Source organism: Panthera tigris, chromosome B1 (genome assembly GCF_018350195.1).
Source record: "Panthera tigris isolate Pti1 chromosome B1, P.tigris_Pti1_mat1.1, whole genome shotgun sequence".
NCBI lineage: Eukaryota > Metazoa > Chordata > Mammalia > Carnivora > Felidae > Panthera > Panthera tigris.
Genome location: NC_056663.1, coordinates 36,347,260 through 36,419,348, shown reverse-complemented (window position 1 = coordinate 36,419,348; position 72,089 = coordinate 36,347,260). Strand labels below are relative to the sequence as shown.

The 72,089-nt window shown below is 43.3% G+C and overlaps 1 long non-coding RNA gene across 1 annotated transcript; it reads left to right on the top strand.

Moving 5' to 3' along the window:
- Nucleotides 1-18,116: 18,116 nt before the first annotated feature.
- On the top strand, nt 18,117-59,135 carry LOC122237620. The gene is made up of 7 exons (XR_006216205.1): nt 18,117-18,195; nt 18,271-18,485; nt 30,218-30,438; nt 34,331-34,507; nt 38,415-38,516; nt 39,409-39,561; nt 57,248-59,135. It is a non-coding gene; the product is annotated as an uncharacterized LOC122237620 (long non-coding RNA).
- Nucleotides 59,136-72,089: the final 12,954 nt, after the last annotated feature.

Sequence of the window (72,089 nt, the reverse complement as noted above, 5' to 3'; positions counted from 1 at the left end):
TCATCTGGCAATGGTGAAAAGATCTTGCAGATGTGATTTAAGTTCTCTACTCCTGCTGACTTTGAATCCATCAAAAGGAGGTTATTCTGAGTGGGTTTCACCTAAACAGAGGGAGCCGTTTATAAAGGGCTTAGGCCTTCACTGAGCTGAGAGGTTCCCTTGCTGGCCTTGAAGTGAGCCATCACCTTGTCAGAGGGACCTGTGAGAGGGCCACGTGGCAAAAACCACAAGTGGTACATGAGAGCTAGGGGGCTCCAGCTGACAGCTAGCAAGGAAACAGAGACCTCAATATGACAACTGCAAGGAACTCAATTCGGCCAACCACTATGTGATTTTGGAAGGGGATCGCAGCTCCCAAAAGGCACAGACCCATGATGGCAGCTGTGAAGAGCGCTGAGCTGGAGTCACTCTGCTGCACGTGGTTGCATGGCTGATCTGTGGAAACTGGAAACCGTCACGTGATGTATGCATGTGTATAAGTTGCTAAGTTTGTGGTAATTTGTCACACAGCAATAGAAGTACACTGTCATTTCTTCCACTCTCCTCTCCTGACCTCACTTCTGCTGAAGGTACCACCCCTTTTGTCTTTTCCCTTTGAGAGTAAAAGCCCTTAAAAAACGTGGGCTGACCTGTGTCTGACATTTCCTCCAGTTCTCTCTGGAACCCATTCCAGTCAGGCTTTTGGTCCCATTACCCCTCAGTAACTGCACTTATCTAAAATACCAACGACCTCTCTGTTGCCAAATCCAGTGGTAAATTCTCAGTTCTCACTTACTGGACGCATCAGCAGCACTTGGTGCAGCTGATCAGTCTCTCCTGTCCGTTCTCTTTTTCTTCGTGTCTTTAACACCAGGACTGCTTGGTTTTCCTCTTATCTTTCTGCCACTCTTTCTCAGACCCCTCCACTTTGTCACCCCCTGTCCTGTAAGCCCTGAAATGCCTTGTCCTCAGTCTCTACCTGATCTCATTCAGTATCATGGCTTTAAAAACCATCTGTAAATTGGTGGCTCCCAAATGTCCATCTCAGTCTAAGCCTTGCCCTCGACCTCTGGAAGCACCTACCTGCCTATCCATCGCCCACCCCAGCCCCGGGGATAAAATTGGCATCTGAGATTCTAAAATGGAGCCCTAGTGGTGCCTGGGTGGCTCAGTCCACTAAGCGTCCAATTCTTGGTTTCACTCAGGTCACATTCATGGCTTGGAGTCCCGCATCAGGCTGTCACTGTCAGTGTGGGGCCTGTCAGTGTGGGGCCTGCTTGGGATTTTTCTCTCCCTTTCTCTGCCCCCCAACATTTGCTATAAATAAATAAATAAATAAGCTCCAGACTCTTGCTCACCAACCCTGCTGTCCCCACTTCCATTCCTGGCCACTCATCCTTTCAATGGCTCAGTCCAAAAAACCTGGAGTCAGTCTTAACCCTTTCTTTATATCACACACCATATTCAACCTATCAACAAACACCTTCTGCCTTCAAAACACTTCTGAAATCTGATCAATCCTCACAACTTCTCCTCCTATCCCTCTGCCCAAACCACTGTAATGTTTCCCAGACTATTACAACAGGTCCCTATGTGGGTCCTCAGCTTCTGCCCTTCTCCACCATGCTCTATTCTTTTTTTTATATGAAATTTATTGTCAAATTGGTTTCCATACAACACCCAGTGCTCATCCCAAAAGGTGTCCTCCTCAATGCCCTTCACCCACACTCCCCTCCCTCCTACCCCCCATCAACCCTCAGTTTATTCCCAGTTCTTAAGACTCTCTTATGGTTTGGCTCTCTCCCTTTCTAACTTTTTTTCCCTTCCCCTCACCCATGGTCTTCTGTTAAGTTTCTCAGGATCCACATAAGAGTGAAAACATATGGTATCTGTCTTTCTCTGCATGACTTATTTCACTTAGCATAACACTCTCCAGTTCCATCCATGTTGCTACAAAAGGCCATATTTCATTCTTTCTCATTGCCATGTAGTATTCCATTGTGTATATAACCCACAATTTCTTTATCCATTCATCAGTTGATGGACATTTAGTCTCTTTCCATAATTTGGCTATTGTTGAAAGTGCTGCTATCAACATTGGGGTCCAAGTGCCCCTATGCATCAGCACTCCTGTATCCCTTGGGTAAATTCCTAGCAGTGCTATTGCTGGCTCATAGGGTAGGTCTATTTTTAATTTTTTGAGGAACCTCCACACTTTCCCAGAGTGGCTGCACCAGTTTGCATTCCCACCAACAGTGCAAGAGGGTTCCGTTTCTCCACATCCTCTTCAGCATCTATAGTCTCCTGATTTGTTCATTTTAGCAACTCTGACTGGCGTGAGGTGGTATCTCAGTGTGGTTTTGATTTGTACTTCCCTGATGAGGAGTGACATTGAGCATCTTTTCATGTGCCTGTTGGCCATCTGGATGTCTTCTTTACAGAAGTGTCTATTCATGTTTTCTGCCCATTTCTTCACTGGATTATTTGTTTTTTGGGTGTGGAGTTTGGTGAGTTCTTTATACATTTTGGATACTAGCCCTTTGTTATGTCATTTGCAAATATCTTTTCCCATTCTGTTGGTTGCCTTTTAGTTTTGTTGATTGTTTCCTTTGCAGTGCAGAAGCTTTTTATCTTCATGAGGTCCCAATAGTTCATTTTTGCTTTTAATTTCCTTTGCCTTTGGAGATGTGTCAAGTAAGAAATTGCTGCGGCTGAGGTCAGAGAGGTATTTTCCTGCTGTCTCTTCTAGGGTTTTGATGGTTTCCTGTCTCACATTCAGGTCCTTTATCCATTTTGAGTTTATTTTTGTGAATGGCGTAAGAAAGTGGTCTAGTTTCATTCTTCTGCATGTTGCTGTCCAGTTCTCCGAACACCAGTTGTTAAAAAGACTGTCTTTTTTCCATTGGATATTCTTTCCTGCTTTGTCAAAGATTAGTTGGCCATACATTTGTGGGTCCAATCCTATTCCATTGGTCTATGTGTCAGTTTTTGTTCCAATACCATGCTGTCTTGATGATTACAGCTTTGTAGTAGAGGCTATAGTCTGGCATTGAGATGCCTCCCGCTTTGGTCTTCTTCAATATTACTTTGGCTATTTGGGGTCTTTTGTGGTTCCATACAAATTTTAGGATTGCTTGTTCTAGCTTCAAGAAGAATGCTGGTGCAATTTTGATTGGGATTGCATTGAATGTGTAGATAGCTTTGGGTAGTATTGACATTTTAACAATATTTATTCTTCCAATCCATGAGCACGGAATGTTTTTCCCATTTCTTTGTATCTTCTTCAATTTCCTTCATAAGCTTTCTATAGTTTTCAGCTATATTGTTTCCCAGACTATTGCAACAGGTTCCTATGTGGTTCCACAGCTTCTCCCCTTCTCCACCATGTTCTATTCTCAACACACCAGCCAGAAAAAACTATCAAAACATTAGGTAGTATCCCTACTCCAGTTCTTCCAGTCCTGGTCCATCATGCTCAGAGTTAGAGCAGAGATAAGACATGATATTTGTGTATACTTCTGTGAAATTCAAGCCCCTACATGATCTTCCCCTGTTATATCACTAACCTCAATTTCTACCACCCTCTCACTTATTGTCTCTGCTCCAACTTCATTGGCATCCTTGCTGATCTTAGTATTTGCCAGCAAGTTCCTGCCTCAGGGCTTTTGCATTAGATATCGTGGCCTTTCTTTCAGTCCTCTTTCCCTGAATAGTCAATGATTCCTTCTGTCACTTCCTTCACATCTTTATTCAAATCTCACCTGCTTCTCTGGTCATTTTATCTAAAATTTCAACACCATCCCACACTCCCCATTGCTGTTTTCTGCTTTATTTTTTCCCTAACATACATCACTATTTAATGTACTCTATACTTTATTTAATTTTGTTTAATGTCAGTCTCCTGATACTAGAACATAAGCTCCATGAAGTCTTTGTCTTTGTCTGTTTTATTAGCTAATGTACCCCTAACATCTAGAACAGTGTCTGGCATGTAATGCTCAGCATATACTTGCTAAGTGAATTACCGAGTAAATACGAAAACTTCAAAAACATTCTACAGCAAGGACAACAAAATGTGAAGCTGCAGAGAAGAATCCTTCTTATGAAGTAGATTCACTGTATGAAACAGAAGAAAATTGTAGAAAATACCTTTTTCATGTTTGAAATGAAAATGTAGGAGGGTTTTGCCAATTTTATACAAAATAATTAGAAACTGCACGAAGAAACATAATAACTAAATTATATTCCATGCTTGATTCACTACTGTAGAAAATCATTTAGCGTTTAAAGGACAGACTTGGTAACAATCTCTAAGCAGAAAGAAATAAAATCTATAGGGGAAAAAGGATGTGACCCAATTACTTTACATACAAACAGATCAGTCTTTAATATTCTAAGTTTAGAAAATACACTTGAATTCTCCTTACCCCCCCCCCAAAAAAAAACATTTATTTAAAACCTTCTCCAGATCACTGGAATCAATAATAGCAGAGTTGCAAGGGTGGAGGGAATACTCAGAACTCGGCGATGGACATCAAAACTAAGTAGAAATGGGTCTAAATAATTTGCTTTCAGTGTGGTTATAAAATTGATGAGAAAATACAAATTGAGATTAAAATAACAAAGAGCCAGGGCACCTGGCTGGTTCAGTTGGTTGGGCGTCTGACTTCAGCTCAGGTCATGATCTCACAGTCCATGCGTTCGAGCCCCACATCAGCCTTTGTGCTAACAGCTCAGAGCCTGGATCCTGCTTCAGATTCTGTGTTTCCCCCTCTCTCTGCCCCTCCCTGCTCATGCTCTGTCTCTCTGTCTCAAAAATAAATAAAACCATTAATAAATAAATAAATAAATAAATAAAATAACAAAGAGTAGAAAAAGAGAAGAGGCAAGGGAAACAAAGGCCCCACGTTGCTTGGGGAGGTCAGAGTTGTTATTTTGGCTTTGACTTTAAACAATTAGAAATGCAAAGGTTTTGTAAACTTTAAGGTATCCAATAGTTTAATTAAAAGCTGGATGTTAACTCTCTTAAATAATTGTAGATGATAAAAGCAAACAATACATAATCTATCTAACAAAGGCATGATTTTAAAAACCTTTGAATACAAAGTTTAATATGCTTATTAAAACAGTTATTTACTCATTATCCAAGCCTCCTAAATTCTTATCATTTAATCTACTTGATTAAACACTAAAAATAGTTTATTAAAATATCCTATTATGATTGTAGTCCTGTTATATGTAAGCATATCTGATGTTTATTGGAGAGCTTTTTTGAAAAAGTATTTCAATAAAGAAGAGAGACTATCTGATCGACTGCTTCTTTTTCAAGAAAGGTGATCTATGGCCAAAGGAAGAAACAGGGCTCTCTGTGGCTCTGCAATGAGACAAAAAGTGTTCCTCTAAGAGTACAGGATGTCCAGAGGTCAGAGCATAACAGAAAGGGTGGGGGGGGGGTGTGGGTACAGGTGGCCAAAGTCTGAGATCCCAAAAGCAAGTGAGAACAATCAGACGTGGTGGGAGGTCACAGATAGATGTCATGGTAAGGAGGCTGAAGGAACCGCTCTGGAGCAAGAGGCAAGAATAAGAAGCAGGTCTGAAGCAAATTTTGGGAGGAGGTGTACAAGCAGGGATGGCCTGAAAATGGTCTAGACCAATGAAATCCAAATGATTTTAGCAGTGAATCCTTTCTACCAAGTGAAGCTCCTTAGCAACACAGTTAAAAGAAGAATGCTATCAAGAGTGGGTGGGAGCCTGGAATGTGCCCATTTGGTCTTTCCCCTATCCAGGAGTAGCCTCAAAGTTAATTCCATTGACCACTTATGGCTCCAAGACCCAAGTCTGAAAACTGTAAGCCAGGCTACGCTGGACAAATTTTTTTTTTGCGGAGGCTTATGTGTGTGTGTGTGTGTGTGTGTGTGTGTGTGTATAAACTTTGATTTTAAAATGTGCTATAAATCCACAGAGCCTATGTCAGTTTCCTGGTTTGATATTATACTACAGTTATATAAGTGGTTACCATGAGGAGTGCAATGGTTAATTTCATGTGTCAACTTGGAGAGTGCTTTTGGATGAGATTAAAATTTCAACGGGTAAACCTTGAGTAAGCAGTTTGCCTTCCATAATGTGGGTGGGCCTCACAATCAGTTGAAGGCATGCTTACCAAGAAACTTTTGCCTCTTGGAGCAAGAGAGAATTCTCCAGCAGACTCCTTTAAGATGTCACCTACATTGTTGGCTCTTCTGAATCTCAAGTCTGCCAGCTCATACTGCAGTTTGTGGACTCACCATCTTTTGTAATCACATAAGCCAATTCCTTAAAATAAATTGCTATATATGTACGTATGTACATGCATACATACATACATACACACTATTGGTTCTGTTTCTCTGGAAAACCCTGACTAATAGAGGAGGAAACTGGGTAAAGGGTACATGGGCCCTCTGTACTGTTCTCAAAACTACCTGTAAATAGGGGCGCCTGGGTGGCTCAGTCGGTTAAGCAGCCGACTTCGGCTCAGGTCATGATCTCGCGGTCCGTGAGTTCGAGCCCCGCGTCGGGCTCTGTGCTGACAGCTCAGAGCCTGGAGCCTGTTTCAGATTCTGTGTCTCCCTCTCTCTGACCCTCCCCCGTTCATGCTCTGTCTCTCTCTGTCTCAAAAATAAATAAACGTTAAAAAAAAATTTAAAAAAAGCTACCTGTACATAAAAGCTTTAAAATAAAGTGAGAATCAGAAAAGTAAAGGAGAGACTGAGGAACTATGCCACAGGGAAGGAGACCAGCAAGATGTGGCAGCTAGGTACAACTTGTGACACTTTGCAACCATTGCAAAAACTTGAAAGGAGTTTCTGTGTGAAGAATATATGAGACTTAGTACAATCCATGTGCTTTTTGTCCTGTAAGTTTAAAACTGCTTTAAATAGAAAGTTAAAACTAATCCATGGATCCATGTGAGGTACAATGATTTATCAATGAAGATTTAGGACAGGGCCAGATGATAAATATTTTTTCCAGCTTTGTTGACCATATGGTCTCAGTTGCTACCATTCAGCCCTGTAGTTATAGCACAGAAAGCAACCAGCCAAAATACACAAACAAGCAAGAGTGGCTGGGTTTGCCCTGCGATGGACACAGGTTGCGGTTTGCCAACTCCTTATTTTGTATAACAGGTGTTTCTTTATCGCTCAAGTAGTGTGCATGAATATTCTCCATAAAAAACTACTCTGTGTGATGCTATAGTGGTGGATACATGTCATTATACACTTGTCCAAACCCAGAGAATAGATAGTGCCAAGAGTGAACCTTAATGCGAACTTTGAGTGATAATGATGTGTCATTACAGATTCATCAGTTGTAACAAATGCACCACTGACAGGGAGGGGGCATGTTGATAATGCGGGAGGCTATGCGTGTGTGGGGCAGGGGGCAAATGTGAAATCTTTGTATCTTTCTCTTAGTTTTACTGTAAACTAAAAATTGCTCTAGGTAAATTAAGCCTTAAAAAACAAAAATGTTTTTCAAGTCTAGGCAACATCTCTTCATTTTCTTTTCAGATCCAGAAACTGGTTCCTCATGTTCTTTATTATCAAATGTGCCATTCCTGGCTAATTTTCTATCTCCCACCTTAGAAAAAAGAGCAATGTTGTTTTCCAATCACAATACTATGGCTCTTTCAAACCCTTTTGCCTTGAAATAGTAAAGATTTTCTTACCTCTGTAGGTCCCTAAATTTGTGTATTTAATGCTAGTCATATAACCACGTAGGACACTGCTTCATCCATATGCTTCCCTGGACACTGGCTCCCAGCACCTGCCAGCGTCACAGGGCTTCAGCCATGATGTCACAGATGCCAGTCCACCCCAAGTGTACAGGAAAATGTAACTTCTAGCTCATTTTCTGGTCATGTGAGATTCGCAACTTGGAGTTTTACAGCATAAATGCAAAACAACACATCTTCCAACTGTATCTGCTCTTGAACTTGTGAACCCTTAATTACTGAATTCTTCATATGTGATTTCTTGGTCTCATTGAGCACTTCTTGCACACTTGCCTTCCCATACTATCACCTGGAGCAAGGAGAGGCAAGGGGTCATGGGCAGGGTGAGAAAAGAGGTGTCCTTCGCACAAGACAGTTGATCATTAGGCATCGCTTAGAGCAATGTGACAGAGCACAGTGTCAGCACATCGATTAGAGCAAGAGAGAATATCATCAGAACGGCCACTAGCATTGTGAAGCACAGGTGTGAACAGCCCTCTGAGAAGAGAGGCACAGCCACCCTGGAGGACTGCCTGATTGACACGTGGTAGAGGCTGGGTGGGGGACCATCAGCAGGAGCACACCTGCCACTGCCCCTATCACCCTGGAGAGCTGTACACCAGGGATAGCATTGCATGCAGAACACCCTCAGGCAAGAGTCAGTGTGCAGGCCCACACACATGACCCAAGCCAAAGGGTTGGTGGTGGACCCTGGGTAGCTCAGAGCCCAAAACTCATTCTCTGTCTGACATGAGAGAGAGTCACCTGAAGGCAGTGGCCTAAATCATGCCATCTCAAGAAAGAAACACCACACCAGTCAGTGGGAGAGATCCACCACCCACCAGGACAACTCCTGGAGCCCAGTCACACAGCTCTGGGTCAGCCCCACTGGTATGTGAGTCCTGAAGCCACTTGGGGTATTGCTGTAACCTCACAGAGAGGACAGAGGGCCAGAGACTGCACCAAAAGGACGGAGGCCAACATGGATCCTGGTCCAGGCCTGTGACACCCCACTTAGAGACACTGCCAGCTCCAGCTGATTCTCAAATGGAGGGGGACTTAAGTACCAGAAGGACAGATAAACAGATTAACACTTTTCCCACCCTCAGCCCCAACCTGTGTGATAAAGCTCCCATGACTCCTTACCTGGCAAACAAGGGCCTTTTGCACATTCATGCCAACCTAACTTTCCAGCCTCTCCCCTCCTTGAGCCCCCCACTCCAGTCAGACCGTCCTCAGTCCTTAAAACCTTCTCTTCATCCACACCGTAGAGACGTGCACGTCCTGGAGGGCTTGCTCTCTCCACCGGGAAAACTCACCCCGTTCTTGGGAACAGATCAAATGCATCCTCCTCTTTGAAGCCTTATTTGAGTCCTTTGGGAAGTTAGTGATTCACTCTCCTCAGCGGTAAATCTACACTGATCTGTGTGATTCTTTCATTAATATCTGCCTTCTGTGTCTGCACTACAATCTCCATGAAATCCGAGACTGACTGAGTGTTTAAATTCTTTGGACTCACTCTCATAACCAGCATACTTCCAGCGCATGCTGCCTGGAACTCTAGAGAAGTATGTGTTGAATGAATGAAGACCCCCATGAAGACCTTGGGACAACCTTCCTTACTACATGTGCTCTGATTATTTATGCTCATCTCCCCCTGTCTCCCCAGAAAGTACACTCTGCATGCCCAGGCTAGTTGTCTTTGCAGAGAGACAGTGGAGAGTCATGGTTAGGGCACCGGCCCTGGGCTCAGGTTCTCTGACTCTGAGACCCATGCTTTCCTGCTTTCAGCTAGTATCCTTGGGCAGGGTAACCTAAGCCTCAATTTCTTTTCATGTACAAATGGATGAACAAGAGTGCCTATGTCATAGAGTTGCTCTGAGCATTAATTGTAACAATCCCCATGAAGCACTCCACATCGCACCTGGTGAACACTCAGCAAATATCAGGCAGTATTAGCAATCTCACAGATCACATTAGTGCTGGAAGCAGGGGTTTCCCAGCATTTGGCAGGGCTCAGGCACAGTAAGCCATCAATGATACCCATGTGTGACTGAGTGAGACAGTCCTCGCCTTCCATGGCTCTCTGCTGGCGCAGCTCCAGGAACTGCCATTTGTGTTTCCAGCCACACTGAGTGTGGGGAGTGTCCCATTCTGGCTTCCAGGTCAAGTGTTTGCACAGCACTTCCCCCCAGCCAGGCAACAGCAGCTCATGGCTGAAACTTAACTCTGTGTCCTCTCTGTTGACTTTCATTTCATAGATTTGTTGCCCTAAAAGTTTGAAATTACAGTGTTTATATTGTGATAAAAGTCCCTGCCTCGGTGCTCCTGTTATTTGTTAAAATGTATAATAGCCATCTCTAAGAACCCTGCCTTAGAGGACAGAGGCAACATACCTGTGCTGCTAGCAGTAACTGGGGCACCTCTGAGCTCAGGTAGGGAGCTGGAGACAGGCAAGGCTGTGCTTGGCTCCAGGGCTCCCAATGGTGCTATTTATGAGCTTAGGATCCTGGAAATGGGAGTGGAAAGTCTGGGGTAAGGAGAGGAGGTATGAAGTTGAACTGAGAGCTAAACTTCCTAGTGGAGAAATGCAGGCAGGCCCTCCAGGCTTCAGCACAATGGGGATGTTGGCACAGGTCACTTATTTACAGGAATAGGGGTCTTTCCCTGAACCTCACCTAGGCTTGCCTGGCTCGCCAGCTCGTCAGACTTTCCCATCCTCCAGCTCTTTCAGAACGTGTCCACCTCGTGTGCTGGGTCATCAGCCTGCTGCCTCTTTGGAAAGCTGTGATAAACGAAACTCTTCAAATTACTAGTGCCAAAATTAATCTTAACTAGTAATTCCTGAATTCAGTAATGTCCCACTCAAAGGAATGACTTTCTAATGATGAAATTTTAAGCAGAAACATATAGGTCCAAGAGAAATTTGGGAGGAGATTAGCCGTTAAGAATAGCTCAAATCACACTGGAATAAGACTACTCATCCCTGCTGTGTATTCACCCGGCTCTGTTTCCTGCAGGGATGGCACAGCAAGGAAATACTAGTGCTATTTGGGAGGATGCTTCTATTTTGAGAGTGCCTTGTAAGATGCCCTTCTACCCTCAACCTACATCAAAATTGCAGAGATCTCAGAGAACCAAAGGGCTTGAGGGACTTTTTCAGATGAAGAATCACAAATAAGTTGTGACTTATCCAAGATCACATTGTTCACAAACTGGTTCCCTGACTCTTGGTCAGGTGTTCTTTCCACTATGTGTAAAAGACAGGTAACACTTCCTCCTCCACCACCACCAGGGATGGCACTAATGGAGAGATGCCAGGAACAACCTTGTCTGTTCTGCCCATTCCCTTCTAAAAGTCATTTATTATAAAATCAAATAGTAAACATTTCCTCTGCCACACTTTTCCTGTTAACTACCATAACTTAAAGCACTTAAGGCTAGCAAGGAGGCTAAAAAAGAAAATTCCAAAAGAGTTCCAGGCACCAAGGCAGCTTAAAACGATGGCACTCAAAGCTCATCTTTTTCAGTCACAGGAAGAGTCACCCTGACCCACATAAACTGAAGAACCTGAATGTTATAACCCTGCTTTGAAGAAGATTTGCTGTAGTTGAGTTCAAAGGGAATGAAAAACTAGGTCAGTTGCCCAGGGTTTTTAAAGAAGAAAAAAGGAAAGGGGGAAAAAAGTTATATTTCTAATGAAATTGATATCTTCCATCCTCTATTGTCTTGGTTCCTAACCAAGTGAAATAAACGAACTGGTAAGTTTTGAGTTTGTGTCAAAGGTATAAGCCTAAATACCCAAGAATCAACAGGTTGGGTAATTGAGGTCACTTCTGCCTTGGCCTACCCTCCTTCCCTGGAGTTCCCCACTGTGGGAGCAATCTATACTAAAGAATAACCTGGTAGGTGTGAGACTTGTTCCCTTGCAGGCTGGAGTCAGACCCCCAGCCGCTCACCATGGAGCCAACTCCCATCCACACCAGTGGCTGCTACTGTCTTGTCTCCCTTCATTCAGTCATCCATTCATGGATTCATTCATCAGATACTAAAACATCAGCCTTGTTGTGCCAGGTCCTTCTACCCTGTTCACTCTGGGACTTAAATGACACATTTCCTGGTAATGGGGGCCACTCATTGAAGAGCTAGGACTTTGTACATGGCATCTCACATAGGTCTTAAAGATAGCCTGCAAGCAAGGTGTCATTTTTCCCAGCTCATCAACAAGGTTCAGAGAGCAATTAAGGACTCTAGGTCTTAAGCACATCTTCTTCCTCCAAAGCCAGTATTTTTTCTGCATCAGGGTCCACTTCAGTCCAGTACATGGCTGGTAGCTTCCACATCCAGCCACACCTGACATGCTTGGTTCATCCCCTTCATCTACTTCCCAGTGGAATTTGTTTATATGTCTTTCCCAGAATGCTGTAAGCTCCTTGGAGAGTAGTGGCCTCTTACTTTTTGAATGAATGTGTTTTTAATAAAATTAAAGTCCCCTCAAAAGGTAGGTGACCACAATAGAGCCAGCTAAGAATGGAGAGGGTAGGGAGTTGCTCTTCTGCCCCATACTCTCCCTCATGCCCAATCCCAGGGGCAGGCTCAAAGACACTGTTTACACCTATGTATTCCTCAACATCTGGCATCATTGCCAAAAATACTTGGTCCTGCACTATCCTCCTCCCCAATAGTCTGGTTCTGTGAGTTTCCTTAAGACCTTAGGTCAGACCCAATCCCAGGAAAACAGACGGCACACTGGAAGGAAAATTTGGTCCAGGACCTCTTAGGTGGCATGGGGTGTCAACAAGGGGTGGAAGGCACCTTGGACCAGCAACAGCAGGAAACCAGTATTGCCATGGCACCTGAGGGGGTATAAGGGAAAGACCTCTCACAGCCACCTGGCAGGAGCTATCTTTAGGAATTCAGCCATCCACAGAAGTGCAGGCAGGTATGGAGGGACAGAATCTGGGAATAAATACCCTGACCTCCTCCTACTCCTTCTCTATCCACTGGCTGAGTCTACATGAAGCCAGTCAGCAGAGGACTCTAGGTGATGCTCTCCAGGTGAAGTCAGCCTCCAAGACACAAAGCAGGCAGGGAAAGACAGAGAATGGGTCAGGAAGGAGGAGGGGTTTGACAAGGAGAGGAAAACCACCCCTTCCTTCCAAGGATTTTAAGACATTCCCAATGATGCTCTAGACTTGCCTCCTGGGAGACTTAAAAGCACACCATCAACAAGAAGGCCCTCTGCTGTGGCTCTCACCTCATGCTTCTAAATCAACGGTCTGGTTCCCAGGCCACCACTGCCCTAATGAACAGAGCAGAAGCTAATGGAGAGCAAAGAAATATTTCTTATCTGAAATGTTTCACATCAATGACCCTTCACAGAATAACTACTATGTGCCAGACATTTATACTCAGACAAATGAGATGCTCTGTAGTCTAGGTCTTTAAGGAGCTCCTGATTTTATTGGGAAAACTGGTCATGTGCTGAAAAGTTAAAGATAAGATACCTGTGCTCAAGAGCTCGGGTAGGGAGTGCCATGTAGGGGGAAAGCCATAAATGTGGTTGGGTCAGGCCACCTGGAGGGAGGCCCTGGTCTTGCTGCTCCCCAGATGTATGACCCTAACAATTCATTCCCCCTCAGTTTCCCCTCCTGTTAAAAAAGGAGGTCAGCCTGGCTCTGTGGTTCCACAAGTGCTAGGAGAGCAGAGAGTATGAGTACTTTGTGAATCTCACAGAGCAGACAGCCTGCAGTGGTCAGTGAGGCTCTACATGGGGAGCAGGCCTTAAAGCAGGCCAGGAAGGATGGGCAACACTGGAAAAGGCAGAGATGGGAGGAAGGGCTCTTGGGACAGAGGAAACAGCACAAGTAAACACATGGAGGCAGGAGAGCACTCAGTCCATGAGGCTGGAATGGCAGGGGCATGATTCTAAGTGTGCCTTACAACCAAATGGGTCCTGGGGAGGCTCTCAGGTTGAGTGGATGGGGGTAGAGAGAGATGACAAGCAGATGATGTGCCCCTATCAAATTATAAACCTGCCCTCCACTGAAACCCAAAACTTGTTTGCCTTCGCTTTGCTTAATGAGAAGAGTGAGAATCTGGAAAATCAAATAAGAGCCAACTCTGGAGAGTTAACTTAGGAATCAATTGCACTAGACTTATATTTGGAAAACACAAATCAGATCAAGTCACTCTTTTGCTCATAAGCCTTTCATGGTTCCTTTTGCCTATGGAACAGAGTCCAAACTCCTTAGCTATTTTTTTTTTAGAGAGAGAGAATGCATGAGTGGGGGAGATGGGCAGAAGGAGAAAGAGAGAAAGAGAATGAGAATCTTAAGCATACTCCATGCTCAGTGCAGTCTGACACAAGGATCGATCCCACAACCCTGGAATCATGTCCCTGAGCCAAAATCAAGAGTCAGTTCCTCAATGGACCGGGCCACCCGGACACCCCAAACTCCTTAGCTTAACAAGCAATCTTGCCCAGTCCCACCTCGTCAAGCTGCTCACCCTGCCTTAAGGAAGCTACTTCCTTCACCATTTCCCTAAAATAAGCCTTTTCAAACATAAATTGTTCACTCATTCATTCATCAAGGATTTATTAAGCATTTACTTTGGGCTAGGCCTGGACATTAACAAAGCAATCAGAACAAATACGATGCCTCTTTTCCTGGCACTTAAAGTCTGGAGAGGGATAGGAGTTTCAAACAGTAATTACAACCAAGATCATTGCTAGAAAGAGAAGCGCAGGCTGAGGTGGGCTCTAAGATGTAACTGAAGGGCCTAACCCATTTTAGGGAGGTGGGAGGAGGGGACAAGCAAGCTGCCCTCTAGACACCTGAAGTCTGAGTTGGACTCAGCCAGTCAATGGCAGAACAGGCATGGAGGGCAGAGGGGGAGGTATTCCAGTCAGAGGGAATAGCAGCCTTTGAGGCTGGACCGTGCTAAAGAAGTCACATCAACCTTCACTGGTGTGAGCATCAGGATGTGCCATCCTGGATGTGGCTGCAGAGGTCTCCCTGGTAAAGCAGGTTTTATGCTCTTCTGAGGGCAATGAAATGCCACTGGGGTTGGGTAAGAATAGGAATGGCATGATCACTTTTCTGATTGTATGGAGAATGGAATGTGAGAGAAAATGAAATTTTTTCTTTTGGAAACTGCTTCCAAGCCCTCTCCCTTAGCAAATGGTTTGTCTTTCCAGAGTCTACCTCTTTTATGGGGTCTTTCCTGGCCCCATCAGGCCAAGTAATCACTCCATCTTCTCCACATACTCATCCCAGAAACTGCAAAATTCCACTTTAATACCTATTACACTGGATTGTGAATTCTTTTTCTACCAGTCTCCCCTCACTAGATTATCTGGGCAAAGACCTAATTGTTTGGAGGGGGAGGGGGGATGTTGTTGTTGTTGTCGTTGTTGTGTTGTGTTGTGTTGTTTTGTTTTGATCTCTGTGCCCTTGAGACCCAGCAGAAATCCTGAACCTGGCAGACAGCCAATAAATATCTATTAGTTACTGATTAAATTAATTAAATACTGAAATCTCTAAGGAATTTCCTGTGGTTGACCTCTTTCTGGAGCTGCATCCTCATATGCATACAGCAGTGTCTGAATTTTATCTCAAAGACTGACAGAGATCCTTTCAAACCTTCATTGATAGATTCCCAGTACAAGCCACAGCCCGCTGACCCAGAAAAAGAGCTTTATGTTAGCAGAAATGAAGGGCACAGTGGGGGGTGCAGCAGCACAAGGGCCAGTTGTTTTGGGGCAACTCAAGCCCAAATTAAAAAAAATCTTACAGTGAGACTGATACTCTACAGTGAATGTGTTTAGGTTAAAGAGGGATGGGAGTACAAAGTCTTTCTAGTGGCTGTGAACAAGAAACAAAAAAGGGCAGATAGCTTCGGTGGCCCAGGTTCAAGGCCAATGACTACTGCCAGCCCCTTTGATTGCCAGGCTTTTCGCTCACCGTGCACTGGACCAAAGAACAGGAGCCCCACATGTTCACCTACACAGGAACGGAGACACACGCCCTGTCACATTTACATTCCTGTGTGCACATGGTGTTTTCAAGTCCTGGGATGTGATGTTGATGAAAGACAGTTAATTCAATTTCTATGGAGAAATTGATTAATGGACTGGATTAAAAGAAGTCCCTTGTGTCCGCAGCCTTCGCCTGGCATACCAATTCTGTGTTATCTCTCTGGCTTTCTCCTTTCCTCCTCACTTGCCACTTTGACAATACACACTGGGGCCCAGCAGGAAGAAGGAGGGAGGAGAGGAAAGATGAGAAGCCACAGATTAGGGCCGGAGCACCCCTCTATATTTAATTAGTTCTCTTAATATTTTTAAAAATAATAAAAGAGCCCTGTGGGGGATATACTGATCTGGGGATTGTTCTAGTGATTGGCAGATGTTCTGGAGCAGGGACTCCACCAGAGAGTCCTTCAAGGCCTTTCAACCTTCTCTTCAGTGGGAAGGAGAGAAGGCACATCCCTGCCCACCCGGAATACAGCAAAATCCACAGCCTCCTTGAAAGGCCCACTGGTGTGAGGGCAAGACCCAGAGTCACACCAAGCCCTTTCCCAGGCTGCCCTCTCAGACCTCCAGGCCCCAGGCCAGCAGCCAGAGAATACTGGGCCTACAAATGCTCGGGCCAAGGAGGGCCATGCAGCTCACTCCTGGGCGAGGAGTTGCCTGGGCTCACACTCACCTGGTGACGTTGGGAAGAGCACGGGAGGCAGGGGGCAGACAACGTGACCTCAGAGAGCCCTTCCTGACCTCAGCTTTGTGGGGGCAGTATTCATAGCACCTTTTACTCTCAGACCCTTGTGCTTTTCACCGGCCTCCCAAATCTGTGGTCAGCTTTCACTCTACATTCTGAATCATAAAAGTGAGACCGGGTGCTGTGGTCTGAATGTCTGTGTCGTCCCAAAACCCATATGTTGAAGCTCTGACCCACAATGTGCTGGTATTAGGAGGTAGGGCCTTTGGGTGGTGAGTAGGTCAGAGGGTGGAGTGCTCATAATGGGATTAGACCTTTGAAATCGGCTAGTGCCTTGATCTTGGACTTCCCACCTTCAGAATGTGAGCAATACATTGCCATCGTTTAAGCTACCCAGGCTATGGTATTTTACCCAAATGGACAAAAAGACACCCAGAGAAATTATTTCATCAATGTAAAGAAATAAATAAATATGCTATCCTTTCTGTATGTACTTAATGTGCCTACTTTCACAGTGTAACTGATTGCAAGGAAGTTCACCTTAGGATAATAACACAGGACAGGTACATTAGTGGGCACCACCTCCTGACTCCGCCCTTCCCATCCCCCATTAGAAATGGGATCCATCAAGTGTCTTTATTAATAACCTAGTCCTCTGGCTTTAGTTAAGAACAACCTGCTCTGGCTTTTGATTAATGTTCGCTGTGGCTGTGCTAAGGTTTCCTGTACCTCGGTGGCAAGAAGGGAGCCCACGGAGCTCCAGCAGACGTGTCTGGTAGGTCTCACACACACACACAAGCTGATGAATAATTTATTCAAATGAGCCTGTGAATGTTAGACAATATTGCATTACAAAATAAATCAATTATGATTTAAAAAAAAGAAATCTCAGTTTGTTGAAAAACATTGCAAACACAGGCGATTTTCTCTTTATTAAAAAAAGTGAAATCTCATTTCAATAAGCTGTTACAACAGCTACAGAGCCATTTCAGTGACTCCTTAATAGAATGCCCCCCTAAACAAACTACATCTGCCAGATGCCTGCTTTACCTTTTTCAATTAAAATTCTGCTCCTATTGTTGGAAGGTTAACTTTGAACTTACAAGGCTATGTAGCTCACTAGGGTATGAAGTTAGTTGCCTGTAAATATGCATAAATTAGCATCATTTATCCCATATGGAGTTTCCAACAAGAACTATGAGTGCCTCTCTAAATATCTGGATGGATCACCTTTTTTCCAATACCAGAAGAAGGAAAATATCATTCAAGAATGCTAAGAATCTCAGGGATTTACATTTTTGAGAGAAAAAAAATAACTCAATTTTGGCTACAGTTAAAATACAGGAGGGAGTAGAGGATTCTGCATTCATTCATTAAATAATGGAATCTCCATTAATTCACTCAAGAAACTTTATGGCTTGCATTGTACCTATCTAGCCTGTGCATAGCCCTGAGGCAGGTGCTGAGATATATCAGTGCCTGCTGTCAGAGAGCTCACAGGTGTCCCTGCACACCTGGCACCCACTGTCTGCCCTGACCAGCCTGCTGTGGGCAGGGGGACATGCTATGAGATGATCTCATAATCCTGGAGATCTATGACTCATAATTCACCCCCTTGTGTTAAGCAAGAACTTTTCCCATGTGAGTGTTTATAAATTACAGTGTCTGGAAAGATAACTTGACAAGTTATCTTGACACACCTTAAAGCCATACATAGAAGTCAGGATAGATGAAGGAAAGGTAAAGACCACCAAAATAGGGGCTTTGGGGCCATCGCTGAAGACAAACTTTATTCACTGTATAATCTTGCTTCAGGTGGACTGGGTTCTCTCTGCCCTTTCACAAAGGAAGTGACTCAAGATACCTGATATACTCTCAACCCTCAGAAAATGAACCTCTTTCCATTCACTTGATCCCACCAGTCACAAAGCACTGACTCTGTCATGCACCAGAGGGGCAACATGAATAAGAAGTGTTTACACTCTGAAGGAGCCAACCCAACCAAAGTGAGAGATTCAGACATGGAACAGGTGAGTGGTGTGGCAGCTGGGGCTGCTGGGAGGAAACCCCTGGCCCAGGTCCCTCACCTCCCCCCAGGAGGCACTGTCAGAGGGGAACCTGGAAGCAAGGGCAGGAGTGAGCCAGGGCCCAGCACAGGCAGAAGTGTGGGAGGAACAAAGCACTGGCAGAGGTATGCAGGTAGGCCAACCTCCTTCTGGAAGCCAGGCAGGAAGAATGCAAATGCAGAGGCAAGGACTGGGGAAGGTCTTAGATGGAAGTCTAAGGGAAGGGAGTCATCTCTGTACCTAGCCACCACTCTCCCCCATCTCTAAATTCCTCCACCCTGTGGCTCTTGTTCACCTAATGGTTTGCAACAATCCTCATACCTTTGTTTTCTCTCGTTTGGCTTTACCCAGAGGTTCAGTGGTATGCTGGAAACCACCTAGCCTGGTGTGTGACAGATTATGTGCTGGAGAGAAGGGATGGTTCAAACAGGAAGTATGCTGGGCTCTAGAAAGCTCCCCAAGGGAGAAGGAGACCATGATTTATCCTGGGGCATACAAAAAACAGTGAGGACTGAATGTGACTTCTTAGGTGTCTCTGCACACCTGGGTTTGGGTAGTTTAGGCAATCATTTCTGGTTAACTGACATATGGGTGCAATAGAAGCCAGGGGCCCTTCGGTTAGGGTTTGGGGAGGTGTCTGTCTTCACAGCAGACCTCTAACCAGTGACAAGGGATGGGGACCCAGGTCTATGCTCTGGGAAAGCACAGGACAAGTCCAACAGGCATTATTGCCTCAGGTCCATGGGCTGGGGTTCATGGCTTGAGGAAACCTAGCCAAGATGCTCATATTGCAAATGAGTAGACAGACCCAGAGAGGAAATGGGAGAAGGGCATTGAGTGTACATGTTGTTTCAATCAAACTTAAGCTCCATAAAAGCATGAAACATCCCTATTATACCTCTTTGAATATCCACATTACTGGACACAAAATAATAATCAATAAAGAAATGTGACATCATCACTTTCCTGCTTAAAATCTTCCAGCAGCTCCCCATTACTCACAGAACAAAGTTGAACTACCCTGTCATCATCTGGACTCTATTTCTCCAGCCTCAAATCCTACCCTCTCAGGCACTGTGCTCCCAAACCAGCACCCCAGGCCTACATGTCCCCACCCAAATATGCACACATCCTTATACCCACACTGCTCTCATACATGCAGTCCTTTCTCTGGCTCTACCTTCCAGCCAGTCTGAACTAGTTACAGTCCTTTGAACATGCCAGAATTTCTCATGCCTCCAAGCTTTGCACAAGATCATCTCTCTGTTTCAGGGACTCTCTCCTCACCCCGATGCAATCCTTTATTGTGTTGAGAAATTCCTGCTTGTCCTTAAAGACCCAGGTCAGAGGGCACCTTGTCTGAGAATCCTCCTCTGTGCTCTGATAATTCCTGTCCAGCAAATGCCTCTATCACACAATTTACCACACTGAGCAGCTTCTTCCTCCACAGTCTGAGTACCAGAACTGGAATCATGGTGTTCATCTCTGAATAAGCATAGGGATGGATGGATGGATGGATGGATGGATAGCACAAATTCAAGTTGGATTGAATAGTTAATATTCAACAATCATGTGTCACAGGAGACAGAAGGCAAAACTTCCCACCCACAAGGTCTGAACCTGAATATCTCTCCTCTCCCCCTGCACCATTCCCTGGCCTCTCTAGGGGGCTCTTACATTTGTGAACAGAAGTAGAAGAGGAATTTCCAGAGTCGTAGTGATGCCTCAGCAGGAGTCTGGTCCTAGATGTTCAAGTACTAAACTACATCCTAAAAATGAGTTTGACTGCTCAGTCTATTCCCACTGGCTTTCGTTGGCTGCAGGCTTAGCAGGGACCCCAGGCCTGCAATACTGCAGCCATTAGCTCAGATTCAATTATGGAGGAGGAAGCAAACATTTTCAGAATAAATGAAATAGAGAAATAAAAGAGAAATAAAAGAATTCTTAAGGGAATCCATAGGGAAGGGCGGATCACTTTATCTAGAGAGCTTTTCTCCAGATTTGGAAGAATAGGGAGGAAGGAAGATGATATTATGCAGCATTCCCTGTGTGGCAAGTGCCTTCACACATATTCCTCATTAAACGATCCTCACCACCAGCCTGTGAAGTCAGCACAATTCTTTTTCACAAATGAAGAAAATGAGGTTCGGTGACCCACAGGAGATGACCTCAGGGTACAACCATGCAGCAGGAGTTCCAAAATTCAAACCTAGGGGCAACCTCACCAAGTCTAAGGAAAAGGAGTGTTTCTTCCTGCCAGTAATATGGCTTTGCCAAGTGACAGGCTATAAAAGAGACTCTTTACTTGGATAAAACAGCACTTCCCAAGGTTTTGTCTTAGCTAGGACAGCTTCCAGGTGGGTAAAACAAGTTGGAGCAAATGGCTCTGGTATCGTCCTCCATAGTATCCCCCTCCTTGGGGATCTTGCATCCCCTGGCCTGCTGCTGCCCCATCACTGGCCTCAAGGAGCTGTTACCTGTCTTTAAAGCACTAGTTCAAACATCGGCACCAATTATGACTTCGGTTCCTCCTTGAACAACTGAGACAATTGGAATATTTGAAAAGGTTTTACCAGCTAGTATAGAAAAACAGCCAAGAAAAACAGAGGAAGCATGAAAACATTGTGGAGACCAAGGCATGAAGGTTAGGGCTTCTAATTTCTGCCAGAGTGACTCCATACCATGGTTACAGGCCCATCCCTTTAAGGGCTATCCAAGGACTACCTACAACTAAGTAAGGCCAGGGCACCCCACAGAAGACAGGGATGGCCTGGACCACCCCAGGTGGCAGGAGGCAGCATTTCAGGCTCAGGGGTGAGGCAGGCCCAAAGCAGTAGTCCCTGGGACAGAGAAGAAGGCCTGGGGGTCAGAGCAGCTGATGAAGGTCCCTCCCCAGACCTCCTGCACTGGTTCCTGTGATGCAGAAATATAGGCCTCATCATGTCCTCCCAAACTTAATACCCTCTGTGCTTCTGCATCACCTAATGTGCCTACAAGCCTTCTGGGACATCCCCTTTGTACTAGTTAGGGTTCTCCAGAGAAACTTGGCCAGCAAGATGTGTGTGCCATTTGTGCATATGTGCATGAGTGTGTGTGGAGCAAGAGATTCATCACAAGGAATTGGCTCATGTGATTCTGGAGGCTGAGAAGTCCCAATATTTGCAGCCATTGAGTTGGAGACCCAGGAGAGCCAAAAGTGTAGTTCTAATCCAAGGTCAAAGTCCTGAGAACCAGGAGAGCTGAAGGTGTAAGTTCCAATCTGAAAGCCAGCAGCCTAGAGATTCAAGGAGAGCCAGTGTTTTAGTTCAAGTCCAAGGGCAGAAAAAGACTGGTGTCCCAGCTCAGAGCATTCAAGTAGGAGGAGTTCTCCATGCTCACTGGAGGCCAGCTCCTGTGTTCTATTCAGGCTTTCAACTAATTGTATGGGGCTCAGCCAAATTAGAGAGGGCCATCTACTTTCCCCAGGCTACTGATTCAAGCATTAATCTCATCCAGAAACACCCGGACACACCCAGAATGACCGAATAACAGCTGGGCACCCTGTGGCCCAGTCAAGTTGACACACAAGATGAATTACCACAGGTAATTCAGCTTTGGTAATTCAGCAGCTACCCCTCTTTCAGCTCCTACAACTCACATCCCCTGACCAAGGCACCTGGTCTCATACTCCCGGCCTTTGCATATGTTTTCCTATCTGGGACATTCTTCTCTCCATTATTTCCCCCTTGAACTCTTACACATACATCAAGACCCAGTTCATGGGTGGCTTCTCTGACTCCTCACTCTGTCTTTCCCCTGTGGTGTCAGAGCGGCTAAGTTCAGCTCAATAAGCTTTCATTAAAGACTTCCTCTACTATATGTTAGAGTATGTAGAGTACTATAGTACTATAGTATAGTAAAGTACTATATGTAAGCATGAGTTAAGATGGATCAATAACCCTGTTCCCTCTGCATCTATAGTAATGGAAGAAAAATTCATGACAAAAGATAATTTCTGAATAAGATAACAGGCATCTAGCCTAGCCTGGTGAGGTGAGTGGGGAGGAGTCTCTCTGGAGGAAAAGATTAATGAACCAAGTCTGGAAGTCAGAATAAGTACAATGAGTAGGAAGAAAATTGACATTTCAGGTTTAGAAAACAACACAAACCAGAGTGAAAGATATGAGCCCACCTATCTGTGTAGCAGGAATGTGGGGCCAAGTGAAAGAGGCTATTGGGGCAGATGCTGATGCTAGACCAGGTCATCAGACACTTATAAGCCATGCAGAGGACGCTGGCCTTTATCCCAGCATAGATAAGGGCAATGCCTTAGGCAATTATCCCGCTGAACTTTAGGATCAGTCCATATATGTGGCTTACCATGAGAATGAGTTTCTAGGGAACAAGGACTCTGTCTTAGTCACCCTGTAGCCCTACCATTCAGCCCAGTGCCTGGTACAAATGAGTTTTCAATAAGGTTTCATGGAATAGATAAGTGGATGGATGGATGGATGGATGGATGGATGGATTGGATGGATGAAGACAAGGGTCTCATTTGGTCTTTGCAGAAATGTAAGGATATGAGTAAGGGAGTAGTTCCTATTTTACTGGTGGGGAAGCTGAGGCACAGGGAGGTAAATGATTTGCCTAGTCTCTGAGTATATTTCTGTCCTGAGTCCCCACCCAGGATTTCTCCTCTGCAGGAGCTGCTCCTCTGCAGGAGAGACTCAGGAGGCATGCAGCTGCCACAGCCCCTGGCCTGGGACCTGCTTGCCAGCCTGAGGCTGCATCCACCGTGACCAAACCAGTTTAGGAAAAAGAGGGTCTCTGGGCTTCCCACCACTGTTTTTTCTTTAGAGGTTAAATGGCAGAGCCATGAACATTACAGGATTTTTCTCTATCACACATTTAGGTTCCCTTTCCAAAACAGGTGGATTCTTCCCAAGTTTACTCCTGATTTCTTCCTTCTTCCCAGGTATCTTTGTCTTTCTCTGTTAGCTGCACTTGCTTATGTCCCCTGATCTTTCTGCTCCTCTTTCTCTTTCCTTTTCATCCTCTTTTCCCTCCCCTTTTTTTTTCTTTCTGTCCGCCTCTAGTACAGTTATCCCATCCTGCTAAGTCTGCCTTTTTAAAACTCCTGGTTCTGCCCTAGCATTTGCTTGAACCTCAAGGAGATGTCTGCTAGACCTTTGCTTCTCCAGAGCCCTGGCTATGACCTCACCATCCCGTGGCTGCTCCTGCCAGAACTGAGCACAGCCAGGGAGGGAGGGGCATTAGCAGTCAGTGTTGCCTGGGAGCAGTTTATGCAGCCTGGTCTCCTTGTTTCATCTAGTGGAACTGGCCATGTAATTAACTCCTCTCAATGGAGCCCATTGGTCCCCAAGCTCCCCTTATACTCACAATTTTACACTTCAAGGAAGTTCCAGGGCCCACATCTGCTCCAGCAGCATGTTCAGGCTACATTCCTGCCACCCCTCAGAGGGACTAGGGTTTGGAATCAGTATCTGTTCTTTGCAGCCCAGAGTTTCCTGCCCCAGGGGCTAGAAATACTTCCCCATGAGTATTTTAGGGAGCAACTTCTCCCCAGTCTATATCCAGGGCCTCTACCCAGTTCTTATCCCACATGAAGACAGAGGAAGCAGCCAAATGCAGCATAGTGCAGTGGAGGGCAGGAAAACAAAGGACTTCAACTCACAGAGCTCCCTCCCTCAGCAGTGCAACCCCTTCACATCACAGAAATGGATTTCTTTGGAGGCTTATATTTTCCCTCTTGCAGAGCTCTCAAGAAGACCAATTCCCTCCTTTTGGTCTCACTTTCTAGATCAGGAATATTTCTTGGTTCTTTTTAGCCTTAAAGACCCAATATGAATTTGTAGGAACTAACAATGGGGAAATACCCAAGCAAAGAAGTTTGGGGAAAGGAGAGAGCCATGAAGGGCTATTATTGCTCCTGGTTTAAATTATGTGGCTTTGTGGGGTGCCTGGGTGGCTCAGTTGGTTGTGTCTGACTTCAGTTCAGGTCATGATCTCATGGTTCCTGGGTTCAAGCCCTGCATCGGGCTCTGTGCTGACTGCTCGAAGCCTGGACCCTGCTTCAGATTCTGTGTCACCCTCTCTGTCTGTCCCTTCCCCACTGACACTCTCTCTCTCTTAAAACTAGATGAATGTTAAAATTTTTTTAAAACTTACGTGGCTTTGTTCTCTGCATTATTTTTTTATTGGAATAATGCTTTGTTATCCTGCCCTTAGAGGGATGAAACAGGAGGGCATACTGTGCCCTATGCATAATAGCAGTGAGTTTAAAGATGTCAAACTTAACCCCTCAAAAGGACCCATTTTGTGGCAGAAAAACTGTGCTCTCCTAATCATGTAGGATGAGAGTAGGATTCTGACCTTGAATGTGAACATGGTGGGTCTTCTTATTTGTGTTGTTTTCCTCTTTGTTTTGACTGCTGAGACTCTCTCAGACAAGCCTGCAGTTCACCTCTAGCAATGTCCAGGATGCTGTGGCCCCCTCAGCCAGGCACTAACTTTACCCCGCCCTCATCTCACCACAGGATCCTTGCTTCCCCTCATTCCCACTGGCTTCTCTACAAACATAGATGGAGAATGTGGCAGAGTCATAGCTGCCATGCCTGCAGGAAATCCTGGGCTGGGGTCTCACAAGACCATTCTTGATATTCACTGGCTTTCTAGAAGGATCCCTTTCTCGTCCACTCTACCACATCCCCCAGGCAAAGGAGGGCAGTGGGCAAAGAGGTCACAGAAAGCCTGCTCAGCCCATCAACTTGCCTGCATGGGCTTCAGACCTCCTTCCTCATTTATTTTCCTCTTTCCTTCTCCAAACTTTTATGACATAGTAAATTCTTTAAGGGCCAAATAGTCCTTGAAAATACCCCAAAGGTGGATAACTAAGCCAGTCCCAGCCCTAGGGCCCTGCAGGCCACCTTTGGTCCACATTTGTCAAACTTCTGAACCCCTAGAAAATCTATGGCAGGGAGGCTTCCACAGCCAACCAGAGAAAACATTTCCCCATCTCAGTGCAGTGACAGCAACATCCATCACCCTGTCATTCCAGGCCCATCTATGGAAATGACTGTGAGTCATGCTTCAAGACTGAGAAGGGCTTCTGGGTTCTGAGCCACAGCACTCAGGAGGAAACACTGAGGGCAGAGGAAGAAGGTAGAGATCAGGCCCCCTCCTACCTCTATTTTGGAGTATGTATTTTGAAAACCAATTGCAGGGGAGGAGGATACAAAGAATCTTTTTAGTTGTTATTTGCTTATTCCACATTTACATATAATAACATCTTGCAACTCTATTTTTATATATATGTGTATGTGTTTAAATACATATATAAAATAAAAAATATATACATATATAATAAATTTACACACACATATATGCATACACATACAGGTAAAATATACATGGTCTTTATTTGGCTGTGTATATTCTGAAGCTCTAGGATGAAGATAATATATATCTTTATCATTTTACAGAAGAAAAAGACAAAGATGGTAAGCATGGTTTACCAGAGTAACAGATTTACCTGGTGTACAAACTGAAACTATAACCTAGGTTTCCTGACCTCCACTTCAGATACACACATACCCTCAACACCTCCTCACCTGATGAAAGCAACACGCACCTTCCAGTCTATAGCTCTTCTGGGCAGCCCACGGGAGAATATGTAAGAAGATTTGGTAATAGTTTCAGGATCTAGAAACCCAGAGGCAAGAGAAAATAGACAGGTAAAAGTCATAGAGAAATACAGAAGTACAGAAAAGAAAGTAGGAAGCCAGGACTTGGATATCAGAGACAAATTTCTACGCAGTTATTAATAATGAATTATACTACCCCTCCCAGGGGTATTGGCTTCTAATCAGCAAGTCAATTTTCTATGTCATTGTTCATTGAACATCCATCATACACCAGGCACAGAGTTGATCAATATGGAGAAAACATGGATGAATGGGGTATATTTTCTAGTCTCAAAAGGTCATCCTAATGAAAAAGACAGATAGTACTTAAACACCACTAATTGACCCCTGATATTAATCATCTCCCTTTTTCTTAGAAGTGCAACTTAGGTTTTAGCTGGGATTAAAGACCATATTTCTCAGCTTCATCTCAAGCTTGAGCCAAAGGCATAAGCAGAAGAGATGTGTGCAAATTTTAAAGAACATGCTGAAAGGGAAAGAATGTGCCCTTCCTCCTTCCAGCTGGCTGGAATATGGAAGTGAATGCTGGACCTTCAGTAGCTACCTTTGACCTTGAGGTAAACTTTGGGTGAAACATATTGCACAGGAGAGCACAAAAACCAACAAGTCTAGGCCTTGATGGGGGCATGGGGAGGGATGGATAGCTACCAGCCCTGGGTCCCACTACCTCCAGGCTTCCTATATGAGTGGGGGAGCTCTACCTGCTTAATATACTTACTTTGGAGCTTTCTGTCATGCTCAGTTAAATGTAAGCCTAACTAGTCAAGCACCCAACAGATAAGTCAGACTACAGTAAGAGCTAATAGCATTGCACAGTGGGAGCAGAGCAAGGATCTATTGACTCTGCCCAGCCAGGTTAAAAAAAGCATCACAGAGAAGATGTGTGAGTGAGTCTTTAAAATGAAGTAGGATTCCCTCTGGTAGACAAGAGGGATGGAGCATTCCAGGTAGAGGAACCGCATCAGGCAAGCATGGAGACAGGAAAGCATGGGGTTTACTTAAGGAATGGGAAGTACCTAAATGCTGGTGAATTCCCTAAGTGGGGAGAGGCCTCCCCATGGCCACCTGTCCCTCCCAGGTACAGCTTGTGGGTGCAGCCCTGGCCCCCAACACCCCTGCTCACTTCTAAGTAATTACACCCCCAGTGCCTTTCTGTCTTGCAGCTGTTCCCACCAGCTGTTGTGACTGCTCTCACTACACCCCTCAAGTCCACGGGGAACAGGCTGCTGGGAAGGGAGGGCTGGGGGACTCCAGGGAGAGCTATTAAACACCTGCTGGGTCCCAGCAGAAAGGTTTAGGAAGGTAATTTCTGGGCTTCCAGGTAATTTGGGTCTTGCAAAGAAAACTGCTACTTTCACAAGCACTGAGAGAACAGAGACTCTGAAATCCAGAACACAAGGCCTCCACCCCTGTGTCAGTGATCCAACACCGCATAACAAACTACTCCAAAACCCAAAGGATTGAAACAACAATCTGATATTTCTCATGATGCTGTAAGCTGTCTGGACTCAGCTGGGCATCCTGCTTCCTGAGCTGCTGGCTGGAGTTATTCACATGGCTACAGTCTTAGAGCAGCTCGACGAGGGCTGGACGACTTGAGGTGGCCTCATGCACCTGCTTGGTGGTTAGCTCTGCTGGCAGGCAGGGCCTCTGTCTCTACACTATTTTCTCAGAAGGATAGTCAGACTTCTTTTCAAGGTAGTTTATGCCCCCAAGAGGGGGTTTAGGCAGGATGTAGTCTGCAAGTTCTCTTCCACCTTAGTCTATTGGTCCAAGCAAGATAAAGGGCCAGCTTAGATTCAAGGAGAGGGGAAAGAGATTCCACCTCTTTATGAAAGAAATGGAAAAGTCACATTGCAAGACAGTAAGAAACCATGCACAGTGGAAGGATTTTTGTGGCCATCTTTAGAAACAATCTACCCTTTGACCACAATGATTCATATCCCTTGAACGTACTCATAAAACTCTGACCCCCAAAAGGGCCTAATCCCATTACAGTACCTGCTTGAAGTTCAGAACCCTATCATCATCAGAATCAGATCCAGATATGGATGAGAATCCTTGCATGCAATTTCTTAGATGTGAACTAAAAGACCACTTACCTGCTTCTACACTGCCAACATACAACATGCCCAGGGATGGCAGCCTCCAGTGCTAACTTCCTTCCTCTCTTCCAGCCTCTACTAACAATCTCCTTGCTATCCTTCCAGCCTTTGCCAGTCACATGTTTTAACATTAGTTATGGTAACTATCCATTCCAGGTACCAATTTCTAGAGGCTGAAAAATGGGTGATTCATGTTATGTAGAAGTAGAATGCTTGGCAAAACTGTGTACTATGGTGCCGTGGAATGTAGAAATGATTCCTAACTGTATTAGTAAGTGTTCCCAGAGAAACATAAACAAAGGAAAGATGCCCCTATATTTGAATAGATTTATTAGAAGGAATTGGCTGATGCAACTATGGAGGCTGAGAACTCTGACAACTCACTGTCTGCAAGATGGAGACCCAGGAAAGCCCATGGTATAATTCTAGTCCAAGGCTGCAGGCTTGTGAACCAGGGAAGCCAATGGTATCAATCCCAGTCCAAGGGCAGAAGGTTGATGTAGCAGCTCATGCAGGCATACAGAAAACAAAAAGGGGTGAATTCTTCCTCCCTCCACCTTTTTGTTCTATTCACACCCTCGATGGATTGGATGAGGTCTGCCCATACTGGGGAGGACTATATGCTTTACTGGATTCACCAATTAATTTTTAATCTCGTCCAGAAACATCCTTACAAACGTATCCAGAAATAACGTTTAATCTGGGCACCACTCGGCCTAGTCAAGTTGATACAAAATACTGACCATCACGTTAATGAACTTGTAGATCTAGCTGAAGAGATTTCCAGGCAGAGTGTAGAAAGTGCCATTTAACTTTAACTGCATGAAGTACCTGAAGAGAGAAATGAGCTAAATAAGGAACCACTTTCAGTTTTCAAGGAGAATTTAGATAAAATGTAGACAGCTTAAGGTAGTATCTCCAGCCAGCCAAAGACTTTTGAAGTAAGAAATGGCTGCGGATAAAAGGTCAAATCAAGAGCATGGCCTTTAAACCCTTTGTTAAGAACTCAGGAAGATTTAAGACCATGCATCATAGGCCCTTTCAGCATGACTAAAGGCTAAGAATTCACAGTTCCATGACTCACAGCTCAAGATGGAGACAGGCCTGCCTCAGAAGAAATGTCAACTCTGGCATTATCAAATGGACTGGACAATAATCTCATACATAGAAAACTCATGAAGCCTTTAGAGGAACTGTATCAGTTCTTCCAAAAATAAAGGACACTTCAGAATGAAAAGAGACCTCTGTCCCCATTCTAACTTTCTATATGCAGGAAGCAGATTTAAAAAGCTTCTCAACTAAAAGTATGGGCCATGCTTTCCAGAAAAGGAAGGACATCTCAGAACACAGAGCCAATAATCCAAAGGACAGAACCAAAATGCAAAGGACGGAGACAAGAGCTAAGAACTTTAAGGGATGAAGAGACCACCCCAAGGAAGCAAAATTGGGCTCAAGTTAAAGAAAATTATGGGCTCCTCGAACTGGGGGGACAGGCAACATATGTGTGACTGGATTTCAGAGTTTCTGGAAACCAGCATACACATCCTGCCCTCCACCTTTTGTCTGGGTATGTCTGCCTACTGGGACTGTCCTTTCTCTGCCTCTCTATTGTTTATTGGTACATTGTAAATGGGGTATGTAAGTAGTAGATAACTTGCCTTTTTAATTTTCAGTTCTTAATCATTAGTCACCCGATGGATTCAGCAATACACAAGGGAACTCATCTATATCTGGACCTGATGCAAAACACAAGATCAAGGACATCACTCTTATACTATGGTGGACTAAGGCTTTAGAAGTTTTCTGAATGGAATGTGGTAGAAGTGACATTTGGGAACTTCTGAGTAGGCCTTAAAACATCTTAAAGCTTCTTATTTTATCCTCTTAGAACCCCAAGTCATCATGTAAAGAAGTCCAGGCTACCCTAATAGAGAAGCCAAGAAGAGAGAATCAAGATGCCCCAGCCAAAAACCAGCACCAACAGGTTAAAAGGAACCCTCCACTGTCTTAAAGGTTGAATGCAGCTACCTGAGTGAGTCTAGGCAAGACCATCAGACCTGCCGGCCAATCCACAGGATCACAAGGAATAATAAATAGTTATTCTTTCATGTAAGCCACCAAGTTTTGGGAGGTGGTTTATCACACAGGATTCTGATACCTACATAATCTTCCCGCCCATTTTGTAGTGTAACTCTGCTGGATTAGATGGAAAATGGTAGATATAGAATGCCATTGGTGGAAAGGGACTCAGGGTTACTGAGAAAAAAAGATTTCACAATTTATTTCTTCCTGCAGGACTGAGAAGACTCCATGTAATCTTAGCGAAGTCAGAAATGACCCAACGCTCTCATTTTACAGATAAGGACACAGATACAGAAAATGATTTGTTCATTTTCTGCAGGATGTTTGGATCTAAGAGTTTATGGGTCCAAGTTTATAGCAAATACAGGACTAAAATCCTGACTTCTAATCTAAGACCCTTCTTGGTAACTACAGGGTCTTAGACAAGAAATTCTTTCATGGGAAAAGTGGAGTGTTGAAAATTTTTCCATATATCCTTCACCATTTCAAAATATATTTGACTGAGGCTCATATAAATCCAACAAACATTAGTTTAAAGAAGTAGGGTTCATTTCCTCAGGTAATAAGATATTCAGAGAAAGCAGTGCAGGGGAAGTTCAGCTTCTCAAAACTTTCACCAGGGAGCTAGGATTCTCTTATCTTTTCACTCTGTCATCCTTAATGTGGAGCTTTCGTTCCCATTCTCTGAAAATATGGCACACCTTCAGGCACTGTTTTCCCATCATAAAGCAGGAATTAGAGAGATAGGCTAAAATATAAGACACAATCTTTCTTCTTAAAGACCTGGTGTATCCAGGAATGGAAGCTCTCCCTGGGACTTCTGCAAATACCCAGTTGTCCAGAATGATGTCACATGACAATCAGATGACAAGAGAGGCTAGAAATGTAGGGTTTTGCTTTCTAGAGTCTATCAGACAAGGAAGAAAGAAGTGAAATAGGTCTTAAGTGAATCAACCAGTAGTATTTGTCATATATCTTCCAAAAGAGGGAGCCCAAACAAACCGGGGAGAAAAGCTGTTATGGCACTACCATCCTAGTCCTCTACATCTTCATTCCTCATTATTAAACCCACCTGTGGATGGCTAGGCTCTTTGGATGAGTAGCATGGTCAGCCTTCAAAAGGGAAGGGAGGGTGCACATAGAAACATCCAGAGGCACAGAGATCTTCTGAGAAAGGCCTCTAGGATGCACAATATTAATGCTCTTGTGGATTCATGGAATGCCATGCATTATGCATATGCCAATAAATCATCTTTATGTTGGGAGTAAGCAAAGAGAACACTAAATTTAGAATAAATTTAAAATTAACCTAAATTATACATGCCTGGCAAATGGGACCCTTTTGTGAAGCAAGAAGCTGTATCTATCTGGAACATTCAGCCCAGGTCTCTGGGGCAGAATACAATTTAAAAGGAATACCCCATCGTCAGAGCTTTGTTTCTCACATCATTCTCTAACAATCTTCATTCAGCATCCAGTGGCCTAACTGGATCCAATCCCCCATCAGTGCCATTTAGGAGAAGCTCAGAAACTTCTGTTCCTTGGCATATGGTTAACATGTGTGAATATAGAGATGAAGTGTTACCAGAGGGACAGATAGAAGCTCAAGAAAGATCTACTATAAAAACAAAAAAGGAGGAAGACAGCCGGCTGGGGAGCCAGCCATCATCATTGTATAGTTAATGAGGCCAACAATGAAAAAGCACTGAGCTCTAGAGGAAGGCAAGAAATTATCCATGTTCCAGCCCAGGGAGCTCAGGCCTAACTTGGAGGCCAATTCTGGGGCAGAGACTCAGGTCCAGGGAAAAAAAGAACCACAAATACCTTCTGATAACCCTTTCCTGGTCCTTAGAGTTGGCAAATCGCAGTCACCTGGAAACTCTGGCCGTGTGGAGAGTATTACTTCTAAATTATAAACTTGGAAGAATTGATGCATGCAGGTGTCCAGCCTCTGAATTCCCTCAGTACCTCAGCTCCCAGGAAGCTGCCACAACCTGCAATCAACTAAATGGTACTACTTTCCCAGCCACCAGCCAGGTAACAGACCAGCAGGGGTACCAGAAAGGCTTCAGGCCTCCTCTCCCCTCCAGGAGCCAGCAGTCCAGCTGGGGCAGCCAGACATGTAGTGTGCAAAGATAATTAACAGTGAGCCAGTGGAAGGAACACTGTCCAGGTCAGGAGACATGACTTCTCATCTCAGCTCTCTTGCTAATTGGCCATATGATCTTGGAAAGGTCAGAACCTCCACCTCCCTGGACCTCAGTTTCATTATTTATAAAGTGTAATGGCTGAACTAGAATCAGTGGTTTTGAGACTTTGTTTAAAAGTGGGAACCAATTTTTTTTCCAGAGGCATGTTTTCTAGGAAACCAATATCAAAACCAGAAAAAAAGTGAAGCTGATCTGTTTGAAGTAGCAGAAGGAATCCAGAGCTCCCCAGAATACAGTTTAGAAAACACTGAAATAGGGTACCTCTCAGCTCTGAATGGTCTGGAGGTCCACCAAGCTTGCTAATGCAAAATGCATGAGCTGAGTGCATGGAATAAACTGAGGGCACTGCATGAGGTCAGAAACCTAACCTGCAAATGAGCTGAGCAGAACAGTATTCTGCTCCAGGTCCAAAGGTTTAGAATGACACTAATCAATTACCAATAGATGCAGTGTCCAGCTTCACCCAGCTTAGTTCATAAGTCTGTGAGTGAAAGATTCCTCATTCTGGAAGACTTTCCAGCAATCCGGTCCTTGCCTGCTCCCGTGTCTGGTTCTGAGTACCCTAGAGCAGTGCCATACAATATAACTTTCTGTGGTGAAGGAAATGTTCTGATTCTATGCTGTGGAATATGACACATTAGCCATCCTTCACCACATACGGCTATTGAGCACTTAAAATATGGCTGTTTTGACTTAGTAATTTGATTTCTTATCTCATTTCATTTAAATTTAAATAGCCATATGAAGCTAATAGCCACCATATTGGACAGTGCATCCCTGCAGGATCTGTATTTCCTTTCCAATTCCACCTTCTCCCCACCTAATCTAAGGTGAACTATCACTGAGAACCCCACTTGGAAAGTAGTAGTTTGAGTGCTATCCCCCATTATTTACTCCCAGGGCCAACAGAGTCTCCTAGGCTCTGGCTACACCAACTATAGTCCCCGGAACATAGCAGCATGGGCATCACCTGGAGCTTGTGAGAAACACAGAGCTCAGACTACACCCAATACCTACTGTACCATAATCTGTATTTTAACAAGAACTCCAAGCGACTTTTACATTAGGCAGAGCACATGAGGAAACTGAGGTCCAGAAAATGCTCACAACCCAGTCGAGAATGGGCTGAAATAGCGGCTTAACCCACATTGCCTGATTTAGATTCACAGGACAGCTTACAGCCTCTCTTTATTTATCTGTCCTTTGTGCCTGCCCAGGAAGAGCCATTATCAATTTTTTAACAGGAGTCATTTAGTCTCCCAAACTGCCTGCTTACCCATTACTACTAAACTGTTAACACTTCAGTCCAGCCATTAACAAAGCTATTTAGCATAAACAGAAGGCAGCATCCTGGCCTCCAACCTGGAGTTAGTAAAGCTAGACCAGCGGTTTCCAACCTCAAAGGTACTTCAGAGCCTTTGCAAACATTTGATTCTTGTTATAAACATATATACATATATATTAATATGTTAGAAAGCATAATTCAAAATAGCAAGAGCATGAAAAACGTGCAAAACAATAAATTATAGCACACAGTAAACCTCCACCAAAGTAAATTGGCGATGCCAGCTTAAATCATCTTTGTTTAGACCGCAGAATAATTTCTGCCATCTGTGGCAAATATTTAAACTTCTGGTGAATGTGTCATTGATTAGGAATGTGGTTTGCTCTGGGGTCTTTTCTCATGTTATTTTTGTTTTTTAACTTAGATGTCCACATGTATCATTGTGTGAGGTTGTTGGAGAAAACATGTCGCAGCTGGGTACATTCATGATGACCAGTTCAACATGGGGCAAGGCTCGGCGTCTGCTGCTGGAGGCATCCTCTGCTTTCATAGCATAATCTTCATGCAATCACCAGTGAAGAGGGACTCGCAGCATCATATGGTGATAGTTTAAGTGCTTAAGATAATTTATGTGTGATTCTTAATTGGTATTTTGGGTCGTTTTTATGGAGGTGAAATTTGCATATAATGAAATGCACAGATCTTAACAGTATAATTGATTATTTTGACAAATGTACACAGGCCTGTGGAAACAATCCCCAAATTAAGCAGAGAACATTTCTGTCACCCTAGAAATTTCGCTCATGCCCTCCTCCAATCAAGCCATACCTCCACAGTCCTGATTTCTATTATGGTAAATTAGGTGGGTTTTTCTTTCTTTTCTTGAACTACATTTAGATGGAATCACACAATATATACTTGTTTGTGTCTGCCTTCTTTCACTCAACATGTTTTTGAGACCCACCTATGTTCTTACATAGATCCATATACATCCTTTTTCATTGCTGAGTAGTATTCCATTACGTGAATATGTCATATTTTGTGTATCTATTCACTCGTAGATGGCCTTAAGCCTCCAGTTTGGGGCTACTATGAAAAAAAGCTATTACTCATTTACAAGTCATTGTATAGATATATGTTTTCATTTCTTTTGGGTTAAATGCCTAGGAATGGATTTTCTGGGTCATAGGTAAGATGAATGTTTAATCTTATAAGAAACTTCCAAACATTTTCCAAACCAGCCGGAACACTGCCACTGGCAAAGTATGAGAGTTCCAGCATTTGATATTGTCAAATGTCTCTTTTATCCCTTAACCTAGGTATAAAGAGGCTAGAAGGTACATTTGGTAGTTTGGGTTTTGCTTGTGGAGTATCTTTTTTCTCTGCTTGTCATTTGCATATCTTCTTTTGTAAAGTCTTGGTTAGAGTCTTTTATTCATTTCTTGGAGTCTTGCTTGTCTTTTTACTCCTGATCTACTAGAGTTCTTTTTTGTATTCTGGATGTAAGTTCTTTGCCACATATGGGTTTAATAAAAAATTTCTCCCAGCTTGTGTCTTGCCTTTTAAATTTCTTAATGGAATGTTCAGTTTTTCTTTATGTTTTGAATATGCAAATAGTTTTATACAATGTTAATATTTCACTTTGATATAACAACTCCTACTCTCCACTTTCTAAGTCTCAGAGCTTTTAAAAATAAATAAATAAATCAGGGGTTGTGTAGGGAGAGGGGGATGAATAGGCAGAGCACAGAGGAGTTTTAGGGCAGTGAAACTACTCTGTATGATGTGGATAATGGTGGATACATGTAATTAAACATGTCAAAACCCTTAGAATGTACAACTCCAGGAGTGAATCCTACTGTAAACTATGGGCTATGGGCAGTAAAATGTGTCAGCTTAGGTTCATGGATTGTAACAAATGCACCCCTCTTGTGGGGTTATTGATAATGGGGTAGGTTTCAGGGATGGGACCAGGGGATATATGGGAACTCCCTGTACCTTAACTCAGTTTTGTTGTGAACCTGATCCTATTGCTAAAAAATAATATCTATATTAATAAATAAATTAAATAAAGGAAACTTACCATTTGCAACCACGTATTGATGTAAATCTAGATTTTTAAAACTATTCTCATTTACTGACTTTATAATAAGTAAATGGTAAACATTCTTTAATAAAGCAATACTTAAACTTTTATATATCACAACTGCCTACTATACTTTATTTATATTAAAGCTTCTATTCAAACAAAACAATTTTTTAGAAATCCAAAAATTGTAGGTATGCAGAGGCCACTGTGTTATTCAGTCCACTCTGATTAACTGTAAAAAGGTATTCCTTCTCTTCATGCTTGCAATTCTCTGGTCAACCATCAACCAAATAAAAACATTTCTACACTTATGCACACTCTACCTCACCATTGTAATTCAATTATAGAATACAAAGTGGCAAATGCTCCAGGAGGCCCATGGAATCCCAATCAGTTTGTATGGTTCTTGTATTCTTGGATCCATTATTAAGTTACTCAATACCAGTCATTTACAACCTCAGGAGTCTCTTTATGCCTCCACGAGGGCAACTACTGGGTCCCAGGGTTCAGAACTTCTTAATAGGATAGGCTGAGACTTCCTGGCTGAGAAAGCCAGTTTCAGCACTAATTCAGTGCTTTTGGAATGCATTGATCAAAAAGGGGTAAAAGCATTCCTCAACTGCACTTTTGGGTTTCTTCTCTCAGAAATCTTCCATGACCTATCAAAACTTTAATTTTGTAGACAGGGGAGCTGTTGTTGCTGTTGTTTTTATGTCAGAGGTATATTCTAAAATCAAAGGATGGGACACCTGGGTGGCTCAGTCAGATAAGGCACCGACTCTTGATTTTGGCTCACAGTCGTGAGATTGAGCCCTACGTCAGGCTCCATGCTGTGTGAAGCCTGCTTGAGATTCTCTCTCTGTCCCTCTCTCTCTCTCTCTCTCTCCCCCCACCTCCTTCTGTCCCTCTCTACAGATCACACACACTCTGTCTCTAAAATAATAAAATAAATAAATAAATACATAAATAAAGCAGAAATTGAATATGGGCAATATTGTTATTGCAAATTCCTTAAATTTTCTACACTACACGATGTTTGAAGAATGCAGCTCTGTACATTGTTATATAATTGCAAATGGATAATATATCTACACATTGTTTATGTATATGTATATATATACAGTTATATTTGTATATAAATTACTTATATATGCAACACAAGGTGATGATGCAGAGGATGTGGACCAACAGAAATCCTCACACCTAGCTGATGACAGTATAAATTGGTACCACCACTTTGACAGTGTGCTGTTACCTAGTAAAGTTGATCAGCACATATCCTACATCCCAGAAACACCACTCATAAGTACAAACCCTAGATAAACTCTTGTACTCAGACATCAGGAGCCATGAAAGAATGCTCACACCAGCATTTACCAACATTGCTCATGCTGGTAAAAAACTGTAGAACACACAAACGTCTGTCAACAGTAAAGTCAGTAAGGAAATGGTGAAGTACTCATGTGATGAAATAGTAGGTGGCAATATAATGAACTAAAACTCACAAACCCATTTAGAAGAAAAGAAAAAAGTATAAAAAAATACGCACAGTATGATTCCATTATATAAACTTCAAAAACACAAAACCTAATAATATAATGTTTAGCGGTATGTGAATAGTTAGAAAGACTTATAAAGAAAAACAGGGGAATGCTATCATACAAGTCAGGATAGTGTTTGCCTTGGGGGAAAGGAAGGGAATGGAAAGGGAGGCACATGGGAGGCATTCAGATGCAGGCACTGATCTGATCTTTAACCTGGGTGGAGGCTTCATGAGTTAGTTTTCTTCTTCTTTAAAGTGTGTGTGTGTGTGTGTGTGTGTGTGTGTGTGTGTGTGTGTGTTAACCTCTAAACTCTGACATATTTTACACTATAACTTATATATCAACACATAGTGATGCTTCCATAGAAGCTACAACTTTACGAGACTATATTCACTAGAATAACCTGCAACCAAGGTGTGGCTCACACTCTGGGATGCACAAGGATGGAAACCTGCAAACAACCAAGAAAACAGCAGTTCATGTCTCCCGTCTCTGGTTCACTCTGGGACATATGCTCCCTTTATGGGATAGCTCCTGGAATTACTAACATTATTTAAATGGTTTTCCCCTGAAAGCTCATGGCAAAATTTCTATAATTTCACTATGCATACAAGACCCTTCACAGTTACACCTGAGTCTGCACAGCCGCTTAGAGGCCACCCATGTGCTCAGGGGCCCAAGGTCTGCATGCACTGCTGGCTGGGCACAGACTCAGGACCTCTCAGTGACCTTTTCCCTCTAATGATAGGTACTGCTGGCTTAAGCCAGTCATATTATATGCATAATATTATGTATACATATATACATATTATATACAAAATAAATTCAAAAATTCATTTCTTCCTTTTCCCTTTCTCTATGTTTTCTCTTTGCAGTAAGATGCCTATAGCTGACCAGAAAGCTGTTCCTTGGAAAGTAAGCTCATTGAGAGCTGGCACCATTGTCTTTCTATTTGCAGCCCTGGTCTACCACAGAAGGTATTAGCTCCACACTATGGTGCTCATCACAGCCTGTCTCAATGTGCAGCTGTCTCTTAGGCCTATTTCTGGATGACATTACCATCCTCCACTCACTTTGAAGCCCTTCTCATTCCTGCCTATTTTTTCTCTCCCTTGTGTACCCCAGGTTTCATTTTCCCACTTCCTGTAGACCTCATCAGGAATCCTCTGACCCCAAGTGGAGTCTGCTCCTCTTTGGCCTGTACCCCATTCATTTATTGAGTACTTATTCTGTGCCCGTTCTGTATTAAATGCTTTCCATACCTTAAAATTCAATTCTCACCAACCTAGAGAGCAGGCACTATTATCCACATCTTACAGAACAGGGTACTGAAATGCCAAGGGATCCAGTAATGTACCCATCCAGGGCATACTCCAACCCAGGGCTGACTGACCCTAGAATTCACCCCATTCCCCTGCTTCTCACCACTTGTACAGGAAGTGGTGCTGTGCCACCAACACTCCTGCCCTCCGCCCTTGGCTGCCAACACATCCTCTGCTAGCAAGATCTCCCCTCTGCTAGCAAGATATGCCTGGCTCACCATGAAAACCTCAAGCAAGTGGCTAGCAACATGCACTCCTTCCATGGCTCCATCTTATGCTGACATCTGCCAGTCCAAACCCCAAGTGACCTGCATCTTTCCTCGGATCTGCCAGCACCATACAGTGTCTTCCTAATGCAGACACAGTGTCTCCTAGAGCCAATGTTTCATTTCTCGAAGAAAATGAACACAGCCTTTAGCCTTGGTGCAGTCTATTCAATCACCTCAATTTCTCCCAGTGGCTTGGTCCTTTTCCTTCTGATATGGTGTCCAAAATAAATCCAATTTCTCTGCTGATCTGAAGCTCACATCAAACTCTTTTCTTCCAGGCATGTGAATTACCACAAATACATCCCCTGGGTTCATCCCAATTGAGCTACCTGACGCTCGGCACTGACAGTTTCGTCTCTTAGAAAGAAAAGGATGTAAGAATGGAGCTGCTACTCTGGACTTAATTCTGACCAACAAGGAAGAACAAATTGGTAAAGTAGAAGTGACAGGAAACTTGGGAGAAAGGGACCGTGTCATGTTGGAGGTTATTATTTTGAATGAAAGAAGCATTAGATATAGTCAGACATGTCATTTTTGAAATGTAGGTTTCAAAACATTCAGATTGGTGCCATAGACAGACTCTAAAAGAACAGTGACCATATTTCCAAACCAAAAATCAAGATGTGTCACAGGCCAAGAGATTTCACGTTGCATCTGGTGCAATGGGCAGTTTGAGAAAAAGAAGTCTAGATAGAAAAACAATGATTCTAGCACACATTTCAATAGCCTATGGGAATAACAGGACAGATTATCTAAAATACTGTATGTCTGAAATTTTATCACACTAGAACACTGAAAGATGTTGAGAGGCCATACTACCGGAAATTCTTGGGATGCAATTATAGTTAATACCATTTAAAAAGACATGGAGACATCTACAGAAATCAATGCATCTGCACAGGGAGTTCTTTAATGAATATAGATTTCAAAAGGATGTCAGTAGTGGGGAGTGTCAAGGAAAGGTGTTTGAAAAAGGATGACTTTGAAAAACAGAGGAAACAGCAACTCAAATTAACTTAAAGGAAAGAAACATAAAAGTTCATTAGGAGGGTGGGCTCCAGGCATAGTCTGAGAGGGACACTTTCTAGGACTTCCTCCGTCCTACCCTCCCTGTGTGCTGGCTTTACCCTCAGGCTGGATGAAATTGGATAATACAGTCATCCCTAAACCGATCACTGATGAGAATGGTTTCATAAAATTATAGTCAAATAATCACCTAGGATATACTGGGTATAAAGGATATAATGGATGTTGAGGAATCAGTCAGAATAATCACTACAGATGGGCACATAGCCAGGGAGAAATGCCAGAGTGGTATATACTGATAAGAACAGCATCTAGAGGTCACAGATAATAATGAGCTGAGGTGACATTGGAAAGGACAACACCAATGTTCTCCCAGATATATTTGTATGAATAGGACAAAGAAGCAACCTGCTTGAGGCAAACAGGGCAATGTCAGACAAAGACACAAGACAGGCATTGCCACTCAGTCCCTGTGTTGCCTCTGTCTTCATCAGAAAGATGGAGAAATTATCAGTCAGAAGACACTGGCCAGAAGATAGTGTGAGATGAGAAAAGCATCCCCAGACACTCTCAATGATCTCTGGGTTTTAGATTCAGACAAGTTTCATCACAGAGCACTGAAAGAACATGTAATTGGGAGGATATGGCCTCTAATTTTATATTTAAAGGCTCAAAGAATAGAGAAACACATTGTCTGTTTTCCTTAAAAACTTCTACAGAAACCCTCTTGCACTGTTGGTGGGAATGCAAACTGGTGCAGCCGCTTTGAAAAACAGTGTGGAGGTTCCTCAAAAAATTTAAAATAGACCTACCCTATGAGCCAGCAATAGCACTGCTAGGAATTTACCCAAGGGATACAGGAGTGCTGATGCATAGGGGCACTTGGACCCCAATGTTGATAGCAGCACTTTCAACAATAGCCAAATTATGGAAAGAGCCTAAATGTCTATCAACTGATGAATGGATAAAGAAATTGTGGTTTATATACACAATGGAATATTACGTGGCAATGAGAAAGAATGAAATATGGCCTTTTGTAGCAACGTGGATGGAACTGGAGAGTGTTATGCTAAGTGAAATAAGTCATACAGAGAAAGACAGATACCATATGTTTTCACTCTTATGTGGATCCTGAGAAACTTAACAGAAGTCCATGGGGGAGGGGAAGAAAAAAAAAGAGGTTATAGAGGGAGGGAGCCAAAATATAAGAGACTCTTAAAAACTGAGAACAAACTGAGGGCTGATGGGGGGTGGGAGGGAGGGGAGGGTGGGTGATGGGTATTGAGGAGGGTACTTTTTGGGATGAGCACTGGGTGTTGTATGGAAACCAATTTGACAATAAATTTCATATTTTAAAAAAAGTTAATATTCCTCAAAAAATAAAAACTTGAGGAAAAGACATGGCCCATTAACATGGACCACCAACTTCACTCTTGCAATTAATTCTCTCTCTTTCACCAGCAAACACTCTATCTGCATCATTTCTGATGACTTACAAAAAATTCCCTGCTATTTCCTGTTCTGTAAAAAACTTCATTTTGTCTTCTCTTTCCTCTTCTGTCCTCTCCTCTCCTGTCTCCCTCTCTTTCTCTCTTCTTCCTGTCTTTCTCTCGCTTCTCCTCCCCCCCCATCTTTCCTTTCTCTTCCTTCTTTTCCCCCTCCCTCACTCCCTCTCCCTAGCTCCCTCTCCTCTGGCATCCTATATTGCCATTCTCTAGGATTCTATACTGCTCTCTACTTTTATCTCTCCAAATTCTCTTCAATCCCATGTATACAGTAAATATGCCAAAATTTATATCTCTAGCCTGAACCTCTCTTTTGGACTCCAGATCAATACATCCAATAGCCCAGTTGACACATCATTTAAATGTCTCACAAATATCTCAACCTTCATATTTATGAAGGGGTTCCATTATTTTCTCCCCTAGAATTATGTATTCTTCCTTCTCCTCATCATTGTAAATGGAACCCCATTTACCCAGTGGCTTAAGCAAGATACCTGGGCATTATGTTTGAGTTCTTCTGGCACATTATACTGACATCTAATCAATTAGTAAGTCTTATCATTTTACTTCCTAAATGTATTTGGAGTCTGTTTACTTCTCTCAATTCCCCATGTGAACTCTCTTGCTCAAGCCTCTTTCTTTCATCCAAGTTAATTCAACAGCAGCCAGCTGGTTCCCCTGCTCCAACTCAAGTCCTTATATAATCCATTCCCCACACTGCAAGCAGAGTGAGGTTTTTAAAATGTAAATCAGATTGTTTTACTTCCTTGCTCAAAACCTTTCAATGATTTCCTTTGTATCTTGAATAAAATCCAAACTCCTTATTGTGGCTTAGCAAGCCCCACATGCTCTGACTTCAGCCAACCTCTTGGTTGACAGAAGGGCTCAAGCTAACCACACAGTGCAAGCCAGAACTCACAGGTAGAGACTCTGCCTCTGTGCCATGGAGTACTCCAATTGATCTACATCCTGAAAAGTGCCAAGGAAAGGGACTCCACCCCCTGTGAGCTCCCCCATCCCCCGTTTTTAAAGGCTCTTGTGAAAGTAGCCTTGAAGAAGGTTGGGTCCTCAGGGAAGCTACATGCTACCACAGAGAAAGCCAGCAGCCCAGTGCCCATGGCACCCAGAGGTCCTGTGGGAAGCTGGGGTCGGCACAGCCTTCCCACTGAGAGGAGCAGAGCCACCCACTAGATGGTTGCCAGCAGCATGCAGAGTGTCCTGATAGTCACTCAGAGTTAATCTTGCCTGTTTCCCCACACTCTCCCCCCTGCAGCCTTGGAGTCTCCTCCTCCTCCTACAGCCTCAGCTCAACTAGCCTCCTTCCAGTTCTTCACACACACCAAGCTCCCCAGCAGGAGTTTCCCACGTGATGCACCCTCCCAGATTCCCACCCAGAGGATCCCTTCCTTCCCACCCCTCCATGTATAAGTTAACATGTCACTTCTTGGAAAGGCCTTTTCTGGCTACTTCTGTTGTTCTCCACTCTTGTTCCTGATTTGCTTCTGCTTACGAATCTCAGGACTTGTACTTTGTATTTCATTTTTTTGTTTCTTTGTTTAAAGTCTGGCTCTCACTAGATTGTAAACTCCACAAGGGCAGGAACTGTCCTTTATATTATGAAATGACAGTTATCAGAATTTTTTAATAATATCTTTATTTTACAAAATTACCAGTGGAAAGAACCCTGTATCAGCCCTTATATTCTGTATTAAGATTTTTGCTGATCCATTAAATTAAAATTTCCAAGAACGACAAGGCTAGATTATAGTACAATGTCAGTAGATTTACAACCTAGCTGAATGCCCTAGCACACAGCAGTAAATAAATTGATTGATGTAAACCTATATGGAGAGGCATAAGGAGCTTATGGTCAGGAGGCATTTCTTGCTCATCATTATATCCCCAGTGTAACACAGGTTGCCCAGCAGATATTAGGTATTCAATAAATATTTGTTGAGTTAGTGAGACTAATGAGGCATGGTTCCTAATGGCACGCCTCAAGAACCCATCTCTACCCTTGTCCTGTTCAACAATTTTATCAACATTGACCCAGTCCTGTTTAATATTTATATCGATAAATTGAATAAAGATAATATAAAACTGGGAGGATAACACAGTGAATGAGAAATCAAGATTCAAGATCTTGTCAGCTTGGTATAATGGGCCAAAACCAACATAATAAAATTAATAGCCTTTCCTCAGGTTTCAAAGATAAGATACACAGAGCAACATGTCAGGGATATGGTTTAATGAGTTATCTGAGGAAACAACACTGGTAGACAGAGAGGCTTGAGGGTATGATGTAAGTGGTGACTATAAGGACAAGGGAATGGGTAGCTGAGCGACACTGATGTGCTAAAGAGCAATGATAGTTCTGTGTGCTTCACCACCCACTCAGGAACAAGTGTGAAAGCCAAAGGGTTTCCTTCGTGGTGTTTAAGAAAAGCCTAACTGATTGTAGCCACTGGGCAAACAGAGTGGAGAGCCAGGCTCAGGGACTCAGCAAAAGAAGGCCCTAACAGGGAAAGCATAGGACCCCAAGACCTGGGATGTGGGGTGTCTGAATATTTACATTTGATAGTTTTGAAATCCCAGATTCCCCAGAACATGCTGGGCCTGCACAAGTAGCCCACTCAGTTACATCCCAGTGAATCCCCCTTGCTTTCCCATCATGCAGAAGCTGCAAATGATACCAGGGCCATACAAGATAACACTGACCCCTCTCAGAGTCTACCACCACCCTCCCTCCTACTAAGCAGACCAGTAACAGAGATCAGATCACAGGAGTGGCAGAACACCAAAGACATCCATTCTATCAACAATGATGGAGTAGCAGGAAGCAGCAAGTACCCTGGAGGCCTTCATAGGATGCATGCATTCCACAGAGAGATACACCCTTCTGAGATTCAGTACAGTTTTTAGGGCCCAGGGATTTGGAACAGCTTGACTCCCTCAGAAGTAAAGGGCAGATTATTGTATTCCATAATGTCCCTAACTAAGAAAAACTACTTTGAGTTCGGGAGACTGCCTGTTCAACACATTTCCTGGGTGACACAGAAGTCTGCCAGCTGAGTGGTGCCCAGGACAGGAAGGGATTCTCCAACATGGTCAAAGCTGCAGTGCCTGCAAACTTTGCTCTTTGTGTCACATGACCTGATGGAAGCAAGACCAACAAGAATCCTGAAGAAACTGTTCCCAGAGGAAGCAAATTTACCATGAGAAGCAAGTGGGATCTGAGCTGTGCAAGAGCTGGATCTAGTAAATTCTGTGGCTCTCCACCAGCTTCCTTGTTTAGGCCAAAGCACCTACCCCCTGGCTGCTGAGAGCTCAGAGCTACATCCCTCCCTCACTGGGACGAGCCCTCAGCCATAGGAAGCCGACTCATCCAGAGACCAACTCATGGCCAATGATGGGCTGGAATAATGAGAGAAACCAAGGCTTAGCCCTTTTCTTTCAATTTGGGACAATTTTGAAAGGCCATCCAGCTCCAGAGTACCGTGTGGAATCTGCTTAGACCTCAGCTGCACCCACATCACAGGTCAGCTTTCCTCTGCCCAATCCTTCTAGTCTCCCTGTCTTAGAGGCATTGCCTGAGAATACTCCAATAAACCTGCCTCAGTGCTCCACCTCAGAGCCTATTTACAAGGAACCCTTTCAAATACAACAGTATCTATTACCTTCTCTATAATCATGATGATATCACTTCACTTTTCCGTTGTGTTTACTATGATTTCTTCAAGCCACTATGTCATTGTTTTCAGTTAGTTTCATCCAATTTTTATTGCTTTTAATGTGGTTTTCATCTCTATAATGTTACTGTTTTATCTTCCATTTTTCTTCAGAAGCTCTACTAACTTACATGCCATTTCTTTCTGTTGTCTGATTTTCTTTTCTGCGAACCATCTACTTCCTTTGGAGCTCTATTTTAGAAAGATTATATTGCCTGTAACTTCTGTAAGAATTTGGACACCTATTCAGATTGGCCCACATGAAATTGTATTTCTGTGAGTCAGTAATGGTCAAACATCAACAATTTCATGTGGTTGGAGCTAGTATTTATCAAGTTTTTTTGTAGTTTTTGTTCATTCCTCTTGACAGGTATGTTTTTCATCCACTTTTAGCTTTTTTATCCCTCTCTACCTTACTTGATCTTTATTTATTATTCCTATGCAAAGAGCTTGTATTTGTTTTTTTAATAAAATAATAAAGTATTATGCAAATGAGGTTAATTACTTGCTAAAGAGTACTATAAGTGGAGGTGGAGAAAAGAGCTTTAAAAAATCAGTGTAATTTATACACACCAGATGCCCTCAAAGCAGAGAATAGAAAGGAAACTCTTTTTTTTTAATTTTTCTAATGTTTATTTTTAAGAGAGAGACAGAGCATGAGCATGAACAGGAGAGGGGCAGAAAGAGGGAGACACAGAATCTGAAGCAGGCTCCAGCCTCTGAGCTGTCAGCACAGAGCCCAACACGTACTTGAACCCATAAACTGTGAGATCGTGACCTGAGCTGAAGTTGGAAGCTTAACCGACCAAACCACCCAGGTGCCCCAAAAGGAAATTCTTATGCAAGGGACCTGTAAAGGAGCAGAGAAGGTTGGATAGAGCACAGGATGTAGTCTCAGCTGGAGTCTTAACTCAGCCTGATCCTGAAGCAGAAATAGTACCCAGAATGTTCCAGCATAAGGGTTTCCTCACATCAATCAGTTGGTTAGGAGCTGGGAGCCCCACACCACACCAGGGTTAGGGTGTAACCTCCCAGACATCTCTGGATGAGAAATTTTCTGGAGAAGGGCAACTGTGGACCATAGCACTCAACAGTCCTAGCAGCTGCAGAATGGAAACACTGTCCCAGTAATAGGAATCTGGGCTTTCTGTGCTGCCTCCTTTCCCTTTCAGCTTGCTGTGTTTTAAGCAGTCAGCTGGGACAGTCAGGTCATCAATAAGTTGGTCATGGAAATAACCTGGCATCTCCTTCTCCTTCTGCTGCACTTGCCTTGCCTTTCTGCAGAGTAATGCCACCCACTCTTCAGGGATGCTCCCCCATGTCCTAGGGCCAGGTCACAACCTGGGGTATCATTGTTCTAACCAAAGGCTCATTGTCTTTCAGACTGAAGACACTGGTCTTTGGGGAAGTCTGCACCCCACTCATAGTCCAAGGTGGCTAGCATCAGCTTTCAACATACTTCCTCTGCTCAGTCCAGTGTCCATTTTTTGACCCTGACAGTTCATACTTTGTGAGGCATTGGGAAGTTTCCTACTTTGTTAAACATGGTCGAGGTTTTTTTCATATTTTCCTTTTTGTGATGTTCCCAGGAGCTTGCAGAAGGTAAATGACAATAATTCACGATCTGAAATAGAAATCGGGGCACCTGGGTGGCACAATTGGTTAAGTGTCCAGCTCTTGGTTTGGGCTCAGGTCATGATCTCACGGTTGGTGAGTTCAAGTTCCACATCAGGCTCTGTGCTGGTAGTGTGGTGCCTGCTTGGGATTCTCTGTCTCTCCCTCTGTCTCTGCCTTTCTCCTCTTCACATGCACTGTATCTCTCAAAATAAATAAATAAACATGAAAAAAATTGAAATAGAAAGTCTCTCTATGGACACTTTTCCTCTCTTTAAATTGGGAAATGTATCATTTACAAAGTATAGGTAAAGTGTAAAGTATAAAAATAATAAAATAACAAAATACAACCACCTTTAGTCATTACCCAGATTAAGAGACAGAGTGTAACTGGTAACATGGAGACCCTCTTGTATGCCTTTCCTCAATTCACAGTCTCCTACCTCCTTCCCAGTAGAAACTACTGCTTTGAATTATGTTCACCATTACCTTGCCTTGCTTTATAGTTTTACTGGATACATCTGTAATTCCTGAACAAAATAATGTTTAGTTTTTCCTTATTTCACTCTATATAAGTAGAATTATACCCTATTTATTCTTCTGTAAATGTTTCTTGGGCTCAATATTATCATTTTGAGATTCTTGCATAGGGAACACTGAGCTGTAATTCACTCATTCCCATCACTGTATAGTATTCCTTTTATGAGCATATCAAAATTTATTTATTCATCTTGCTGTCGATGCACATTTGGGTAGTTTCCAGTTTTGTAAAATTAAGAACAATGCTGCTGTTAACATTCTTGTACCTTTGTCCTAATGCACATTTGTAAGAATTTCTCTAGATAATATATGTATGAGTGGAATTGCTGGCTATTCGTATTTTCACCTTACTAGGTAATGACAAGTTGTTTCCCAAAGTGATTGTAGCCATTTATACTCCCACCAGCAGTGTAGGAAAGTCGGGATTTTCAGACATTCTGATTGTTGTTTATTTCGATGGTAAGAAATTATATCACAATATGATTTTAATGTGTATTCCTTGATTCCTATAGAGGTTGAGCATCTTTTTATATGCTTATTGGATAGTCACACTCTATGGTGAAATTTCTGCTCAGATCTTTTGTTCCACTTTCCTTTGAGCTGTTAGTCTTTTTCTTATGTATTTACAGTTCTTTATTATGTTCTGGACCCTGAACCAATGTCAGTTATGCATACTGCCAATCTCCTGTCTCACTTTGTTGCTTTCCTTTCTTGTCTCTGTTGCTTTCCATAATTAGAAGTTATTAATTTCAATGTACCCTGCCTTTGCCATCTTTTTATTCATCATTAGGGGTTTTTTGTGCTGTTTTTAACAAATACCACCTTAAGATCATAAAGATATTTTTTCATATTTCCTTCTAAAAGTCTTCAAGTTTTGCCTTTGACATTTAAGACCTTAATCCATCTGGAATTAATTTTTGTGTATAGTGTGAAGTAAGAATCCATTTTCATTGTTTTCCATCTAGATAAACAGTACCACATATTGAAGAGCCCATCTTTTCCCCTGTCTGATTCCCTCTGTCACCTATCACTCTCCACACATGCATGGATGAATTTACAAGATTTTTTTATTATGCCTTTCCCTATGCCAAAAGCACATTTTTTATTTTTATAGTATTTTTATAGTATTAACCTTTTATGTTGTTATCTGATAAGGCAAATATCCTTCTCCTCCCTCGTTCTTACTTTTTGGGAATGCACTGACTCTTCTTGACCCTTTGTGCATCCATATAAATTTTATAATGAACTGATCAAGTTCCATGAAAATCCTATTAGGATTTTGATTGGAATTTCATTGAATATATAGATCAATTTTGGAATAATTGGTATCTATATAATATTGTTATTTTATCCATAAGTATGGTATGCCTTTCTTTTTATTTAAGTCTTTTTTGATGTCTTTCAATTAAGTTTTGCAATTCTCTCCAAAAAGGAAATTGTAGGATAGTAGTTAAGAGCACATATTCTGAAAACAGATGTTTCATTAAAAAAAAAAATGAATTCCTACTCTGAAGTTTACTAACCACACAATATGGACAACTTACATACTCTCTTTGGTTATCAGTTTCCACAGCTGTAAAATGAGAGTAATTTATAACACCTACATCATAGTGTTGTTATAAGGATTACATAGGTTAATATAAAAGGAATGTGTAGAATAGTGCATGGTCCATGATAAATACTATATGCCTCTGCTTTTATTATCCCTGAGTACATTATATTTTGTTTTCCTACCATGAATAGCATTTTTAATTGCATTGTATGATTCTTTCCATAGTATACAGATACAATTGATGTTGATATTAATCAAAACCTGACAATCTGCTAAATTCCCTTATTAATTCTAATCATTTTTGTAGATTATTTTGAGATTTTTGTCATTTTATCTGCTAATAATACTGCCTCTTTTTTTCTAGTCCTTATGCATTTTTTTCTTGATTCATTACATTGGCTAGGGCTTCCAGTATATTGTGGAAGTATATTGTGGCAGTAGTAGTGGCAAGAATCCTTTATTGTTTCTAACTTTAAAGGGAACGCTTTTAATATTTAGCTACTAAAGAGGAAGGGAGGGAAGGAGGGAGGAAGGAAGGAAGGAAGGAAGGAAGGAAGGAAGGAAAGGAGGAAAGAAAGAAGGGAGGGAAGGAGGGAGGGAGGGAGGGAGGGAGGGAGGGAGGAAGGAAGGAAGGAAGGAGGGGAGGGAGGGAGGGAGGGAGAGAGGGAGGGTGGAAGGAAGGAGGGAGGGAATGAGAAAGATCAAGCCTGACTAGCCCTTCTGTTCTCCCCTGGTTCTTGATTTCTCAGCCTGGTCATCTGACCACCTATTGGCCACCGGGGCCAATCTTCTGCTCTTTTCAACCAACAATCCTGGTGGACACACCCCAAATAACTCTGGGCCCTGCACACAGCAGAGGGAAAGTATGTCCTCAAGAACAACAACAAAAATATTTAGCCACTGAATATAATGTTGGCTATAAACTTCAGGTTGATATAGTGTATCTGGCTAAGGAATGTTCCTTCTATTCTGAGTTTGCTAAGACTTTTACCATGAGTGGTTATTTTTATCAGATGCTTCAGTTTGCTACCATGGTAAATTAAATCTACATATTTTTTTAATGTCAAACTAGCCTTGTATTCCTGGACCAGTATAAACTTGGTCATGAGGTGTTATTTTTGGTCTTAGATTCACTTTTCTAGTATTTTGTTTAGGATGTTTGCAGAAAAAGCCATGATTTAAATTGTCCTATAACTTTCCTTTCTTATACTGGTCTGTCGGGATTTCATATTGAGGCTATCCTGGACTCTTTTTGACTCTCTAAAACATTATGTAGGGTTAGAATTACTTGTTCCTTGAAAGCTTTGTACAGCTTACCTTACTTATACAACTGTCTGTGACTGGTGCCTTCTTTGAAGAAATGTTTCTAAATGTTGAATTAATGCCCTTCATGGCTATAGAATCATTTCTTCTTGAGTCAATTTTAGTATTTTTTAAAATTTTCTGCAGAATTTATGCAATTTCTATGAGTTTTGAAATTATTAGCATAAATATTTTAATCTCTGTTGCCTCAATCCAGAGTTATGCTCTTTTTCATTCCTAATGCTGTTTATTTGTTTCTTTTTACTGTCATACATGATCAGTCTTGCAGAGGTGTGTCAATTTTATTAGGATAGTCAAAGAAAAAAATGTCTACCCCTTTTGCTCCTTTCTATTGAATCTTTTCCATTTCCTTAATTTCTGACTTTTCCTTTACTATTTCCTTACTTCCTTCTTTGGGTTTTTTCTACTATTATTTTCTACCTTTTAAGGTTGGATGTATAGCTGCTAATTTTCAGCTTCTCTTTCTTTTTTTTTTAATGTTTATTTATTTTGAGAGAGAGAGAGAAAGAGAGAGAGAGAGAGAGAGAGAGAGAGAGAGAGAGAGATCATGCATGCACACATGCACAAGCTGAGGAGGGAAAGAGACAGACAAACAGACAGACAGAAGGGAATCCCAAGCAGGATCCACCCTGTCAGCACAGAGCCTGACTTGGGGCTAGATTTCACAAACTGTGAGATCATGACCTGAGCTGAAATCAGAGTCAGACGCTTAACCGAGTGAGCCACCCAGGTACCCCCAGTTCTCTTTCTTTATAATATTTGAAGTATTTGGAGCCATTATTTCATCTGTAGGGACAAATTAAGCTGCATCCCACAAGCTTTGATTTATAATATTTTCACTGTTGTTTTTCCACTATACATTCATTATAGAATTTCTTTAATTTCTGATATATTTTCTTTTTTTATTTTAATGTAATTTCATTGTTGTCTATCTATTAGATGTAGATTCTTTGAAATGTGTTCAACCTAGTACTTGATCATTTTTATAAATAGTTCTCTGTGTGTTTGGAAGGAATGTGTATTCTCCATTTATTGGTGCAGTGTTCTACATATATCCTTTAAATCATGCTTATTAAATGTGTTGTTCAGATTGTCTCTGTTATTATTGATTTTCATCTGTTTGACCTATCAGTCTCTGAAAACAGGATGTTAAAATCTCCCACTTAGATGGTGAATTTGTCAATTTGTCCTTATAGCTGGATCAATTTTTGTTGTATATATTCTGAAGTTACACTATTAGATATATTCAGATATAGAATAGTAAATTGAAGCTTTTATCAATGGATAGTGAAGGTTTTTTTAATGTCTAAAAATTTTTTGTCCTTAAAGGCTATTATATCTGATATAGATACAGATATAGATACAGATGTAGATGTAGACATAGATGTAGACATAGACATAGATACAGATATAGATATGTGTGTATATGCTTTTATTATCCCTGTGTATATTATACTTTGTTTTCCAACCATGAATAGCATTTTTAATTGCATTTTCTGATTCCAAAGTATATATATATATATATATATATATATATATATATATATATATATAAAATCCTAACTTTCCTTTAGCATTTGCCTGGTGTATGACTTTTTCCCCATCCTTTGATTTCAGCCTTTCTAGATCTTTGGATTTTTGTACGCATCTTATAAGTAGCATATATCTGGACTTTGCTTTGTTTTGCTATGCTATTGTTTTTGTTTTGTTTTGGGTTTTGTGGGGTTTTTTAAGTTTTTAAATTCCAATCAGTTAACATACAGTAATATTAGTTTGAGGTGTATGATTTAGTGATTCAACACTTCATTACAACACCCAGTGCTCATCACAACCTTAATCCCTGTCACCTGTTTCATCCATCCCCCCCCACCCCACCCATCTCTCTTCTGGTAACAGTTTGCTCTCTATAGTTAAGAGTCTGTTTCTTGGCTTGTCTCTCTCTTTTTCTTCTCTCTGTGCTGTGCTTTTAAATGCAGTTGGTGATCTTTATCTTTTAACTGGAGCATTTAGCCCATTTACATTGATTGTGATTTCTCATACATTTGGGTTCATTATTACCATCTTATTTTAAACTTAAAAAATATATTTCTTCCTTCTTTTAGATTAGCTGAGTTTCACTTCCATTCCATTTTCCCTTATATTGGTTTTAGGAGTTATTCACTCTATTTTTATTCTTTTAATAGTTGTTAAATTTGTTAAATTAAGTTTAACAAATTAAATTAAATTAAATTAGATATTAAATTAAAGTGAAAAGTTAATTGTTTTAGTTTAAGCTCCTAGATTCACAGAATCTAAGACAAGTCCTTGGAGGCAGATAGCATATTTTGCAGGCAACCTAAGGAAGCAGGAATAAGAGAATGGGGAGATTGGGAAGAAAGAAAGCCCCTATCAGTGTCTTTATCAAGGTCATTGCCATGGCAAATGGGGGATTGATTCTACCAGGTTTTCTGAGGAGCATGAGAAATGAATTCTATAATTATCCACCTGCATGATGGGAAATGTGGGTAGCTATCTATAACCTTCCATTATTCATTGGTTTGGGGTTGCCCCAGGGGTAATAATTCACCCAAACCCCTGTACTTCTCTTGCACATGGGCCTGCTGGTCACCCATGGCTTTGGAGAAGTCCTCACAGCACAGAGAGAAAAGGAACATGGTGCATCAGAGGTGGGATACTGTTAGCATGAGTTTGAAGTCACTGATGACTATGAACTATAACTGCAGTGTCTACTACATAAAGTATTATCTTTACTAATTCTCTCAAGAAAACAAGGATCTTAGGCTTTCAATTACTTCAATCCTGACTTATATGTAATTGTTCAGGATTTTTACTGATTTTTTTTATTCCACAGATTAGGCATAGTTAATATTGTTTTATACAGTCAATGTTCATTTAGATTTACCCACATATTATTTCCTGTGTTCACCAATTCTTGTAATATTTTAAGCCCTCCCTTTGAAATCTTTTTTCTTCTTCCTAAGAACTCTCAGAAATTCCCTTAGTAAAACCCATTGTCAATAAACATGCCCAGGTTTTCGTTGTCTGAAAATTTCTTTTCATTCTCCTTCTCCTCATTCATAAAAGAAGTTTTGTTAGATGTAGCCTTCTGTGTTGACACTCATGTTCTTTCCAAAATTTAAGAGTTCCTTCCCCTAGTTTCTGCATTTGATTGCTAGCACAGAGAAGTTATCTGTCAGCCTAATTTTCATTCCTTTGCAGTAATTTGTCCTTTGTTCCTGGCTGTTGTTATGATCTCTTTTTCTTGGTGTCCTGCAGTTTCAAGTGGTGTACCTGGATGTGGACTTAAGGAACTTAAGCCTGGGTGTCTCTTATCAAATTTGCAAACTTCTCAGTCATTATTTAGCACATATATAATGCAGCCTCTCCCTTCTTCTGTCTTTTGTCTCTTTTTTAAAATTCCAATAATAGAAACACTGGATCTTCTCACTGTGTCATCCATGACTCTCAAACTCTCTCAAAGATCTACCTTTCTGTTCACTAACCTTCTCTTTGACTACCCACTACATTTTAACTTTATTTATAAAGGTTTTTCATTTTTAGAATATCTGCCTGACTTCTTTTTAAACTGTCTTTTTAAATTTTTAAAACTGCCTATTTAAATAGGTCTGTCTGACCTATTTTTACAATCTCATGATTTGTTTTTTTAACATACTTTTATTTATTTCCAAGGAAGTATTAAACATTCTGGCTTTAAATTCTCTATCTGCCAATTTCAATATCTGCAGTCTTTGTGGTTCTAATTTTGTAGTTGGTTGTTTCTGCTGACTCTTGCTAATGGTGGTTTGTGAACCCATGTGTTTATTGATTTCTCATTGTGAGTTCATGTTCCTAAGATCTTTATCTGAAAGAATTCTCCAGTCCTGCATTTAGAGTTTTTCTCCAGAGACTGTTTATATTTGTTTCTTCCAAATGCCTGGGGGCATTACTAACCTGGGACTACTTAGAACTAAATTTTCAGAATACACTTTTTTAGGTCACATGTAATATAAATTCAGACACCAAGCCCACATGAGGGAGGGTTTGTGGATAAGAGTTCTCAGGGTAAATATGTTCTTTTATTCTGTAACACCCAGAGCTGAAGGCATATTTTCTCATCATCTCCCTTTGTGGGGTGGGTAATTTTTTAGATCACCCATCGAGGGACCCCAGCTTTATGTATGGGTATTCCCACTTTGTTTAGACCCCAGCCCCCTTTCTCTTATTTCCTACATGTTTAATCTAAAAGGACACATGCCTGCTCCAGAGTTTAGATTAATTCAGACTTTCTTACACGTGCTCTCTGAGGAATTCCCTTACTTTCCTACCAGCTCATTCATGCATTTGAAAGACACTTTTTAAATCCAGCATATTTAGGTAAGCTACACTAATGGGAGTTCTTCCGAACATATTTTCTCCATTCTTGCCCTCCACAGACTTCATTTGCCAGGTCTCTTAACATACCAACAAGGTTCCTACACATAGAAAAAAAAGGTAATATCCTTTTTAGTGTGCTATGGAGAATCATAGGACCCACATGCACTCACGTTGTCCCGCAGTCTTGAAGGTCTTACCATCAGAGACATTCCTCTTTAGATCCAGGCACTACTCTCCAGAAGGCCTACATAAATTGGGGTTTCCTGGGAGGAGCAATGTCTGAGCTGTTGATACCTGTTCACCTAGCAGACATTAGCTAGCTCTCACTAGCCAGACCTCCACACAATATTTAGGTTAGGGCAGGTAAGGAGAAGGCAGGAGAGCTCTGGAGGCTAATGTGGTGAGTGCCTAGAGAGCAAACAAAGGTTGGAGATTAAGGACAGAGGCATATGTTAGTGTTGGGAGTGGGAGGCCAGATAGCTAAGGGGTATCATGAGTTTCTCCTAGGGAAACTAAGAGAAGACTGGGGAAAGTAGCAAGAAGAGATCAGTTAGATGCTAAATATAAACAACAGAGGTCTTTACTAAGTTGCTAAAACCCATCGCTACCCCTAGAAGAAATAAAAGCGAAAGAAATGAATAAAATTTGCATGTTACACATTTAAGCCATAGAATTAACTAGTCTGATTCCATCAGATGAAGAAACAGAGCCCAGACAGGTAATGATGTTTGTCTAAGCTCACACTGTGAGAGCTCAGACCTGGGTCTTCAGATTCCTAATTTCAGCATTTATTTTTTTTGTCTCCCAACATATCCTATGGTGTGTTCTGTACAACACTAGTTCCAGAAGATACTGTAAGGGCTACCTAAGGAAAACAGACAGTAGCCAGATGTAACTAGAGACACTGAGGTTAACAGTGTTAGATACATTTCAGAGGATTTTTTGGAGGATTTTTTAATCCCTTTTATTATACAATTCTGCTCTGTGATGCTCAAAGACAAGGGTGTAGAATACAGAGTTTCCTAAACTTGACTATGGAGTTGGTTTTCTAATTGAACATCCCAAGGGATTAATGTGCTGCAGAAAACAATTTGGAAGATGCTAGGCTATGTCATACTGCTCTTCTAATTCTGTAACTCTTCTACAATGTTGGTTGAATTTATGACAACAAGCATGTATTACACAGGCCATCTGCCCAGCACTATACTAAAGCAGTGGAGGACTCCAGGATGAATAATGTCCTCGGCACCAGGATGCTTGTATTGTCCCAACAACATTCAGATACATGCAAAATTAATTGTAATCCCACACAGAATATGATCAAGTTGCTTTTGAAAATTACGATAGGGGTGTCTGGGTGTCTCAGTCAGTTAAGCATCCAACTTCAGCTCAGGTCATGATCTTACAGTTCATGACTTTGACCCTTGCGTTGGGCTTTGTGCTGACAACTCAGAGCCTGGAGCCTGCTTAGGATTCTTTGTCTCCCTTTCTCTCTGCCCTCCCTCACTCGCACTCTGTCTCTCTTTCTCTCTCTCAAAAATAAGTAAACGTTAAAAAAAAAAGAAAAGAAAAAGAAAATTACGATAGTGTTTTGGGGGACAAGAGGTTGTAAATATCACGAGTGGACAGAATTATCACATTACTTCATTGCTTGGACATCTGACGGATACCTAAAAGTAACTTCTCCAAAACGGAGTTTCTAATATCCCTCCATCCAGTTTCTTTCAGTATTCTCCACCTTGGTCAATGACATCCTTGTTTGCTCAGGCTAAAAACTGCATAAGCAACCTTGACAACTCTTTTATTGTCATACCTCACAACTAATCCTTCAGCAAATTTTGTTGGCTTTACCCTCAAAAACATTCAGAATGTGAACACTCAGCAGCACACAGGTGTAAGCTCTCATCATGTCTCACCTAGATTACTGCCATAGCACACTCTCCCTGCTTCTGCTTCCACTTGTGCACTCCTATGTCTTTCTGCAAAACTGCAGCAGGTGTAATCCCTTCAAAATCCAAATCAGCTCATGTTCAAACCATTACAATGGTCCTTATGATGACCTGTGAGGTCATATGATTTGGTCCTATTACCTCTTTGGCTTCCTATTACTGGTCTCCCCTTGAATCTCTTATTTTAGAAACACTGGCCCCTTCACATGACTCTCTAGATATAGTCTTACCTCTGTACCATTGTATGAACTGTTTCCTCTCCCTGGGCCATCTTCAATCGTATGCTCACATGTTCTTTCCTCACACCCCCTTCAAGTCAGCATTTAAATGTCATCTTCCAGTGAAAGAACACCTGTTTCAAATCGTAATCCCCACCTCATCCATAGCATTCTCCCCCCCCCATTTATCTAATTATTCATGTGTTTATTTTCTTCTCTCTCCCCACTAGAATATAAGCTTCATGAAAGCAAAGATTTTCTCATATTTTGTCTCCTGTTCTTCCCTAGAACATGAAGCAATGCCTCACACACCAGAGGAGCTCAGCAAATACTTGTTGAGTGAAAAATGAACAAAGCAAATTGTAAGTGGCCAGAGAGAGCCTTAATAAAGGAGGCGGTATTTGGGAAGAGTCTTGGAAGGAGCTGAGTGAAAAGAATACTGACAGAGCCCTCAGAGTAATTGCATCCTGGTCCGGCTCCACCAATGACTAGCATCTCATCTTGAGCAAGTCACATCCTTTCTCAGCTGGGCTTTGCTCGGTCATGGATTTCAGGCTGGGGCTTACAGAGCCCTGGAGCTCCTGAGAGGGGCTTCTGGGTCTGGGGAGAAGAGGGAGCACGTGGCACCACCTCTGTTCCCTTTAGCGTAGCTTTGCTCTTCTCTCTTGGACGTTTAGCATCTGCACAAAATTTCCTTTGAAACAATTACACTGTTAAAAATTAAAGGCTTGAAAGCCATAGCCCTTGGTGATCTCTGAGGCCCCTAGTCCTCCTAGGATGTGAGGAAATCATGCGGACAACCTCTAAGGCAAAAGGATGAGGGTGGTAAAGCTGCCCTGCCTGAAGAAGAGCCCTCTGGATCCATCTAATCCAGAGGGCAAGAGGTGAGGCACACCTGCGGTAAGAAACCTCTGTCCCGAATCCAGAATTCTGGCATAGCCAACTAGTCTCCCCACAGGCTGCTGTGGGGAGATCTGTGAAGCCAACATCCCACCATTGAGTTTAGTGAGTGAAGAATAGAGCAGACAGCCCAGCTTGGAGAATTCAGCAGGTGTCAAAATTCTGTCCGTGCAGCTTCCTGGATAAATTCAGAGCCCAGGATTCCAGCCTCACACTAATTAAATCATAAGAGAAAATGATAGAGTGAAGAAAGAAGACACTGGAGTAGCTGAGAGCTGCTGAAAGTCTGTGTTAATGATAGCTGATTCTACATTAGCATGAATGCCTTCGGTTAACAGGAGAAATGTGCTGAAGCAAAAGCTTTTGTCAGGCCAAACACATCTGTGAATAATTGAACAATATTCATGTTGAAGGAGTCAGCAATTTATCACCGGCTTGGCCTCTACTTTTAGAAGGAGTGAATAACTTTTTGAGTGAGGAGATTAAAAACATGTACACACAACTCTCTCTCTCTCTCTGTCTCTCTCCTCTTGTCGCAAAAGTTCAGAAGCCAACAACGTTTGTATGTGACGATTTGAAATCATCTGAATTGTATCTTTGCAGGATTTGGAATTAGATGCAACTAACTTGAACACTCTCTGCCCTCCTCCACTCGACCCTACCCCACTCACCCGTGGGGCCCTCAGGTTCCCGGGTCATTGCACAGGCCCTTAAAGGCCCTTCTCATGGTGGGGCACTATCAGCTGTGCTACTCGCACCTCAGGCCTCACAGGAGGCCATTCCGTCCCCAGCCCTGAGGTGGCCAGAAGAGCTGTGAGGAGCCAGCTATGAAAGTCAAATCGGTAGCAAGAGAAGAGGCCAGGTTCAGAGCTGAGAACTTTAAAGATGGGCAGGAGCACAAAGAAGAGCCAGCATTTGTCTCTTCTGGCACCAGAAAAAGGACATGACGTTCCCAAGGTACAGTGGTGACAACAGAGCAGGGCTGCAGCTGGACTTCCTGGGACCTTGCAGACAGATGGACTCATGCACGCTTTGCAAGACAGAGGCCCAAATACCTCAGAAGCACCAACGGACCAGCAAGGAGCCAGAGGCTCAGAAGCACCGAGGGGAACAGCATCACTGACCTCTTGAGCACAATAGTCCCCCTCATCTGTGGGAGGTATATCTTGAGACCCCAGCAGATGCCTGACATCATGATGGGCCCACACCCTATATATACTGTTTATTCCTAGATGTACATAACACGTGATGAAGTTTAATTTCTAAATTAGTACAATAAGAGACTAACAACTAATACTAAAATAGAACACTTTTAACAATACACTGTGATAAAAGGTGAATGTGGTTGCTTCTTCTTCCAAAATATCCTATTACACTGTACACATGCTTCTTGTGATCATGTGAAATGATAAAACGCCCACATGAGGAGACAGAGCAGTAGGATACAGGTGCTATGACCTGGCCCAGGCTGCTACTGACTTTCTGACCATACATCACTTGCTTCTGGACCTCGGTTGGCAGTGGGTAACTGAAACTGAAGAAAGCAAAACCACGAATAAGTGGGGGCACCACTGAAGGTTGGGGAACCCCAATGGTAGGCTATGTGGTCTGTCCACAACTCCCTTCTATGGGAGGAAGTGGACCTAGACTTTCACTCCAGAGGGAGAGGAGAAAGAAAGGCAGCCACACTCTATATGTATGTGTATGTGTATGTCTACATGTATGTATGTATGTATGTGTGTTTATATATGTATGTGTCTATGTCTGTGTGTAAGTATGTATGTATCTGTGTGTGCATGTGTGTACATGTGTGTCCATGTAATTCTGTGTGTATGTATGTATATGCATTACATGTCTGTGTATATGCACTATGTACATATGTATATGCTTGCATGTGTGTGCATGTGTGTTCATATGTACACATGGGGGGTGGATGCATGTGCGTGTGTGTGTATTCGTATCTTTCGTCATTTCATTCAGAAGGTCAGAGACAACTAACTTAGACCTCAGGGGGCAGAAACTGCCTTCCCCCAAGAGTGATTCTGAGTGAAGGACCATGGATTGATCTTCATGAATGCCCATTTTTGCCATCTGGGGGTTGGAGTCTACCCTGAGCGGAGCCTCTCTGTTGTTGCCTGGCTACCATCTTACAGCCAGTTTCCTTCCAGACCCACTACCGGGGCCATCCTCACATCCAGCCACCAATGCTCTGCTTCATTCAGAGGGAAGAACAAGAAGCCATGAGGAGGCAGTGAGCTCCACATAAAGTCAGGCAGCAATGTGAGGGGATAAAAGGAGAGCTGGCAGTGGCTTGCTTTAAAAGTGAATCCCAGGGGTGCCTGGGTGGCTCAGTTGGTTAAGCACTCAGCTCGACTTCAGCTCAGGTCATGATCTTACAGTTCATAAATTCAAGCCCCACATCTGGCTCTCTGCTGTTAGCATAGAGTCTGCTTCAGATCCTCTGAGCCCCTCTCTCTCTGCCCCTCTTCTGTTCTCTCTCTCTCAAAAAATAAATAAACATTAAAAAAAGAAAAGTGAATCCAAGGAGGGCACACAGTTCTGACTGGGTAGGACCCTGAAGACCCTGAGTCCTTCCTTTAAATGCTGCACCCCTGAGCCCAACCCCAGTTCCAGGTCTGTCTGCTGCTCTATAAGAAATGCACCGACATAGTGAGTTTCCCAACCTCAACACCCTAACAACTCCATGCCCTGGAAAAATTAAAGAATTCATCACTAACACACTGTGTGGTCTTGGACAATCCATGCTTTTTTTCCTGGGTCTCTAGTTCCCCAGACATAAAATGGGATGGACAGTCTCCAAGGTTCTTGCCAGTTTTTACACTCTCCCCTCCTCTACTCATCAATAGTATTGATGTGTGCACAGGGAGGGGCCAATCCCATGCTCCATCCCCTGCCCTCTCTGCCCCTTCTCAGCAGATATGCAGCTTTCTGAACAATCATCCAGGAGCAGCCTCCAGTCAGCAGGCTTGGTTCTCTCTTCCAGGCCTCGTCTTATGCCACCTTCTCCCCCAACTCAGCTGTTCAATTCACCAAACTGTGGTCAGCACATATGCATATGCATATGTGTCATTTAGGGCATATGCAAGTAACATGAACTATGAAAAAAAAGAGAAAAATAGAATCTATTACCTTCCCCACCTGAGAAGCCTGAGAATTGACTAGCTTCATGCCCAGACTCATCCAGGGGTTCCAGTGATGTTACCAGGACCCTGTTCATCATCTGCCGACCTAACCTTCCCTTGTTTGGGGCCCATCTGCACACAGGCTTTTCTGTCAGGGAGACTATTTGGTCATTACAGACCCTCTGTACTGGCTCAGTTCCAGAAGGATATATAGGGTTTCTCTTCCAGAAGCTCCCACAAAGGCCCTAGATTTGTGCGGAGCAGATGGGCTGAGGTCAGGAGTCCAGCCCTGTGAGGGGGATCCTGGGGGTGGGGCAAAGTTTGGGTAGAGGTAGATGTTGTGCTTCCTGGTGCCTCAGGAGAGCTCAGAACCCAGGGTAAACAAGCAACTGCTTAAGGGAGAGATGGATACCCTCATTCTGGGATTATATCAACATAAAGTGAAATGTCCTGCCTCTACTTTCTCTCTCTTCTCTGTCTTCCCTATCAGGGGAAGGTGTCATCGCTACCACATGAGGCTCAGAAAATGAGAGCTTTACTTGGTATCTGCTGGAGAAGGCAGGTCCGAATCTCTCAGGAAGCAACACAGAAGTAGGCATACATGGCATCCCCAAAGAGCATACATGTGCATGCACACACACACACACACACACACATGCATGCGTGTGCATGTGCGCACACACACACACACACACACACACTGCAGAGTGCATGCTGCATTTTGGCCCAGGCTCACCAACAGGAGCATTGCCACTGCTCATCACTGTTCATTATTGCAACCAGATGGTGTGCTTCTGATCTGGGAAGGCTGGATCCTATGAACACCACACTAAAGCTTCACTGCCTACCCTCTGCCTTCTGGGTACCCCCATCCTTCACCCCTGTCCCTCACAGCCTTCCCTCCTCCAAAGATATCTGCAACTGCAGGTTGTGAAGTGAATCAGAATATCAGATGCCTCCTCTTTGCCCAGAAATCTCCATTTATTTTCCCGCTGAACATTACAGTTTGTAAATGACATAAAATAAAATATATATGTTACTGTTTTACACTTAATACCATGACAGCTGAAGAAAGCTGGAAATGGCAGTCTGCACCAGGCAGGTGGCTTGCATTTGGAAAGGCAGAGACAAGAGCAGAAAATACATTGTAGCAAGTTTATGGTGAGGTTAGAGAGGGGTCACTGTCACTCACCCTGTTAGCCCCTGCCAGGCCAGGACTCCTCCTCACCACCTCAGCTCAGATCCCCTAAATAAGAGTCTGCACATCTCAGATCTTCTGCCAACAAAATTCCAGAAGACAGATTGGATGGATTTCACCCTTGTCCCTTCCTCGTGGGTCAGCACATATAAACTCTCTCCCCCTGTCTCCCACCTCAAACAACATCCATGACATTTCCATTCTTCCTGCCTAAAATGTCCTGTCTCCTTCACCCCTTTGAATCCTATCCCTCCATGGAGACCCAAATCCAGTGCTACTCTCCCCAAGAAGTTTCTCTGCCCTCCCAAGCCTTGGAGAGCCTTTTCCTTCAGAACACCAGCTGCACCCCATGTGTACCACCCACACATGCCTTGCCATGTTAGTTCTTCCAGGACCATAGTAGGACAGGGAAGAAGCAGGGAAGCCCAGACAGGCAACATGTAGTTCCAGTGGCTGAGTTTGAGTCTTGGTTCTGCCATTTGATAGCTTTGTACGCTTGGGCAATTACCTCCCTGTGCCTCCATTTCCTCGTCTGTAAAATGCTGAGGATGATGCTGTCATGACCCAGCTATTCAGGTTGCAATGAGGATTCAGTGAGTGACTGCCTGTCAGGCACTCAGCACAGCGGCTGGCATATAAACCCAACTGGCATGTGCCCCACAATTCATGCTCAGTACATGTTTGTTGGATGAGTACCTGCTGTATACCAAGAAGCCATGGACGTGGGAGTTGCTGTAGTGTGGGGGCCCTTGCAGACCTGGGCCCGAGTGAACCAGCCTGTCTCCCCTTGCCCTCAAGGACCCGTGCACCTTCCTTTCTGCCTGGTATCCCCAGCCCCACTGTGCCTGAGAGGAAGGATGGCCCTCATGATATTCATCTTATAAATTGTTTTCTCTCTGTACACCTGGGCTGTTCCAGCCCAAGCCCACTGAATAGCAAATAAACCTTTAAAAATAAGCAGGCTATCAGTGGAAACAATATTCATGACATTCAGTAGGGAAGGCAGGAGGTAAATGATGAAATTAAAGGCATTCATGGTGAGAGCTAAGGAGCAGCAAAAGTGTGGAACAGTGCACACAGGCTGTGGTGGGGCTTGCGGGACCAGTCTTCCCGGCTCTCCAGCAAATACATGGTGCGGAGGCAATCCAGGGGGTCAGGCGGATATGCTGGGGACATAAAGTGAGGGAAAAAGGCAAGCAGGTAGAGACAGGAAAAGAGGGGAGGTAAGCAATAATTCTCAAGCAGAAATTTTTGTTTCAGATTAAGGGTCAGAGGGGAAGAACCTTCCCCTTCCTTTGTTTTCCCTGCAATTAGGTCTTGATAAGATAGAGTCACGGTATCACCTGACTGTGAGGAAATGGTGGGCAGGTGACAAACTGGGGAGCAATAAACCCAAGTTCCTGTGGGATTATTATGAAGACTAAATGAATTGTGATATTTAAAACACCCAGGGCACATGGTCAGTGTTATGTACACATTCTTATCATCATCATTATCATTGCACTTATAAAGCTGACCATGTCACCCTGGGGACATGCAGGTGAACAGAGAAAGCACCCCCCCCCCACCCCTCCATGACAGAGGAAGACCGCTGTGAAGAAGAATCAATCAGGCACTGTCAGACAGGTGAGGTGGCAGGTCGGAGCCGGAGCCAGGGGGCCCCGAACTCTGCAGAGGCCACAACATGTGAGCTGGTCTTAGAGATCAGTGTACTTCCTCTCCTGTGCCCCCCCTCCCAGGGCTGGGCTGGATGAGCAGCTGAGGCTCCCAGCTGGGGCACTCTGTGCCACTTAGACCCGCAGGGGCAGAGGTGGGGCCACAGGGACAGCACACTGCAGCCCCTGCATCGTGGCCTCACACTCAAAGCTGGCCTGATTTGCCCTCGACCTTGGGTGAGGCTTCCTCTTACAAAATCGCTTTGGAAACTCTGCCTTCAAATTGTTTCCCAGGTTCAATCAACTTTCACATTCATAATACAACAGAGATCTACAGGGCCACTGAACAGAAAGCGTCTGTGGCTTTTCATTTCCTGGCATGATTAGGGGAATAATCACGGTGCCTGGAAAAATAATAAAGCCGGAGTCTGATGTGGGATCAAAGCAGAGAGTCCAGCCACACACACAGGCCTGGAGCCACTGTGACACATGGGCGCAAGCCTTCCCCAAGGAGAGGAGCAGCAGAGGGGAGAGGCCCTAGCATCCAGCCCGCACTTGCCTGTTCAGCATCAGCACCAACTGGACGGCAGGGAAAATGTCTTCTGTGTTGGCCCTCAGGCCCTTGATCTGGGGAAGCAGAGAGCTGAGGGCTAGCTGGAGGGGAAATGCAGGCACATCTCCAGAGGGCAGAGGGAGTGGACCTGGGAGCTGCTGACTGTCACATGCTCCTCACAACTGCCCCTGCCACACAGGAGCAGCCACCCTGTCCATGGAGCTGGGGACACACATGGCTAATGGGTACTGGGAAGCAGGGCTCAGTCTGGCCACACCAAGGGGTTCTTAGGAAACAAACCCTTTGCAAAAGAGCAAGCTTGGGAATAGAACCAAAATAGAAGGCGGCTGTAAGCTCTGACCCTAACTGACCAAGAGCCTGTGTCAGATCCCTGTTTCCCCATCTGCCTGATGGAAGGAGCAGTTCCAGCCCTGCTTCCGGGACATGCAGGATATGAGAAGGCAGACACAAAGGTGAACTATTCATCCTGAAGGATTCCAGCTGAGCTGCCTGGCAGCACTGCTCCCCAGAGAAGGAATTAGAAGGGTAGAGCTCCCAGGTAAGTGGCCCCTGAGACACTGCACCGGACCTTACAGCTATAGGAGACCACTGGAGGCCCTGCAGGGAGAAGCCCCAGGGAAAAACACAGTCTGCTCCAAGCCCCACCGGGGCTGCAATCTGGTCCCTGCTTTGTCCCACATAGAGCCACTCCCCACTGGTTACTGTGCAAGTAAGAGCCCAGCACAGTGCCAGCCACACCAGCTTGCCAGGTGTGAGTTTCCTTCTTTCCTCCCTTCTCTGGACCTAGGACCTAGAAGTTTTAAAATGAAGGGATTATACTTTTCTATGTCTGGGCCTCTCCAGAATGCTCATCCTGAGGTTCACTGAGGAAGGTGGTATTCTCAAAGGACAAAACTATGAGTTTTTTATCGAAATTACTAACTTACATGTTTCTCATCCCCAATATAATTTCCAGGAAAGGATTTTGTCTATCTTAATACTGCCACCACTTAGAACATCATCTGGCAACCATCGTACAAAAGTGCTGCAGTGTGGATTGACAAACAAGTACCCCCTGCATGCCAGGATTTTAAAATCTACCACCATGGGGCTCCTGCATGCCTCAGTCAGTTAAGCATCCGACTCTCGGTTTCAGCTCAGGTCATGATCTCGCATTTCATGGGTTTGAGCCTCATGTCGGGTTCTGTGCTGACAGCTCAGAGCCTGGAACCTGCTTCTGACTCTCTGTCTCCCTCTCTCTCTCTCTCTGCCCTCCGCCCACTTGTGTGCTCTCTGTCTCAAAAATAAAACATTAAAAAATATTTAAAATTTTTAAAAATTTAAAATTAAATTTAATTTTTTAATTTTAATCTAAAATTAAATTTAAAAAAATAAAGTAAAAAGCTACCACCAAGTCAAAACTCACCCATATTCATACTGCATGCTAGACATCCCTTCAAAATACATGGGCAAGAAAGGATGATCGGTATTGGAAACGGAAAGCCTGGTTTCCATATAGTATATACAGAATAGTATATGCCCCAGTATAGTAACAGATTTCTAGATAAAGTATATCTGGGGGTGTGCACTGAAATCTCTGCCCCTGCTATCAGGAGAGAAATCTGGAAATCAGAGAAAAACTCTGCACATGATGCCATTCACCCCAGATGGCCCAGGGTTCGTAAGAGAACATTTTGTAATGGAAACCGGATCAGGATGAAAGGAGAATGTGCCTCTAGCAAAACAAGGTTGCAGTTATTATTTTTCAAGGAGTAGGGACACATTAGCTGGTTTTCCCCTAGTCTAGAGGGAGAATTCCTCACATAGCCTAGACCACGGGGTCTATCAAGAGGATTTATCTTCAAGTTCCATCTGCCTTTAGGAATCCCAGGAAGGACACAGGCAGTGGCTCTGCAGTGGAGACTCGGGGCTGAAGCTGAAGACACAGAGGCTTCCCTCCAGCTTCTGCCCCCTCACCCCTTCTAACATAAGAAAGGCTGAGCCAGGTAAGACCCGCTGGTGTTCACCAGAGCCTGCAGGAGCAGCACATACAAGACACAGGGCTTGGCGCTGGGTTCTGGTTTGGTGGTGGTAGGTAAGGGTGGGGATGGTGGGAGAGAAGGCCGGGACCCAGATGGGAAGGCTCAAAGAGAGAATGTTTGAGGAATAGATGACCCTAAAATTGGGGTGACTGGGGAAAAGGAGAGCTTTCTAGAACAAGGACGGTTTTGTAAGAAAATCCCACCTTTTACGAAATGAGGGAGCAAGTTATATCCTAAATGCCACCATAGTAAAATAACTGCCTAGGTTTCCACTGGAGGCCAGGGCGTGCCCTGCTTGGGGAGGCCAGATGGGGCAGAATTTGGACAGGAGTAGCCTGCTCCATGGTCATGTGATGGACGCGGGCCTGACCCATTGTTGATCTCCAGGAAGAAGGTGTTCCTACAAGCAATCCTCCCAGCTGAGCAGGCAGGGGTCCTCAAAGGGACGTCTCTGAACTTAGGTTTCCTCCTTCATAAACTGGATGATATGGATCATCCATATCACGATAAATCCATATCATGTGGATGATAAATAACACACTCCATGCACACAAAGTGTGGGGTACGTGCAATAAGGTACAGGGAAGAACTTTATAAACATAGAGGCACTAACAACTGGAGCGACCACACTTAATTGCCATTGTCTTTCTATGCCCAGCAGAGGAGAGCACTCTGTGATGGCATCATCCACTTAGCACAGGCCTGCATGTAGAGATCAATCATGCCTTCCGTGAATAGCCTGGACTGTGTTTTCAGACTCTGTGCTAGATTTTGTGGAGAAAAAGGAGTCTGAGAAGTCTAGTTCCTTCATTCTCTTCTCCATTAACATGTTCTCCCTGTGAGATTTCGTCCACCCCTCTGGTTCCTGACACCTTCTGCACGTTCTGGCTCCCAAATAACCCTGGGATAAGGACTGTCTAGTGGACACAGCTACCTTAAGGCCTGTATTAGTCAGCTCAGGCTGCCATAACAAAGTGCCACAGATGGGGGACTTCAACAGCAGGGAGTCTGTGATCACAGTTCTGGAGGCTAAAGTCCAAAGTCAAGGTTCTGCAGCATTGGTTTTCCTGAGGCCTCTCTCCTTGGCTTGCCGATGGCTGTCTCCTCCCTGGGTCCTGACATGGCCTCCCCTCTGTGTCTCTGTCTTAATGTCCTCTTCCTGCAAGGACACCAGCCACATGAATCAGGGCCCACCCTAGTGAACTCATTTTACCTTAATCACATCCTTAAAGACTTTATCTCCAAATACAGTCACATTCTGACACTGGAATTTGAACCCAGGTTTGGGGGAGCACACAGTTCAGCCCACAACAGGGTGTGTCTCTGCTGCCAGTAACTTCAAGAAGTCTTTCCTGAGCTCAGCCTTCTGCATCAAACCGGGTGAGGAGCTCCTCTGTGCCACCTTACAGCTCACCTTAGCTCCCCTCTCTCACCACCGAGGCCCACCCAACCTCACCCCTCAGAAAGGCAGGACCCTGACTCTTCATCTCTGGGGTCCCAGCACCTTTCATAGTACCTGAGCAAAAAAAGCAGAGCCCAGTAACATTCCAGGGCATAAATTAATGATTAAAGATCCACCAGGCTTTGCCTTGGTCAAAAAGGAAAGTCATGTTCCAGCTTAGTTTAGAGAAGGACGATTCCAACACATGCCATTTTACAGACGAGTAAAGGCCAGGTTTGATTTCTTGCTCTCTTTTATTGTGTTATCGATAACTCCTAAAAATCCTTAAAAACAAGCTGCAGGGCAAGGCTAAGGATCAGAAGAGTGGAGAAGAGAACAAGTCTGAGGAGCCTATGAGAAGCACTATAATATGATGTTGGCATTACAAGGGATATCAATATTAATAGCAATATTAGTGCCAAAAAGCATCAGCCTCAATATTTTGCAGCTTCTTACAAATGCCTTTAATGGGTAATGACAGATGGACGATTTCGGGGTGAATTGAAATGGGCTGCTAAGGGGGCTGAGAGACCAGAGGCCGCACATGTGCTTCTCCTTGGGAGAATGGGCCTTCTGCCACCCCCACTGTGGGCTGGCGCCAAAGCTCAGGGTGTGCCCTGGATGCCCCCACCCACCACATTTGCGGGGCCAGGGGTTCCCTTCAGAGGCTGGAGGGTAGAAGAAAAAACTATCTGTAAATGATTAATCTTATGAAGGCTGTGCCTGCATGTGAGCGAGGTGCTGATTGTAGGCTTGAGATGTGAATGTTGGCCCATACCTCTTTAAGCAGGAAATGTGCTCCTAGAAAAAGTGATGTGGAATTTGAAATTGCATCCTGCTGTAAATACACCAGGGGGCTTACCCTTTAAAGAGATCCTTTGGCATAATCATTTCTATAGCCAAGAATCCTTTGTGAAATGAATACAGGTGTGTTCTCCCTTAAGCAAATCTAACTTACAAATTCAATTTAATTCAACAAATGTTTATTGATTACTTTTTATGTATGCAGGGCATCATGCCAGTGCAGGTGATAAGATATTTAAGACATGATCCCTGCCCTTAGGAAACTCATATTCAAACAGAGGGAGACAGATGAGTAAACAAATACCTCTAAGTGCTGCAATAAAGATGTGCTTAAAACTTTCTGGGGATCTAGATAAACCTAACAATTCATTAATAATGGTATAGTCAAGGAAAGCTACAGAAAGGAGGGAACAATTCAATTGGGCTTTGAAGTTTGAGTAGGAGTTCACCAGGTTGGACTATGGCTGGGCATCATGCCCAGCATTATGAAGAACTAATGTTCCTACATATATACAGGACTGGTGAGGGAAGGATCATGAAGGAGAAATGGAGGGAAATATTTTGGACAGATATCATGCTCTACCCTGAAGGATCTGATTAGGCCAGACTCCAACATTTATTCCTCACCCACTTAGCTATTGTACCTAAGAGGTCACCATGGGATTCATGTAGCTAACAAGCTCTCTTATCACATTGATAATATGACTCAATTCATAAAAATTTAAGGGAATCATTCATTTTGTGGAGAAAGGTGCATGTGTACGGGGAGAATTGTCATGTCTGGGTGTTCACACAGAATAAGAAAGAGACAATGCCCTGTTGGAGTCCAGTACTCTGCTGCCATGGGCAGATTTGGGAAAGGGAGGCTTGGCATTGAATGCCTCCAGCCACTCAGACAAGATTTGGGTTAGGAAGCAAAAATCCACTTGAACTGAGCCTCTTTCTGAATACATCAGAGCAAAGCATACGAAGGAGGTACTGGGTCCACCCAAGAGAACAACAGTGTTGCATTAAGGACAGCGCCATCCACGGCTCTCTGAATGCTCCTCTCAGCTGCATTGGCATCTTCCCCCCTCATAAGTTCACACCTCAGGGTTCACAGATTCGCCACATGTTCAGTGACTTTCTTCCACCCACCTGCCACCCTCACCACTGTTTGTTATTTTTAGAATTCTATTGATGGCCAGATGGAGCAAACTCATCTTTGTCACCATCACGACCACAATCATCATCACCTTCATCATGGTCTTACTCCATTTGGGCTGCTATAACAGAAATCCTGCAGACTAGAGGACTTATAAACAACAGAAGTTTATTTCTCACAGTTCTTTCTCTGTGTCCTCACATGGTACAGGGGTCAAGGAGCTCACTGGGGTCTCTTTTAGAAGGTCACTAAGCCCATTCTTGAGGGTGGAGCCCTCACAACCTAATCACCTCCCAAAGGCCCCGCATCCTAATATCACCACATTAGGGGTTGCGCTCCAAGATATGAATTTGGTGGGGATACAAAATCGCAATCCATAGCAATCACCATCATCTTCCTGCCATATAGTTGAAAACATACACTCTGTCATTTGATGCAGGCAAGCACCATAAGAGGAATGCAGGCTATTATCCCCATGTTCCAGAAGGGGCATCTGTTGCTCAGAGAGGTTATTTAAATTTCCCAGGGTCAAACAGCCAACCATTTGCAGAGATAAAACTAGGTCTTCTGGAAAACCAATGCAAGGTAGCTATCCCTACAACATACTGCCTCGAGTGAAGGCAGAGTCAGCCTCACACATGAGCAAAGCAGCTGGTCAGCTATATGGTGTGAATCCAGAGACCTTAGCAAGACCTCCTATGTCCCAATTTTTCCCCGGCTAACCAGTCACAAGGCATGAAATTGCACCATTTGATACCTGGGAATGTGTGTATGGTAAAGATAAATGGCTTCAATTTATAGAGTGTTTAACTTTCAGAAAGTCCTCCTGAGTGTTTTGCCACAAAACTCATCTTGTGAGACGGCAGAAGCCATACGTATCTGAGATGTTTTTCACTGCCAAGTGCAGCTGACACAGGTGGAAGTGTTCACCACCCTCATGCGAAGGGGTCTCAGGATAGAGATGCAGTGGCTCCAGGACTGTCAATAATGTCACACAAAGAGCTCACCAAGCCCCAAGTTCTTTCCAGCTTTCTGCTCTGCATTCTCAGCAAGCCAGAAGCTCCCCTCTCTGTCACAAAATAGCTCCAGCTGGCAGCTCCAGGTGTTAGAAGAGAAAAAGTGTCTGTCCATTTTATAAGACAGAGGTAAACGTCTCAGACACCTCCCGGTAAATGTCCCCTTACACCCCAGTAGGGCCACAAGCCCATGCTTAGCCAGTCCTGACTGAAGAAATGCAATTTTTCTGATGGACTTTGCTGAGGATTTTTCCCCTGGAGGCGGGGAGGGTCCAGGAAACACCTTATCACAGTGCTTGAGAAAAACCTGGGTTCTGTTGGCAGGAGGAGGGGGCAACGACTCCTGTATGAGCAACTAACGGTGCCTGCCACATATCCTTTCAAAAGGGAAAACAAAGATTTAGAACCTTGTAGAGACAACACCTCTCCCAGCAGCACCACATTAAACTAGTATCAGCTTATACAAATGCAACAGTTAAGCTTTACAATACCCTCAGCTCTGAACACCTATGCTCCTGCATCTGCTGCCATTAACCCTATCAGATGTCTGGTTATGAACAGCCTTGTTGTAATTAATTCCAAGTTCTAAATTGTATTTCTAAACAATTATGAAACAAAGCATAAAGCTAGGACGGGCCTGCACAGAACAGGAACAGAGACCAAAATAGGGCCAGAAGAGGTCCCAGCGGTGAGTAGTACAGTACTGGCAGGGAAGAAGGGGCCCAGCCAGTGGCCCTTCACGCATCCCCCAGCACTGATCCCAGGTGTCCCTGGCAGGGTTGTGAGGTTGAGAAAGAAAGCAAAATGGGTACACAATCAATAGAAAACAAGTAGCCATCAGACCAGAGGAAGTCAGACCCCATGGCCTTATCCAAGTCTTAAATTCCCCTGTCAGGCAGGTCTTGTTCATGGTGAACGTTTCCACTAGCAGCACCTGCAAGACTTGGCTTGTGTCCACTCCTTCACCTGTGTGCTCCTCTGATGTTGTACTTGCAAAGGGTGGTTTCAGTCAGGGCCAGCACAGAAAGGAGGGACACACAGGAGTAAGGGCCCCATCCTCACAGGTTGGGTGGTTCTTAATCCCATTAGATATTGATCTTCAGGATCTAGGAACAAGAAATAAGAATTCCTGGTAATTACTGGGAACCCCCAAATCAGAAGTTATTGTGCATTTTTTAAAAGCACTTTATTTGTGTGTTTTAAAATAATAATGAGTGGCTATAATAATAAACAA